Source organism: Bufo bufo, chromosome 7, assembly GCF_905171765.1.
Source record: "Bufo bufo chromosome 7, aBufBuf1.1, whole genome shotgun sequence".
NCBI lineage: Eukaryota > Metazoa > Chordata > Amphibia > Anura > Bufonidae > Bufo > Bufo bufo.
Genome location: NC_053395.1, coordinates 43,584,813 through 43,656,901, shown reverse-complemented (window position 1 = coordinate 43,656,901; position 72,089 = coordinate 43,584,813). Strand labels below are relative to the sequence as shown.

General features: G+C 45.5%; 1 protein-coding gene across 1 annotated transcript; it reads left to right on the top strand.

Moving 5' to 3' along the window:
• Positions 1-20,990: 20,990 nt before the first annotated feature.
• CCZ1 (CCZ1 homolog, vacuolar protein trafficking and biogenesis associated) lies at positions 20,991-65,374 on the top strand. The gene is made up of 16 exons (XM_040440731.1): positions 20,991-21,129; positions 24,266-24,356; positions 33,677-33,774; positions 35,748-35,841; positions 36,622-36,696; positions 39,407-39,454; positions 39,597-39,680; positions 41,557-41,732; positions 47,560-47,641; positions 49,417-49,478; positions 50,372-50,483; positions 52,028-52,061; positions 57,941-58,058; positions 59,115-59,273; positions 59,707-59,834; positions 65,046-65,374. The coding sequence occupies exons 2-16, from the start codon at positions 24,267-24,269 to the stop codon at positions 65,099-65,101; spliced, it is 1,416 nt and encodes a 471-aa protein (XP_040296665.1). The 5' UTR covers positions 20,991-21,129; position 24,266; the 3' UTR covers positions 65,102-65,374.
• Positions 65,375-72,089: the final 6,715 nt, after the last annotated feature.

Genomic DNA, 72,089 nt, shown 5'->3' with positions numbered 1-72,089 from the left:
GCTGTATAGCATTTCTTTAAATGGAACCTGTCACCGGGATTTTGGGTATAGAGCTGAGGACATGGGTTGCTAGATGGCCGCTGGCACATCCGCAATACCCAGTCCCCATAGCTCTGTGTGCTTTTATTGTGTAAACATAACGATTTGATACATATGCAAATTAACCTGAGATGAGTCCTGTCCCTGAGATGAGTCCAGCATGAAGGAGCCCAGCACCGCCCCGCATCCTCCGAATCTCCTTCTTGCTCCCCGACGTCAGAAAGCTAGAGCGCCGTAATCTTGCGATGCGCGAGCTAGCGCATGCGCAGTTCCTTCCCTGAGGCTGATGCCAGCACAGGGAAGGAACACTATGAGGACACTGTGCATGCGCTAGCTCGCTCATCGCGAGATTATGGCGCTATAGCTTTCTGATGTCGGGGAGCAAGGAGGATATTCTAAGGATGCGGGGTGGTGCTGGGCTCCTTCACGCTGGACTCATCTCAGGGACAGGACTTATCTCAGGTTAATTTGCATATGTATCAAATCTGGGTTTTTACACAATAAAAGCACACAGAGCTATGGGGACTGGGTATTGCAGATGTGCTAACGGCCATCTAGCAACCCATGTCCTCAGCTCTATACACAAATTCCCGGTGACAGGTTCCCTTTAAAGAAATGCTACACAGCAGCTCATGCAAGATGGCCGCCCCCATAATCATGTTCAGAAAATAAAATCAGAAAATACATGAAAAAACATGTTAGAAAAAAGAAACAAGTTAAGTACATACGTTTCACTGTCTAATAAAAAAAAAAAAAGTAACACATTCTCTTTAACCTCTTCAGGACACATGACGTACCGGTATGTCATTTATAGTTCCGATCACCGCCGCCCGGCAGGCGGTGATCAGAACCCAGTGCCTGCTCAAATAATTGAGCAGGCACCTTGGCTAAATGCGCGAGGGGGTCCTGTGACCCCCCCGTGTCGGCGATCGCTGCAAACCGCAGGTCAATTCAGACCTGCGGTTTGCGGCTTTTACCTGTGGTTGCGGCGGTGATCGGAGGTGCCATCGGGTCCCCATGCGGCTGTAGGGGGGACCCGATGGCATGGAAGGCAGCGCGATGCCTAAGGAAGGTATCAGCGCTGCCTTCCGGTGACGAGCCTGTGAGATCCAGCCCCCTGGATCTCACAGGCCGGAAGCTGTATTAGTAATACATACAGTATTACTCATACAGCCAATGCATTCCAATACGGAAGTATTGGAATGCTTTTTAAAGGACAAAAAATAAAGTTGAAAAAAAGTTGAAAGAATTAAGTTCCCCCCCCAAAAAAATTAAATGTTTCAAGTAAAAATAAGCAAAAATGTCATTTTCCCCAAATAAAGTTAAAAAAATTGGTAGAAAATAGGGGGGAAAAAAAAGTATAAATATTAGGTATCGCCGCGTCCGTATCGACCGGCTCTATAAAAATATCACATGACCTAACCCCTCAGATGAACACCATAAAAAATTAGTAATAGCAAGCGATCAAAAAGTCACACGCACCCCAAAATAGTGCCAATAAAACCGTCATCTCATTCCGCAAAAAGCATACCCTACCTAAGATAATCGCCCAAAAACTGAAGAAATTATGGCTCTCGGACTATGGAAACACTAAAACTTTATTTTTTTGCTTCAAAAATGAAATCATTGTGTAAAACTTACATAAATAAAAAACAGTATACATATTCGGTATCACAGCGTCCGTAATAACTTGCTCTATAAAAATATCACATGACCTAACCCCTCAGGTGAATACCGTAAAAAAAAAAAAAAAACGGTGTAAAAAAAGCAATTTTGTCACCTTACATCACAAAAAAAGTAATAGCAAGCGATCAAAAAGTCACACGCACCCCAAAATAGCAGTTTACGACCACATATGGGGTGTTTCTGTAAACTACAGAATCAGGGCCATAAATATTGAGTTTTGTTTGGCTGTTAACCCTTGCTTTGTAACTGGAAAAAAATATATTAAAATGGAAAATCTGCCAAAAAAGGGAAATTTTTAAATTATATCTCTATATTCCATTAATTCTTGTGGAAAACCTATAGGGTTTGTAAAATCAGTTTTGAATACCTTAAGGGGTGTAGTTTATAGAATGGGGTCATTTTTGGGTGGTTTCTATTATGTAAGCCTCACAAAGTGACTTCAGACCTGAACTGAAGTCACTTTGAAAACTGAAAAATTTCAAGATTTGCTTCTCAACTTAGCCTTGTAAATAACATCCCCAAAAAATAAAATATTATTCCCAAAATGATCCAAACATGAAGTATACATATGGGGAATGTAAAGTAATAACTATTTTTTGAGGTATTACTATGTATTATAGAAGTAGAGAAATTGAAACTTGGAAATTTTCAATTTTTTAATTTTTTTTGGTAAATTTGGTATTTCTTTATAAATAAAAATGTTGTTTTTTTACTTCATTTTACCAGTGTTACGAAGTACAATATGTGATGAAAAAACAATCTCAGAATGGCCTGAATAAGTCAAAGCGTTTTAAAGTTATCACCACTTAAAGTGACACTGGTCAGATTAGCAAAAAATGGCCTGGTCCTTAAGGTGAAATAAGGCTGTGTCCTAAAGGGGTTAAAGTAAATCTGTCACCAGTGACCTCTGTATCCAGATGTTTGCATAGACACATAGTAGTTGTTCACCTGATTAAAACGCAGTTTTTCTTTTTTGATCCAAAGTTCTTTTCCTGAGTTATGATGCTTTTTCTTAAAGGGGTTATCCCATGACTAATGTGAACAATGAAAACCAGACATCATATAGTACATGACTCTCTTTCTAACAAAGCTAGAACCATTTCTGTACCTCACATGGATCCAGAGATCTCCCCATTCATTGCTTCAATTGCTCTGCTAGATTTATATCAAGCTGGCAGCTGAAGGGGAGTGTCCTTTCTGCTGCAGCTAACACAGCCTAACACAACTCAGGAAGCAGTTGAAGGATGAAACTGAGCATGTGCATCCATCTAGGCAATTTTGAAAGAAAAATAAGAAAAAGAACAGCAGGTGGCGCTTTACAGATATATTTAAAAAAATCTGTCAGCAAATTTGTACATATGGCTGACCTCTTACATGTGCGCTTGGCAGATGAAGGCATCTGTGTTGGTCCCATGTTCATATGTGCCCGCATTGCTGAGAAAAATGACGTTTCAATATATGCAAATGAGCCCCTAGGAGCAACGTTACACCTAGAGTCTCTGCTCTCTCTGCAACTGCTGCGCCCTCTGCACTTTGATTGACAGGTCAGGTGTGATCACGTTTATACTGCCTGGTCCTGTTTGCATCCATTTACCATATAGAGAAAGTGAATACAAGCCACTTACTAATGTATTGTGATTGTCCATATTGCCTCCTTTGCTGGCATGATTCATTTTTAGTCACATTATACACTGCTCGTTTCCATGGTTACAACCACCCTGTAATCCAGCAGTGGTGCTCGTGCTTACACACTATAAGAAAAAATGACAGCCTCTCTGGTGGCCGGGACCGTGGGAGCTCATGTAAGCTGGTGCTTTTTTCTATAGTCTGCAAGCACAGCCATGCTGCTGGACTGCAGGGTGGTCGTAACCAGGGAAAATGTATCTGCATAATAAATGCTATTTGCTGAAGTGGCAAAACCCTTTAACCCCCTAACTGTTTTGCCCCAGTCCAGCTCCAGCAGTGGGAAAAGTAGCTAACTGGAGGGGGGAGGGCTGCTTTAGATGCTGCTATCTCCTGAATGGTAGCAACTGGTCTTATTTGAAAGCTGACATTCAAGGCTTTCAGACAATACCGGAATGACAGCAATGTGTTCAGTACAGGGGAAGATATCACTGGTAGAAATCAGCATACTGTTAATGCAGCTAAAAGTGAAAGTAAAAACAGGTTTTACCTGCGATTATTCACAACTCGATTTCTAATAGTGATTTCTCCTCTGTTGCTTGGACCTTAGCTGTCATTTTGGTTTTAGCCTGGACTGTCAGCTTTCAAACAAGACCAGTTGCATGTTTCTAGCTGCTACTATTCAGGAGATAGCAGCATCTAAAGCAGCCCTCCCCCTCCAGTTAGCTACTTTTCCCCCTGCCGGAGCTGGAGTTGGGCAAAACAGTTAGGTGGTTAAAGGAGTTTTCCAACAGTTTTTTATAGATGACCTATCCTGGATAGGTCATCAGTATCTGATCGTGGGGGGTCTTACACCCGGGAGCCCCGCCAATCAGCTGTTTGAGAAAACACTGCTGCTTCTAGAAGCACCGCAGCCCACCGTAAGCCCCTATATTATGGAGGCCCCCAGGGCAATTTTCTGACCATTATTGAAACTGCCCACACGGGGCAACAGGGTTCATTTGTTTCTGCTATTGGAAATCCCAGTCGCCTGGTCTTGAGGGAACAAGAGATTACTTGCACTGAACCTGCATGGACATAAACATGAATGGCCGCAGAACCTTCCGATTCCGTTCCTGATGGTTTTGAAACTGAAAACAGATTTAAAAAGATTGGTGATTTCCCTGTCAAACTAAGATATAGAAGTCTTGACCTCTCTTGACTTGAATACATTTCTTGGAAAGAGGGTAGTATCACTTCAGTTACACGTATAGTGACACATAAAGAATTTCTCCCTTCTGGCATAGTCTAGAGCTTTGAAAAAATATTAGTTAAGATTATAATGAAGCTACAACCTCAGTTTTACTAATATAATATCTCCCATCAGCTTCATAGTCCAGAGAGCAGAACAGGGTGCGGGCTATGGTTGGCCTTAAAGGGAGTGTGTCAGCAGTTTTGACCATGCTAAACTGCTGACCACATTAGGTGTGGGCTGAGTAGAGCAGTACAATCTCACTAGTGCATCTCAATAGATTAGAATATTATCGAAAAGTTCAATTCATAAAGTGAAACTCATATATTCTATACATTCCTTACACACAGAGAGATCTATTTCAAACATTTATTTATTTTTATTCCAGAAATGTTGGCCTACTGAATAGTCTGTCCAGTAGATGCACTCAGTACTTGGTTGGGGCTCCTTAACCACTTCCCGACCACCCGACTATAAAGGTCCTGGGCGGTTGGGTTTATCTCTGATCGGACGTTTCTAAACGTCCTTTCAGAGATAGCAGCTGCACGCTAATCGTGGAGCTGCTGAGCGGGGGGCCCGCTGTCAGTGAAAGCAGGGCACCCTAGAGAGAAGGCAGGCACCGTTCCTGGGTGTCCCTGCCTTCTAGATCGCTGTATACACAGCGCTTAACGAGCGCTGTGTATACAGCTGACGAAGAAATCTGCCGCTTCCTGTCCCAGCCCGGTGATCATGTGACTGCCGGGGCCGGGAGAGTGCAGGAGCTGTCAGGTCTTCCATAGACTTTGATCAGCCCTGCACTGAGGCCTTATGCACACGACCGTATGTATTTTGCGGTCCGCAAGAAACGGTTCTGCAAAAAATATGGATGACGTCCGTGTGCATTCCTTTTTTTGCGGAACAGAACAGCTGGCCCCTAATAGAACAGTACTATCCTTGTCCGTAATGCGGACAATAATAGGACATGTTCTATTTTTTTGTGGAACGGAAATACGGACATACAGAAATGGAATGCACACGGAGTACCTTCCGTTTTTTTTTGCAGATCCATTGAAATTAATGGTTCCGTATACAGTCTACAAAAAAACGGAATGAACACAGAAAGAAAATACGTTCGTGTGCATGAGCCCTGAGGCTATACAGGATAGTATTATGCTGTACAGCCGCTCTGGGGGGTGTTTTACCACTGTTACTGGGGCTACTATGTCAGCCCCAGTTACAGGAGAAATCAATAGTTAAAAAAAAAAATTAAATTAAGTTAAATGTCCCCCAGATGTCTTGTATTACATTATGGGGGACAAAAAGTGTAAAAAAATAAAAATTAAAAATAAATAAAGTGTTTTGGAAAAAAATAAATTTCCCCCCCAAATCAGTTATTTAAAAAATTTAAAAAATAGAAGAAAAAAAATAAAATAGACATACTGTATTTGGTATCACCAATGATTTTTTTTTCTACAAATGCTTATTGTGTAAAACGTTAAAAAATAAGTAAAAAATAGACATATTTGGTATCGCCGCGTCCGTAACAATTGGCGCTATAAAAATACCACATGATCTACCCCATCAAGTGAACGGTGTAAAAAAAACTAATAAAATTATGCCAAAACAGCTTTTTTTAGTCACCTCACCTCACAAAAAACATAATAATCAATCAAACAAAAAGTCTTATACCCCCAAATAGTAGCAATAATAACGTCACCTCATTCTGCAATAAAACAAGCCCTCACAAGAGACTATAGCCAGAAAAGTGAAAAAAATATGGCTCTAAGAAAATGCCAACACAAAAACATGATTTTTTTTCTAAAAATGTTTTTATTGTGTAAAAGGTAAAAAAAAATATAAAAAAAATTGACATATTTGGTATCGTTGCATCCATAATGACCAGATCTATAAAAATATCACATGATCTACCCCACCAAGTAAACGGTATAAACAAAATAGAAAAATTACACCAAACAGCTTTTTTTCTGACTTCCCCTCAAAAAATGAGATGAAATGCAACCAGAAAGCCAATTGTACCCCAAAATGGAGCAAAAAAAACAAAAACTACAGCTTGTCCCGCACAAAATAAGCCCTCAAGCAGCTCATTCAACAAAAAAAAAATAATTTAATCACTCTTAAAAACCATGACAGAAAATTCCATGTTAGAAAATCCAGATGCCGCTCCTTCTCTTCTGAGCCCTGGCGTATCCCCAAATAACAGTTTACGACCACAGTTGGGGGTCTTACTGTATTCAGGAGAAAGTGGGTAGCAAATTGTGGGGGATATTCTCTTGTTATCTTTTGTGGGGAAAAAAAGTTTGGGCCTAAAGCAATTTCTTGTCAAATAAAAAAATATTTTTTTTTCATTTTCACACTCAAGCATTAAAAATTCTATGAGAGGGGGGGCGTAGCTTGCCAATGGTGGTGTGAGCAGCACGACTCTTCAGCTCCTGAACACCTCCAGCCATTACCCCGCTTACAGGACACCTACAGCAGCACCTAACAAATGGTGGGTCGTAGGAAAAGACCCTCATCAACCGCCGCACCAGCAGATAGTGAGACGAGAGGGATCTCCCGCTTCTTCGGCACCTTCAGCTAGCCAGCAGATAGGGCCGTAGCCAGAACGGAGGCCATGTTGGAGTAGAACGAGCGCGAGACAGACAGTCCTGTGCATACACGGAACCTAGGCGCCCCAGCAACTAGACGGACCAAAATACCTGGGTCCACGAACGCCGACTCTCCGGTCTCTTACGTGGCAGCAGTAAGCCCCAGCTCTGCGAATCCATCTTCCCCTGCAATCTCCAGGCGCATGGGGACATCTCCTGGCTCCTCATCACAGGGGGGGGGGAGTCTCCCGCCACGACGCCCAGGTCAGTCAGTTCACCAGTCCCCACAGACTTAAACGGGGACTGGGATTGAAAACTTCATCTAAAAGCACTGCCCACTAAAAATTAGATGGATGCTTCTTTTATGAGGTTGGGAACCTCTCACAAGCGAGATATGGCAGCCCTGCACAGAGATCTTAAGCACGTGGGCCAGAGCATGGAGGAGGTGGAAGAGATGCAGGAAAAAGTACTGACAGTTCTGGACTCACATCACCAGGTCTACAGATCATGCTATACAGATCCCCAAGAGATCCTCACACATATGGATGATATAGATAATAGAAATAGGAGGAATAATTTACGTATCAGAGGCCTTCCTGAAACAACTTCAGATCTGGAGCCCTGGGCACAAGAATATTTTGCCAAAATACAAAATAGAGACCCAGGTAAGCCCATTGAGATAGACAGGATACATAGAGCCTTCGGGCCGAGGAATGGTAACCCTTCCAGACCACGGGACATTATATGTAGGATTCATTTTTACAAGGACAAGGAAGCCATTCTTAGAGCAGCAAGGAACCCTGAGGCATCTGCCTCTGGAAATAAAGACATCCTCATCTTGCCTGATCTCGCCAGACGTACTTCACTTCATGTGAATCTCCCCCAAATTCTTGAATGGCCTTTTCTTGACAATACTTTCAAGGATCCGGTTATTGCTTGTGCGCCTTTTTCTGCCACACTTTTTTTTATTCCACTCAACTTTCCATTAACATGCTTGGATACAGCACTCTGTGAACAGCCAGCTTCTTTAGCAATGACCTTTTGCGGCTTACCCTCCTTGTGGAGGGTGTCCATGACTGTCTTCTGGACAACTGTCCTAGTGAACCAAACTGAGAGACCATTTAAAGGTTTAGGAAACCTTTGAAGGTGTTTTGTGTCATTTAGCTGATTAGAGTGTGACACCATGTGTTCTGTCCTCATACACGTTCTTCACAGAAGTTCGGGTTTGGGTTAGGTGCTCTGTAGATTTTATTATTTTCCCTTACAACCATGTTATGAGGGAAAATAATAAAGATCGGGTCCGCATCCCGATCGTCTCCTAGCAATCATGTGTGAAAAATCGCACCGCATCCGCACTTGCTTGCGGATCCTTGGGATTTTGACTCAGCCCCATTCACTTCTATGGGGCCTGCGTTGGGTGAAAAACGCACAATATAGAGCATGCTGCGATTTTCACGCAACGCACAAGTGATGCGTGAAAATCACGGCTCATGTGCACAGTCCCATAGAAATAAATGGGTCCGGATTCAGTGCAGGTGCTATGCGTTCACCTCACGTATTGCACCCGCGCGGAAAACTCGCTCATGTGAAAGAGGCCTAATGATTCTCTAACCCTGCTGGGCAGAACACCATGGGCCAGATTTATCATTACACTTACATCTCACTCTACTTTTACATATGTTCAAAGTCACTTATGGCTAAGTCAGATTTATTAATGGTCCTTTAATACTGTGATAAATGTGGCTTGACGGTAGCAGTTTATCCCTCAGTAAGCGGCTTTACAAAAGTCGCACGTCTTTGCGAAAAAGTCGCACGTTCTTTTAAAAAGTCGCATAAGATAAGCATGGTCTTCAGTGTAGTGAACTTGCGCAATTTTTGCGACTTTTTAAATTGTCGCAATAGTAAATCTGTCTAGAGATTCATTTACATAAGAAAACACGCCCACTTTCAGAAAACTGGTGAGCATAGTGCAGAGCCAATAAAAGTCGCAAATTTTTCACTCCATTATTTTGACTTGAGCTAATGATAAATCTGACCCCATGAGTCTACAATACAAAACTTTTTCACAATATTCAAATTTATATAATGATAATGATTTATCATATAAGATAATGATATAAGATAATGATTTTTGGGTTTTCAATCTTTTTCATTAAAAGAAATAAATACTTGAAATAAATCACTCTGTGTGTAATGAATCTACAGTGAATATAAAAAGTCTACACACCCCTGTAAAAATGTCTCGGTTTCTGTGATGTAAAAAAATGAGACAAAGATAAATCATTTCAGAACTTTTTCCACCTTTAATGTGACCTACAAACTGTACAACTCAATTGAAAAACAAACTGAAATCTTTGAGGTGGAGGGAAGAAAAAATATAAAAATAAAATAATATGGTTGCATAAGTGTGCACACCCTTAAACTAATACTTTGTTGAAGCACCTTTTGATTTTATTACAGCACTCAGTCTTTTTGGGTATGAGTCTATCAGCATGGCACATTTTGACTTGGCAAGATTTGCCCACTATTCTTTGCAAAATCACTCCAAATCTGTCAGATTGCGAGGGCATCTCCTGTGCACAGCCCTCTTCAGATCACCCCACAGATTTTTCAATCGGATTCAGGTCTGGGCTCTGGCTGGGCCATTCCAAAACTTTAATCTTCTTCTGGTGAAGCCATTCCTTTGTTGATTTGGATGTATGCTTTGGGTCGTTGTCATGCTGAAGGTTTTGTGCCAATATTGACTGGTATTTGGAACTGTTTATAATTCCCTCTAGCTTAACTAAGGCCCCAGTTTCAGCTGAATAAAAACAGCCCCTTGGCATGATGCTGCCACCACCATGCTTCATTGTGGGTATGGTGTTCTTTTGGTGACGTGCAGTGTTGTTTTTGCGCCAAACATATCTTTTGGAATTATGGCCAAAAAGTTCAACCTTGGTTTCATCAGACCATAACACCTTTTCCCACATGCTTTTGGGAGACTTCAGATGTGTTTTTGCAAAATGTAGCCTGGCTTGGATGTTTTTCCTCGTAAGAAAAGGCTTTCGTATTGCCACTCTACCCCATAGCCCAGACATATGAAGAATACGGGAGATTGTTGTCACCTGTACCACACAGCCAGTACTTGCCAGATATTCCTGCAGCTCCTTTAATGTTGCTGTAGGCCTCTTGGTAGCTTCCCAGACCAGTTTTCTTCTCGTCTTTTCATCAATTTTGGAGGGACGCCCAGTTCTTGGTAATGTCACTGTTGTGCCATATTTTCTCCACTTGATGATGATGACGGTCTTCACTGTGTTCCATGGTATATCTAATGCCTTGGAAATTCTTTGTACCCTTCTCTTGACTGATTCCTTTAACAATGAGATCCCTCTGATGCTTTGGAAGCTCTCTGTGGACCATGACTTTTGCTGTGGGATGCGACTAAGAAAAGTTCAGGAAAAAACAACTAGAGCAGCTGAACTTTATTTGGGGTTAATCAGAGGCACTTTGAATGATGGCAGGTGTATGCTGACTCCTATTTAACATGATTTTGAATGTGATTGCTTAATTCTGAACACATCTACATCCCCAGTTATAAGAGGGTGTGCACACTTATGCAACCACATTATTTTAGTTTTTTTGTTTTCTTCCCTCCACCTAAAAGATTTCAGTTTGTTTTTCAATTGAGTTGTACAGATTATAGGTCACATTAAAGGTGGAAAAAGTTCTGAAATGATTTATCTTTGTCTAATTTTTTTTATATTACAGAAACCTGACATTTTAACAGGGGTGTGTAGACTTTTTATATCCACTGTTATAGAAATATGAATTTCACTTTTGAATTTAGTTACATGAATAAATTAAATTTGTGATGATATTCTAATTTACTGAGGTGCACTAGTACCTTTTGTGGCGTTATTATCAGGAGTAGTATGAACATGGACTTTTTTCTGCTAGAGTATAAACCAACAAGAGAGGTTTGATAGACAGGCACTTCAAACAACTGGAATTTAAATTAGTGTGATGAGGACAATCCTGATGTGTTAAAATTTATAAATATACACCTTTATTTTATATCACAAATGGAGTTAAGATAAAAAAAATAAAAAATAGATGGTATATAAAAAATATAAAAAATATAGAAAAATTTAATGGAAAAAATGGAAAAACAAAAAGACGGTGGTTAATTATGGTCGCCATTAACAATGAATCACAGCACTCGGCAGAAGACTGGCAAGTGAGTGGGTGCTCGTCCCTTCTTATCCCTGACTCCACCTCAGGGATTCTTCAAAACCATCAATCAAAATGTGAGACAGCACGCCAGTAGAGATTTTTTCAATGCACTTAGTGTTTTATTCAGCCGACTTTACATCATTTTGAAAAAAAGGCAACGTTTCGGGCTTTACATATTGCGCCCTTTATCAGGCTGATACATGAAAAATAAATAAAAAGAGAACGTCCGTTGAGACAGACTCAACATAGGGCGCTACAGTCATAAGGCGAACAGCAAGATAAAGTGAATTAAACATTCAATAGTAGTGGAGGGTTTCCAGTACAAACTCCGGTACCAGGTTATTGACTGGGTTCCGCCCTTACGTCGGGGTGGCAATCGTAAGGCTGTGCTCCACGAGAGAGAGAGATGCGATGGATTAGACGATTGAATACCCTTAACGTATCTGTATATTAATACTTTCTTTGTTTCTCTTTTTCATAGGTCGTGTGTCGTCTAATAGCGAAGTGGGGACACTCGCTAAACATACGATCAACTTATCTAGTACAACACACATGGGTACTTTGTGCCACACCACCGTTTTCATCCTACTTGTAATAGGTACTACGTGTCACATGTACCGCAACTTGATGCTGATATATATATATATAGCTAACCTATGACCCACTATGAGATGGGCAATTAAAAGTGCAGCAAAGCAGACCCTCTTGCCGGTGTCACTTGTCTAATATGGCCATTATTGTGTACATGTTCGGCCCGCGCATGCGCCCTGCTTTACTAGCAATTCCTTTTTGCCCCTTTCCAATATGGGCACCTCATGCATATGGCCATCTGCGCATGCGCAGATGACCACTTCCGGTTCCGCATGGAATCAGCGCCACCTTCTCACTTCCTTATGGCGCTGCTAATCGCTTCATTAGTGTGGTGAGTGAACGCAGGATGCACCAATGGAAGGGCCTATACCACCTAGCATTCTCCGCCCACGAACCACCAACTACCAATAGCGCACTTGCCACCACTATTTAAACCCCTATCATCCATAAGGGCGGGCATGCCGGCGCCATTCCTAAGTTTCATGAAATACTGGTAAGATGACCTGCTTTGCTTCTTTTGCTCTTTGAGCACTCTATTTACTTGATGTATGTACTGCTGTTTGGTACTGACTGCTATAGCGGCGATGTACTGGAAACCTCCACTACTATTGAATGTTTAATTCACTTTATCTTGCTGTTCGCCTTATGACTGTAGCGCCATATGTTGAGCCTGTCTCTGCTAGATTGCTAGACTGCATGTCTTTAATACTATTGATGTTAGTCTACATACTGAAATGTGGCTCTCATGAATGCCATTGTTCTTACTGATCAGAAGTATGCTCACTAGTGCCGCTATTATAGATTGTATAACTAACGGACGTTCTCTTTTTATTTATTTTTCATGTATCAGCCTGATAAATGGGCGCAATATGTAAAGCCCGAAACGTTGCCTTTTTTTCAAAATGATGTAAAGTCCGGCTGAATAAAAACACTAAGTGCATTGAAAAAATCTCTACTGACGTGCTGTCATTTTGATTGGTGGTTAATTATGGTGTCGACAAAGATAAAGATAAAAAATATAAAATATGATAGTCAGTACTGAGATGATACAAAGTGTCTTTAGTATATCCAGAAACATGGGATCTCCCCTTCTAATACTGAAGAAGATCTCTGATTGTCCAAAATCTGCTAGATTCTTCTCCTGTATATGCCCAGGAGGTGATGCTTCACTGTGAAGTGCTCTCTGCATTGAAATGTTTCACAGACCCTCCCCCTGCTCTGAGTGACAGCTGTAGCATCCAATCAGGTCATCACTACAGCTGTCACTCAGAACAGAGGGGTGGGGTTGTGAAGAAATACAGTGCAGAGCTTCGCCTCCTGGGCACTTGCAGGAGCAGAGTCTGGTAGAATAAAAGTTCCTATTCACACTACTCCTGATGATCAAAGCTCCACAGAAGGTATGTTAGTACTGCTATCTCCAACCCCTGTCTAGTGCAGTCAGCAGTTTTGCATGGTCAAAACTGCTGACAGACTCCCTTTAAAGGGCTTCTGTCATCAGAAAAATGGGTATTAACCTGGCTGACATGAGCGATGTGCCAATGTCAGCTGAACATAACTATATTAGTCCCATGTCACTATGTGCCGCCGTTATTTGGAAAAACTAACTTTTCTAATATGCAAATGAGACTCTAGGAGCAGGGGGGCGTTGCAACTGCTCCTAGAGGCTCTGTTCGCTCACCTCTTTCCACGCCCTTCTACACTTGATTGACAGGACCAGGCCAGCGTTGGTCTCCTGTCTGCCAGGGAAATCTCACGCCTGCACCGTCCCGTTCAGTATTCGGCGCAGACGTGAGATTTCCCCGGCAGACAGGAGACCAACGCTGGCCTGGCCCTGTCAATCAAGTGTAGAAGGGCGTAGAAAGAGGAGCAGGTGCAACCTGCATATTATAAAAGTTTGTTTTTCTAAATAACGGCGGCACATAGTGACATGGCACTAATATAGTTCTGTTCAGCTGACATTGGCACATCGCTCATGTCAGCCAGCTTAATACCCATTTTTCAGGTGACAGAAACCCTTTAATGTGGTGATGCCCGTCTTCCTTCCCTGCATTGTTCATCAGGCTATTGGCCATTTCGCTTAACACAATAGAGGGAATCAGTGTATGCCCATTTTCCTCATATCTGAGGACGGGGACCCTAAGTTGACATGCATAACATGTACCATTGGTCAGATCTCTCGCCTTTCAGTTTCTAATATTATGTTTTATCTTTAACAAAAAGGACCAAAAGTTAAAAAAATAATCAAAATATTTAAAGAAAATAACATTTCCCTTTAAAAAATAAGGACAGCCAGCCATGCCGAATGCAGGCAGCTACTCCAGGGCTCACAAAGCTGGTGGAAAATATCCATCTAGTTCCAATTTCATCCCATTTTCTTGATTGTATGTAGGGTAACAACACACTTTGAATTGAGCAAACAAGATCATTCTCCTGTGAAACCCGAATCCTCACCTCTCCACCATGTGAACTGACACCAGCGCACAAAGACCTTATCCAATATATATAATGCTGGGGAATCCCTTGCAACACTTGACAGCACATGGTATAATCCTGAAAGACAATACTCCCCTTACCCCCTTAGCAGCAGCAGAAAGGACACTCCCCTTGAGCTGTCAGCTTGAGATAAATGGAGCAGAGCAATGACTGGGGAGATCTCTGGATCCATGGGAGGTACAGGGCAGGTTCTAGCTTTGTTAGAGATTATCATGTACTATGTGATCTTTGTCTACATTAGTCATGGGAAAACCCCTTTAAGTGCACAAAAGATTAAGGCATCCTACACATGACCGAATCCATTTTGCGGTTTTCAAACGCAGATCCAAAAAATATAGATACATGTGCATTCCATAATTTTCTCACACCCATCAGTTGAAATAGGTTATTCTTGTCGGCAATATGGACAAGAATTGGACATGTTCTATATTTTTTGGATCCGGCGGACCCATAGAAATGAATCGGTCCACGTACGATCCATTAATAATGCAGATCGGAAGTAGAACAAACCTACAGTCATGTGCATGAGGCCATTCATTTAGGCCTCATGCACACGACCATATCCGTTTTTGCGGTCAGCAAAATATGGATGCGGTCTGTATGCTGTCCGCATTTTATTTGCGGAACCATTGTTTTCAATAGGTCTGTGGTCCGCATTTTGTGGACATATTCTATCTTTTTGCGGACGGACATACGAATATGGAAAGCACCCGGATGATTCGATAGAACATGTCCTATACTTGTCCACAAAATTCGGACCCATTGAAGTCAATGGGTCTTCAAAATATGCGAGTGTAACAAGGACCGTATCCGTATTTTGCGGATCTGTGATTTGTGGACTGCAAAATGGATAAAGTTGTGTGCATGGGGCCTTACGCTGGGTCTACACAGTAATCCTGATTCGACACCTGTTGCACAACCAAAGATGGCTGTGTAGCAGTGCAGCTATTGAACCAGAAGGGGTCACTGTGTGACTCGCAAGTTGCCGCAAGCCCAGAATTGCACAAACCCATCAGTGTTGGTTTTTGTTGCGATTCTGGGTTCGCAGCAACTTGCAAATCATGTCGACTACTACAGTCATCTTTGGCTGTCCAATGGGTGTCGCAGCCAAGATCCCCCAGCCTTACAATATATATTTGTTACTTAGTCTGGGATGTATATAGAAGACTTGGCAGCAAGGACTCTATAGAAAGCGTTGAAGGCTATGTTCACACTGCTGTTGGAAGCATCTCCATTGGCAGCTCTATGGATGATGGATGCTACTGCATACCTATACCAACACCTATAGACACCATATGTCACTGTGTGCCTATACCTATGGGTGACATATGCTATTGTATACCTATACCTACACCTAGCATAGATGTATACCAAACTTACACCTATGGGCGACCTATGCCACTGTATGCCCATACCTCACCTATGGGCATCATATGTCACTGTAGGCTATACCTAAGGGTGACTTATGCTACAGTATACCTATAGGCATCACATGTCACTGTATGCCTATACCTAAGAAGACCTATGCTACTGTATACTTATGCCTATGGGCATCATATGTCACTGTAGCCTATACCTATGGGTGACCTATGTTACCGTATACCTATAGGCATTATATGTCACCATATGCTTATACCAACGGGGAAAGTATACCACTCAGGGCGTAGCTATAGGGGGTGCAGGGGTAGCAGCCACTACCGGGCCCAGGAGCCTGAGGAGGCCCAAAGACCCTTGTGCCACATAAGAAGACACCGGTATTATAGAAAGTGCATACAGGTCAAGTTACATCTCGGCTGGAGGAAAGGGGTTAGGTCAAGGGAAGGGGGGCCCAAGCTGAACTCTTGCACCAGGGCCCATGAGCCTTTAGCTACGCCCCTGATACCACTGTATATCTATACAGTGGTATATGTTGTAACCTCGCATCAGACACAATATGTACAGAGCTTTAGGCTACATTCACAGTCACATCATAAGTTAATGGTGCTGCCGGATCCTTTGTGTGATGGACCTAGGCTTGGGCGATATCAAAAATATTCCCACGATAACGATATACAGTGAGGTCCATAAATATTGGGACATCGACACAATTGTAACATTTTTGGCTCTATACACCACCACAATGGATTTGAAATGAAACGAACAAGATGTGCTTTACCTGCAGACTGTCAGCTTTAATGTGAGGGGATTTACATCCAAATCAGGTGAACGGTGTAGGAATTACAACAGTTTACATATGTGCCTCCCACTTGTTAAGGGATCAAAAGTAATGGGACAATTAGCTTCTCAGCTGTTCCATGGCCAGGTGTGTGTTATTCCCTCATTATCCCAATTACAATGAGCAGATAAAAGGTCCAGAGTTCATTTCCAGTCTGCTGTTTTTATTTGGAATCTGTTGCTGTCAACTCTCAAGATGAGATCCAGAGAGCTGTCACTATCAGTGAAGCAAGCCGTCATTAGGCTGAAAAAACAAACCCATCAGAGAGATAGCAAAAACATTAGGCGTGGCCAAAACAACTGTGGAACATTCTTAAAAAGAAGGAACGCTGCGGTGAGCTCAGCAACACCAAAAGACCCGGAAGACGACGGAAAACAACTGTGGTGGATGACCGAAGAATTCTTTCCCTGGTGAAGAAAACACCCTTCACAACAGTTGGCCAGATCAAGAAGACTCTCCAGGAGGTAGGTGTATGTGTGTCAAAGTCAACAATCAAGAGAAGACTTCACCAGAGTGAATACAGAGGGTTCACCACAAGATGTAAACCATTGGTGAGCCTCAAAAACAGGAAGGCCAGATTAGAGTTTGCCAAACGACATCTAAAAAAGCCTTCACAGTTCTGGAAGAACATCCTATGGACAGACGAGACCAAGATCAACTTGTACCAGAGTGATGGGAAGAGAAGAGTATGGAGAAGGAAAGGAACTGCTCATGATCCTAAGCATACCACCTCATCAGTGAAGCATGGTGGTGGTAGTGTCATGGCGTGGGCATGTATGGCTGCCAATGGAACTGGTTCTCTTGTATTTATTGATGATGTGACTGCTGACAAAAGCAGCAGGATGAATTCTGAAGTGTTTCGGGCAATATTATCTGCTCATATTCAGCCAAATGCTTCAGAACTCATTGGACGGCGCTTCACAGTGCAGATGGACAATGACCCAAGGCATACTGCAAAAGCAACCAAAGAGTTTTTTAAGGAAAAGAAGTGGAATGTTATGCAATGGCCAAGTCAATCACCTGACCTGAATCCGATTGAGCATGCGTTTCACTTGCTGAAGACAAAACTGAAGGGAAAATGCCCCAAAAACAAGCAGGAACTGAAGACAGTTGCAGTAGAGGCCTGGCAGAGCATCACCAGGGATGAAACCCAGCATCTGGTGATGTCTATGCGCTCCAGACTTCAGGCTGTAATTGACTGCAAAGGATTTGCAACCAAGTATTAAAAAGTGAAAGTTTGATTTATGATTATTATTCTGTCCCATTTCTTAACAAGTGGGGGGCACATATGCAAACTGTTGTAATTCCTACACCGTTCCCCTGATTTGGATGTAAATACCCTCAAATTAAAGCTGACAGTCTGCAGGTAAAGCACATCTTGTTTGTTTCATTTCAAATCCATTGTGGTGGTGTATAGAGCCAGAAATTTTAGAATTGTGTTGATGTCCCAATATTTATAGACCTGACTGTATATCGCGATAAATACCCACTAAGAAGAAGAAAACTCTTGGGGCCACAAGGAAACGTTACACTGTATGGGGGGCAGCCACAAGGAGACGTTATACTGTATGGGGGCAGCCACAAGGAGACGTTATACTGTATGGGGGCAGCCACAAGGAGACGTTATACTGTATGGGGGCAGCCACAAGGAGACATTATACTGTATGGGGGGCAGCCACAAGGAGACATTATACTGTATGGGGGCAGCCACAAGGAGACGTTATACTGTATGGGGCACTGGGGCAGCCACAAAAAGACATTATACTGTATGGAGCACTGGGGGCAGCCACAAGGAGATGTTACACTGCATGGGGGCAGCCACAAGGAGTTGTTATACTGTATGGGGCAGCCACAAGGAGACATTATATGGTATGGGGGCCACAAGGAGATATTATACTGTATGGGGGCCACAAGGAGATATTATACTGTATGGGGGCCACAAGGACATATTATACTGTAAGGGGGCCACAAGGACACATTATATGCTGTATGGGCAGGCAGCTGGGCACAAGGAGACATTATATACTATATGGGCTGGCCGCTCGGCAGGCAGTGGGCCACAAGAGTCACTATACTGCATGGGACCACCAGGAGACATTATACTGTCTGGACTTAGGAACTATACTGTAAGGGGGCCACAAGGTGACATTATATAGTATGGGACAACAATTTGTAACCCCTCCGCTATCTGTATAATAATGTCTTGTGGCCCCCATACAGTAATGTCTTCTTGTTGCTCCTGTATGGGGGCCACAGGGAGACATTATAGTTTATCAAGTGCCACCACCATGTGCAGTGCAGCTTGCAGGCAGGGCCAGGGCCGCAGGAGACATAGACAGTACAACCTTTATTTCTGACACCCGGGCCGTTAGGGTCTCTCACTCCTCTTCCCCCACCTTGGCTTGGACACGGCCTGCTGACTGACTTTGCGCGCCTCGCTCCTGTGCTCGGCCAGTGGGCGGAGACTTGAATATGGGAGCGAGGAGGAGCCGGCAGGCAGTAATATGTACGGCACGCATATGCACGATGCAGGGGCGGGCTGACACAGATCTAGGAGCGGTCAGCACGCATATGAGCGCTCTTATGACGTCACCAAATACAGCGGTTATTTGGAAACAGCGATATCGCCATATTGCTGTTTCTTAATACCGTGGTATATCGTTGACACCAGTTTACCGCTCAACCCTAGATGGACCCAAGGGCGCAGATGAAGCCTACTGACTATGACTACTTCACTCTGGCCACAGACACATGAGAGGAAGATTTATCAAACTGGTGTAAAGGAAAACTGGCTTAGTTGCCCATAAGCAACCAATCAGATTCCACCTTTCATTTTCCAAAGGTGCTCTGAAAAATGAAAGAAGGAATCTGATTGATTGCAAGCCATTTTTTTTATATATATAAATATCCCCCATTGTGTACAGTAATATGATGGGGGGACGTCAGTTTCTTTTACGGAGTCAGTCATGGTGCCGCATGCTGTGCTATCTTGCTTTGCATTTTTGACTGACTTTCAACGCAGATGTGGAAGACATCATAAGGACCAATCATCGGCGCTAAAAATGACTGGCTCCGACTAATGGAATTATTTCCAGGCTTCACACGTCATTAGCGGTAAATGTTACAATCGCCGCACTTATTTATCCGCCATCCAAATACATGGGAATGTCTACTTCACATGAGCCAATCTATTCTTCGTAGTGCAGGAAATTTCTGCATGCTTCCTTCCTAAAGGATGGGCGGATTTACAGGGTGCCAGTGGCGTACCTGCAATATAGGCAGACCATGCCACTGCTGTGGGGCCCCACACGGAAATCGTTCTTTTCTTCCCCATGAGAAAACGCCACTGGGGGATTATTACAGCTTCCAAGGTAGCTGTATTCAATCCTATTCACTGAGCTCCCCCTAGTGGTGGCAGCAGGCAGCCAGCTAGCTTTGTAATTGAAGAGAAGCATTTTTTTGGTGTAAATATATAGAGATATAGTAGTCAGAATGAGTGCAATATATCTGAAGCATCTGTTCCACTTTTTCCGACATAAAAGTGTGTGAGGCCAAACGCAACTTTTTTTAAATTTTATTACAATTTGTATTTAATTAAAATGTCTTCCACTTGATAAAAAAAAAGGTAAAGTTGTCAGAAATCTGGGGCATTGCGCATGTTCTGCATTGCCTGACACTAGGTACAGGGGGGTCCATCATAGGCTTTGCTATGGGGCCCTATGAGATCCCGGAATGGAGCGGTCATATGACATTCTTTGAAAAAATGATTGCAAAAAAAGTGAAAAAAAAAATAATAAAAAAAACATTTTTTGGTTCGCAAAAAATACGGATGATGTCCGTGTGCATTCCGTATTTTGCGGAACGGAACAAGCTGGCCCCTAACAGAACAGTACTATCCTTGTCCGTAATGCGGAGAACAATAGCACATGTTCTATTTTTTGCAGAACGTAAACGGAACGCACACAAAGTAACTTCCATTTTTTTTGCAGACCCATTGAAATGAATGGTTCCCCACGTAGATTATACAGCTATAATGCTCCACTGATGACATCAGCATGTCCTCTCCGGAGAGCCAGGCTCTGGATGATGACAAACTAGCCGGCAGTATTCAGCCAATCAGCAGCGACCCCGGATTTACTTCAGAACATCCTATTCAAAGACAGTATTGAGGGGGGGGGGGGAATTAAGAATAAATCCCGCGGACTGTGCATAATTTACTATTAAAATAACCCCTATGATCATGGAATGGTCTGTTCCAGTGACGACTTCTCCGCTAGGGTTTTAACCATTCAGTTGGAGAGGGGTGTTTGCAATGGTATGATCCGTAAAACCTGTACTCTGGAAACGCTTTCTGGCTGCGGACACCCCTTCGTAGATGGAGCACTTGCAAGGTTCTTCCTGGTTGTGCCTGTGTGTTATGAAAATATGTGAGGGGGCTCTGTGCGGCTGATCAGGTGAGGGGCACACGGCGGCGGGCGGGGGCGCTGCCTCTCCGTGTCCTAGTCTGCAGGGGGCACACTACTCGGCACCGACTAGCACATCGCCATGTCCCTGCGGCCAGTGAGCGAGCTGCTGTATGTACTGGTTACTGTCGGCTCATTTATGCAGAATGAACATGCTGGGAGTTGTAGTTCCTTCCTTGTATACATCGCTGACGGCGTGACAGTATGTATGGGCATGTTGGGAATTGTAGTTCTCTTGGCACAGTACAGATTTGGCCGTTGAAATTCCAGAATATCATGCGTTATCTGCAGTCTGTACATCCTGGGACTTGTAGTTCTCCCCCTTTATAGACCCTGGTAATACCTGCAGTCTGGACATACTGGGACTTGTAGTTCTGCCTATAGACCTAGTTAATATTTGCAGTCTGGACATGCTGGTACTTGTGGTTCGTTTGTTATGATGTACAGACCAGTTAATGTGGTTGTATATCTGGTGTCTTATAAAAACTGCTGGCTGTACATTCTGGGACTTGTAGTTCTTCCACTTACTGGGACTTGTAGTTCTCTCCCATTATAATACCTGCAGTCTGGACATGCTTGTACTTGTAGTTCTCTCCTTATAAACTACTGACCCGTTAATATGGTTGTATGTCTGGTATCTTTTATAAAAATTGCTGTCTGCTGGCTGTACATGCTGGGACTTGTAGTTCTCTCTCTTTGCTGTAGTGTCCATTGTTATGGCTCTATGGGGAATCGGCACTGATGATTTGGTAAATGATTGTGTTTCTTGATGTGGCCCCTGGCGCCCCCGTGTATGGCACTGCTTACATGCAGCCCTCCAGTGTATGTGAGCAGGACACCACAAGGGGGGCGGCCATCTCTCTGCTGCAGATAGCGCTCCCCCAGTCCCATCCAAGTGAATGTAGCGGTGGACGGACATGTACAGGACAGAGGGGACACGGGGGCTCCCTGGTCGGGGGATCGCTGGGGGCCCAGAGACATGTAGTACATATGCAGGATAGCCCACCCTCTTGCTAGAATTACTGCCATGGAAATGTTCCATTATGGCACTATAGGGAAAGGGTGCAGAGGGGCCCGAGATGTCGTGAAAGGACCCCCCATATTCTGCAGACAACCCTTTGAAGAGGACCTGTCCCCTCCCCTGACGTCTGCTTTATACTTACATGTAACAACGGTTCTGGAGCATCTATTCTCATGACTCTATGAAGTGCCATTCCTCTATTATTCCTACTCTACATTTATGAATAAATGAATAGCAGTTTACAATGAAAGTCCAGCTGGGTCTTACCAGTTAGGGGGGGTGTCCCTGCACATTCAGACACTGTCAGCACTGATTGGATAGTGTTAGGCCTCTTTCACACGGGCGAGATTTCTGCGCGGGTGCAATGCGTGAGGTGAAGGCATTGCACCCGCACTGAATCCGGACCCATTCACTTCAATGGGGCTGTGCACACGAGCGGTGATTTTCATGCATCACTTGTGCGTAGCGTGAAAATCGCAGCATGTTCTATATTCAGCGTTTTTCACACAACTCAGGCCCCAAAGAAATGAATGGGGTTGCATGAAAATAGCAAGCAAGTGCGGATGCGGTGCAATTTTCACGCGCGGTTGCTAGGAGACGATCGGGATGGAGAACCGATCATTATTATTTTCCCTTATAACATGATTATAAGGGGAAAATAATAGCATTCTGAATACAGAATGCATAGTACAATAGGGCTGAAGGGGTTAAAAAAATATAAAAAATAATTTAACTCCCCTTAATCCACTTGTTCGCGCAGCCCGGCATCTCTTCTGTCTTCTTCTTTGATGATCTGTGAGGAAAAGGACCTGTGGTGACGTCACTGCGCTCATCACATGGTCTGTCACATGATCCATCACCATGGTGACGGACCATGTGATGAGCGCAGTGACGTCACCACAGGTCCTTTTCCTCACAGATCATCATCAAAGAAGAAGACAGAAGAGATGCCGGCTGCGCGAACAAGTGGATTAAGGTGAGTTAAATTATTTTTTTAACCCCTTCAGCCCTATTGTACTTTGCATTCTGTATTCAGAATGATATTATTTTCCCTTATAACCATGTTATAAGGGAAAATAATACAATCTACACAACACCTAACCCAAGCCCGAACTTCTGTGAATAAGTTCGGGTCTGGGTACCAAACATGCCGATTTTTCTCACGTGCGTGCAAAACGCATTAAAATATTTTGCACTTGCGCGGAAAAATCGCACATTTTCCTGCGACGCGCCCGCATCTTATCCAGCCCAAATCCATGACGCCCGTGTGAAAGAGGCCTTAGGGTAGGTTCGCACGGAAGATTTATTCTGCGACAAACTCCTCAGGGTATCCCACAGCAGAAACCTCTGCGCAGTGGTTTCTGTCGTGAGGTTTTCCTGCGGACCCGGTTAAGGTTTAGCTCTATTGAATGGAGCTAAACCGCGTGTAGGCTCCAGCTGCGGCTTGGTGAGGGGTCCGCGTGGTACCTTGTAAACCCCTCGGTCGCGCAAACTGCAGTGCGGCCTCCCATTCAAATCCATGGGAGGCAATTTCAGCGCAGATTGAGTCTGGTTTTTGGCACCGAATCTGTGCTGAAACCTGAACCTACAGTTAGACTGTGCAGGGACACACTACTCAACTGGTAACACCCGTCTGGACCTTCATTAAAAAAAATGCTAGCAATTCATTCATAACTTCCAGCAGGAATAATAAAGGAATGGCACATCATAGAGTCCTAAGAATAGAGGCTCCAGAATTGTTATTACATGGGGAGTGAAAGCAGTTACTAAAGCAGACCCGTCTGGAGAGGGGACAGCTCCTCTTTATATTGATGGCCTATCCTCAGGACATCAGATGTTTGGGGTGCCCCGACGATCGGCTCTTCTGCAGTAGCTCCAGTACTCCACAGCGCCATTTAGTGGACGGTGCGGGTAACTGCAGCACTGCTCTTATTCACTTGGATGACTTTACAAAGCAGCTCGCCTTCTTTCCGCCAGTTTAGTGAAGCGTGCGTGGTTCACTTTTTATTCCCTTGTGTTTTTCGTTTGAGGAACCAGATTTGTTTTCTGAGTTCTGAAGAAGTATTTCTTGCGCTGTTACTAATCTGTGCCTCGCTTTCTCCGCAGGATGGCCTTTGCCGTGCAGGAGAAGCACTATCCCCCATCTCTACTCAGTTTCTTCATCTATAACCCCAAATTTGGTCCCCGGGAAGGAGAAGTAAGTTTAGTTTTACTTAGTTTTAATTTACTTTGCCTTCTGTTTCTTTGTTAAAGGGGTGTATGACCTACCCTCAGTCCTCAGTGGTGGTCCGACGCTGATCAGCTGAGCGTCGCGGCCTCTTCCTAGGCTAGTAGTACAGGTCTCCAAAAACGGCATCAAAAAGATCATTGGTATCGCCACGTCCGAAGATGTCTGTTGAAGGCTACTTTCACACTAGCGTTTTGGCTTTCCGTTTGTGAGATCCGTTCAGGGCTCTCACAAGCGGTCCAAAACGGATCAGTTTTCCCCTAATGCATCCTGAATGGAAAAGGATCCGCTCAGAATGCATCAGTTTGCCTCCGTCCCGTCTCTATTCCGCTCTGGAGGCGGACACCAAAACGCTTCTTGCAGCGTTTTGGTGTCCGCCTACTGATGCGGAGCCAAACGGATCCGTAAGTCAATGGGGACGGATCCGTTTTCACTGACACAATCTGGCGCAATAGAAAACGGATCCGCCCCCCATTGACTTTCAATGGTGTTCAAGACGGATCCGTTTTGGCTATGTTACAGATAATACAAACGGATCCATTCTGAATGGATGCAGGCGGTTGTATTCTCTGAACGGATGCGTTTGTGCAGGTCCATGACGGAGTGTGAAAGTAGAGGAAGCTGGCAGCCAGCGAGTGTCCTTCCCTCACCGCACCTGCACCGAATACTGAACGGTGCGAGATTTCCCCGGCACACAGGGGCGGCAGGAGGATGCGAACGCTGCCTGGCCCTGTTAATGAAGACTTGGAGGGTGTGTAATGAGGTGGGAGAATGGAGCCTCTAGGAGCAGGAGCAATATTACCCCCCCCCCCCCCCCCCCCCCCCCGCGTCTAGAGGGTAATTTGCATATTATAAAAGTAAGAATTCTGCAGTAACGGGGGCACGAATAATCACAAGAATAGCAGAGTTAGGTGCAGCCAGTTTAATAGTGAAACTTCTAGTGACAGACACCCTTTAAAATAGCAAAACATAATTAAAACTGTATAAATGTGACATCACTGTCATTGTACTGACCCACAGAATAAGGTATAAAAAACAAAAACAAAAAAAAAACAATGGCGTAATTACTTATTTCTCGCCCAGTTTCCTTGGGGGACACAGAAGACCTTGGGTATAGATCAGCTCCCTAGGAGGCGTGACACTAAGTGAAAGCTGTTAAGCCCCTCCTCCACAGCTATACCCTCAGCCTGGAGAGAGAGACTACCAGTTTTTGCTTAGTGTCCAAGGAGGCAAGACAGGGCTGTTTTTTTTCTCTCCTTATAATTTTTTATTTTATTTTTTCTTCTTCTCTTCAGGGACAACAGAGACGCACTAGACCTCTCTGCTTCTCCCGGGGTTGAGCTGCGCCAGTGCCTGTCACCCGCACTGCTGCCTCCCCCACAGAAGGCAAGGTGGACCAGGGCAGCCCAGCTCCCCTGCATCCCGCCAGCGCAAGGGTCGCCCGCACGCCAAGTCCCTCTTCCAGCGTCCTGCCACTACGGTGCCAGTAACTGAAGGGGCGACCCTGCTGGAACGGACCGAGGGTGAAGACGGCTGATGGTGAGAGAGTGGCTTCTCCAGCCCAACGCCCAACGCCCTGAAATGGCTGATAACAGGGGGCATACTCGGGCAGGCTGGCTCCTGGGGTGTCCAAGGGCTGCAATCCAAGCTCCCCTCCCCTCCTGCCCCCTACCTCCATGGGACATTGGCGGTCACCTCACCGCTCCTCCGCGGCAGCCATGGTATAGCCGCTCTGCCTCTTTTCCTGCGGCAGGGCCGGAAGGCCCGCGCCAAACTGCCCCAAACCCTCCTCTGCCCGCCCCTGCTATGGGGATTCACGGGCTCCCGGTCGCCTGACTCTTCCGGCCGCGGGGTGAGCTCTCGCAGCCGGCATTTACATGTGGGCGCTTTCACGCCGCTCCGGGTCCCCCCCGGACCCCGGCCGACCGTCGGTACTTCCCGGTCGGCCGGGCGCCACAAATTTAGGCCCCGGCTTTGCGGCCTACTATGCCGCAATTCCGGCCCATCTTTTCCGGGCCCCCTGACTCTTCCGGCCCGCGGAATGGGCACCCCCGGCCGGAATGTACATGCGGACACCTTCGCGCCGGTTCGGGTCTCTCCAGGACCCGGCCGACTGCGGGTACATCCCGGTCGGCCGGGCGCCGCAAATTTAGGCCTCGGCTTCACGGCCTACTAGGCCGCAATTCCTGCCTTAATTGCAGGGGGAGGGAACTTCTCCCAGGCGCAAATTCTTCCCGCCTGGAGGTTCCTCCTCCCCCAGGGGATCGCTGCGCCGCCCTCAGGCCTGATCCCAGTTAACCCCTTAGGTACTGGCCATCTCCATGGGCCGGCTCCCGTATAGAGGAGGCCCTCTGAGATCCGGGCCTTCCTCATGGGCCTGTATGGTGGCCCCTTCCTACCTCTCAGAGGCTGTGTCTTTTTAAAAAAAAAAAAGGAATCAAGTTTGTACACTATGGAATTCTTGGCTGCGCTGGACGCTGCAGCCTGATCTCGGTAGAGCTGGCCATGTGCATGCCCCCCCCTTCCATAGGCGGCATGTTGCGCTCCCCGGACACATTGCTGGCTAAAGTACATGCCCCCTTCCCTGGGCGGAATCTTGCACCCCGCCACCGAGTACAGTGTCGACCGGGTGCATGTCCCCTTTCTATAGGCGGAATTCCGCACTCACCGGTTACGGTACTGGCCTTGTGCATGACCCCCCCCCCCCCTTCCTAGGCGGACTACTGCACTCTCCCTGGCTGCGGGCTGGCCATGTGCATGACCCTCTTCCATAGGCGGAATACTGCACTTTAACCGGCTACAGTGCTGGCCATGTACACAACCTCCTTCCATAGGCGGAATTATACACTCTCACTGGATTCGCTGCCGGCCATGTGCATGCCTCCTTTCCTTAAGCGGCATAATGCGCTCTCACTGCCTGTGTTTGTTCTCTCGCTGGTACGTTGCTGGCCATGTGCATGACCCCTTCCATCTGCGGGGTGCTTGCACTCCCACTGGATGCGGTGCTGGCCATGTGCATGACCGCCCCTCATTCCATAGGCGGAATTTTGCACACTCACCGGACTCAAGGCTGACCTTGTACATGCTGTGCTGGCCTCGTGCATGTCCCCCTTCATTGGCGGGGTAGTTGCACTCTCACGGGATACGGTGTTAGGTGGATTATTACACTATCGCTTAATGCGATGGTATCCATGTGCATGTCCCCTTCCCCAGGCGGACTTCCTGCGTTCCTACTGGATTCAGTGCGGCCATGTGCATGACCCCCTTCTGGGCGGAATATGGTTTGCCCTACTTCTCTGAAGTCGGTACTGGTCTTGGGCATCACCCCCTTCTTAGACGGGCCTTTACACTCTTGCCGAATGCAGTGTCAGCCAGGTGCATATCCCCCTTTTCTAGGCGGACTGCTTGCGTTCCATCGCATACTGTACTAGTCTTGTGCAGGACTCCCTTCCAGGCGGCATATTGCACTTCTGTAGATACTGTGGGGCTCTGTCGATGGCCCCCTTCCCAGAGTGAATATTTACAGTGGGTGAACATTCATGCGCGCTCTGTGCATTGTATGGGCCGTATATGCCTTCTCCTCCCGTAGGTGGGTTGGCATTCTCACTGCTTACGGGGCTGACCGTACGTATGTCCCCCTTCCTCCCGCGTTTCCCATGGACTAGAGGGCTGTCTGCAGCGCCCTTCGAATGCTACGTTGGCTCTGTCGGGACTACGGTTCCCTCCACTACTACCATTCCCTCCTCTTCGGATGTGGTGTGGTATGAGTCCTTCCTATAGGCGCCCTCTGCACTTTAGTGCCGCTCTGCTGCCAGGTTCGGGTCGCTCTCCTTTGGAAGGTCACCCAAAGGTGTTCTGCCTTTGAGCTGTCCTACTCTGACTACCCTGTTACCCACTCCTCCTTTTGGTTGGAGGGGTTATGCCGGCGTCTGCCTCGACTGCTTCTTCTCGTTGGCTCTGTTTTGGCTCCTGCTCAGAGCATATCCCTCCGATGTGGCTTCTGGCCTGGTCAGGCTTCAGAGGCTGTTCCTTCACAGCCCTCTCCTCGGGAGAGTATGGTTGTTGACTTGGATGGTTCCGGAGTTCCTGTTGTGACCTTGGACCGTCTCCCTCGCTCACACTAGCTGTACTGGCCGTGTGCCCACTTACCGTGCCTACCGCGTTCTGTCCTCACGCTTAGGTGACAGATTGCGTTTTTCCGTTCTAGGCGGGGGGTTCTGCTGTAAACTTACCTTCTCGGTAAGTTGACCCCCAGGCTTGAATCTGGGTCTCTACAGTGGTAACGGTAGCGCTTCCGGCACTTACCTTCTATTCCTTGCCATATTGGCCCTTAAATGGTAGGCCGTAGTCTCTCACTCCCTGTACTGGTAATCCGTTCGCTCAGGTCTGAGGTAGTGATGATGCCCTCAATTATACCTCATCCGTCTCAAGGTTAGTTGTCTCTGCATTACCTGCTGTTTTTTGTTCCGCGACTACTATCTTCCTGTTGTACTGGGGGTAGCCGCATTGCGTTTCTACAGCAAGGCCATCTTCATCCCTTCCTGCTGTTGTCTCTGCTTGAGGACTGCTCTTCGGTCAATGATTGTCCTTAAATCTCCCTCACAGGAATGGAAGAACCCCTTCATCCGGTGGCACCATCGACATGGACTTTAGCCTGACTTGTCCTGGCATCTGTCGGCTACTGGACGGACCCCTTCGGTTCCTTCCATCCGCTCTTCTGCTCCCCCACTCCGGGTGGCTACGGGATGAAGTTGCTCGTGGGCCGATGGACCATCTTTGCTGGACTCTTCCGCCCGTGCTACTGGTCTGCACCTGATCACGTCGTTTCTTTTTCCTCGCTTGCCTAGGCGATTTCCAGCGGGCACGCTGGTTTTCGCTCTCGGCCGTGCTTCTTCCAGGATCTATTATCGGACTTAGAGATCTTACCTGCGGTTCTGTGGGAAGCGGGGCGTTCCCCTACTCCGCCTTTCTCTCCCCACGGTTCGGTCCTTTCTCCAGTCGGCCTGGGACTTTTTCTTGTTCCGAGCCTTTCTGTCCTTCCCCACGACAAGGCTGTTCTCCATCCCGTTCCTTCCTTCTGACGGTGGTATCTGCCTTTCTTCTCGACGAGGCCATCGTCCTTTCCACCCCTGGGAACGGACACTGCGCTGCTTGGACGTTGTTCGGGCCTTGAAGATTTACTTGGAGATCATCCTTTCGGCGCTCTGACTCTTTTTGTGGTAACGGAAGGTCCGCGCATAGGGTTGCTGGCCTCCAAGGTAGCTTTCGGCCGCTTCATCAACTGCACCAGGGGCAAGGTTCCGCCTTTCGGTGACGCCGCTGATTCCACCAGAGCGGTCGGTGCCTCTTGGGCCCAGAGACATCGGGCTTAAGCCGAACATTTGTGCACGGCGGCCACTGGTCTTTCTTGCACGCCTTTACCAAGTTCTACAGGGTGCATACTCATGCATCGGCGGATGCTGCCTTGGGCCGTCTGGTTTTTGCAGGCAGCAGTTCCTTGTTGCCTACAGGTGCTTCGCCTTGGAGCTGTGGTCCCTCCCCTCTTGGACTGCTCTCTGACGTCCCAAGGTCTCCTGTGAAAATGGGCGAGAAAACAAGATTTTTGTATAACTTCCCAGTAAAATCTCTTTCTCGCTCTTCCTTGGGGGACACAGCACCCACCCATTCATTAGTTTTTTCTACATGGTTACAGACTTTGTTTACCCCGTTGGGTAGTTGGCTGGTTGGTTCCACATTGTTGGTCATTGCCTTTTCTCACTACTTGGACACGCAACTGGCAGTCTCTCTCTCCAGGCTGAGGGTATAGCTGTGGAGGAGGGGCTTACAGCTTTCACTTAGTGTCACGCCTCCTAGGGAGATGAGCTATACCCAAGGTCTCCTGTGTCCCCCAAGGAAATGGGCGAGAAAGAGATTTTACTTGTAAGTTATACAAAAATCTTGGTTTTTTTCCGTTTACTCCCACAAAGACTTTTTTTCCGATACAACATATGGTACCATTACTAAATACAACTTGTACTAGTGAAAAACAGAAAAAATAAAAATGGAAAGGTAAAAAAGTTACGGTTCTTGGAAAGTGGGATAAAAATGAAAACTCAACTCAAAAGTGAGTGGCCCGGTTTCGAATGGGATAAATACTAAACAGCATGTATGTAAATAAAAGAAAAAACAACTTGCACAGTATAGAGATAAAACTGGCCTCTTGATATACTATATATCTGAACAAGTTCAAGCAAACAGAGGTCTTCTGGTTAGAAGACCATGAAATAGATTTCTGGCAGAACTTTGAAAACAAAATCCACATACAAAGGAATAATTGTGTCTAAAAAGGCAGAAAACCTTGTGAGTTTAATATGAGCGTAATAACATAATAAACCCTCAGCGAGCCAGGGAGTCATATCATGTGATGTTACTGATTACAGCCCCCGTGTGCTAATTACTTTATATCTTATCAGGATCTATGCTGTAGTTCTCATTGAAGGATATGCTCCCCTTACAAAACGTCTTAGGCTAGGTCTACACGGCGACATTTGTCGCACCAATGTCGCGCGACATTGGTCTTCGCGGGAGCTGTAGATGCAACAAACGTAAGGCGACATTTGTCGCGCGACAATTTTTATAATGGTAGTCTATGGTGTCGCGCTGTGACTGCGACTCGACAGTCGCAAAAAATCCATTTGAGATGCATGTGGCATTGCGACACCATAGACTACCATTATAAAAATTGTCGCGCGACAAATGTCGTCGTGTAGACCTAGCCTTACGTTTGTTGCATCTACAGCTCCCGCGAAGACCAATGCGTCTCCATGGTAACAGACTACAACGAAACCTTTGATAGTTCCATCCTGCGATCATACTACCGATACAAAACGGTGGAATATTCTTGATCAAGAATATTTGCAAAGTTGCTCCATTTGACTTACATTGTTTTTAGTGCCAGATCCGGCTTGTTCAGTTTTGCAAACCGGACACAAAACCGCAGTTTGCAGCGGTTTTGTGTCAGATCACATAACGCAACAAACCGGAACGGAATGCATTCTGATGCACTTCGTTCCAGTCTGTTCAGAATGGGGACAAAACTGAAGCGTTTTCCTCTGGTTTTGAGAGCCTGTGCCGGATTTCAAAACCCTGAAAGAAAAATGTAGATGGGAAAGTAGTCTTAGGGCTCATTCACACGAACGTATGTGTTCCGTTCCGTGCATTGGGGCCGCAATTTGCGGTCCATAATGCACGGAGAACGTTCGTGAAACCTCCGGGACGGATCCAGACCATTCAACTTGAATGGGTCTGCATCCCTTCGTTCCGCAAAAAGATAGGACATGTCCTATCTTTTTGCGGAACGAAAGTACGGAACAGAACCCCACAGAAGCGCACCGTAGTGCTTCCGTGGGATTCCATTCCGTGCTTCCGTTCCGCAACGCTCCACCTCTCCGGATTTGCAGACCCATTCAAGTGAATGGGTCTGCATCCGTTATGCGGAATGCACACGGAATGTTGTCCGTTTTATTGCGGATCCGCATGTGCGGTCCGTAATACGGAACCCATACGTTCGTGTGCATGAGCCCTTATTCTGGTGATGCTGAATCTGACAGAATTCTGTCAGAGCTCAGCTCCTGTTTCTGATGGCTCTCCCTGCTCTCCCCCTCCCTCCTCTGTGTAAGGCCTCATGCACACGACCGTATTTTGTATCCTTTTCCGATCTGCATTTTTTTGCGGATTGCATATGGATCAATTCATTTTTATGAGCATGCAAAAAAAAAATGCACACGAATGTCATCCGTGTAGTGTCCGCATCTGCTTGTCCGTTCCGCAAAAAGTTAGCATTTGTCCGATTCTTGGCTGCAAAATGCGGACCACCAACCCATTGAAATCAGTAGGTCCGGACACAACACGAACATCACACGGACGTCATCTGTATTTTGTGGATCCATGTTTTGTGGACCGCAAATTGGATACGGGCATGTGCATGAGGCCTTAGGCCTCTTTCACACGGCGTCATGGGTTTGGGCCGGATAAGATGCAGGTGCGTCGCGGGATAATTTTTCCGCGCGAGTGCAAAACATTTTAATGCGTTTTGCACGCGCGTGAGAAAAATCGACATGTTTGGTACCCAGACCCGAACTTCTTCACAGAAGTTTGGGTTTGGGTTAGGTGTTGTGTAGATTTTATTATTTTCCCTTATCACAATGCAAAGTAAAATAGGGCTGGAGGGGTTAAAAAAAAACTCACCTTAATCCACTTGTTCGCGCAGCCGGCTTCTCTTCTCTTCTTTCTTCTTCTTTTGAGGAAAAGGACCTGTGGTGACGTCACTGCGCTCATCACATGGTCCGTCACATGATCATCACCATAGTGATGGATCATGTGATGGACCATGTAATGAGCGCACTGACGTCACCACAGGTCCTTTTCCTCCTGGACAGCAAAGAAGAAGACAGAAGAGAAGCCGGGCTGCGCGAACAAGTGGATGAGGTGAGTTAAATTAGTTTTTATATTTTTTTTAACCCCTCCAGCCCTATTTTACTAAGCATTCTGTATTAAGAATGCTATAATTTTTCCTTATAACCATTTTATAAGGGAAAATAATAATGATCGGGTCCCCATCCCGATCATCTTCTAGCAACCATGCGTGAAAATCGCACCTCATCCGTACTTGCTTGCGGATGCTTCCGATTTTCACGCAGCCCCATTCATTTCTATGGGGCCTGTGTTGCGGGAAAAACGCACAAAGTAGAGCATGCTGCGATTTTCACGCAATGCACAAGTGATGCGTGAAAACCACCGCTCGTGCACAGCCCCATAGAAATGAATGGGTCCGGATTCAGTGCGGGTGCAATGCGTTCACCTCACGCATTGCACTCGCGCGCAAATCTCGCCCGTGTGAAAGAGGCCTTAGAGATAGCAGGGAGGGGAGGAGGTTGTACAGGGCAGACCAAAGTGAGGGAAGGATCCAAAGAGGGCAGCTCACACAGGCTGAAGATGGGGAGGAGCGCGCACACAAGCAGTTTGCAGGGGGAAGGCAGCGGCATCCTGGACACACAGATCGAGCTTGTGTTACTGGGAGGGATGCACCCACATCGGAAAAGTCTGAAGAGGTTGCAGACCGAATGTCAGGTGGTCTGAAAATGAATAAAGGAATGAAACTTAGTGCAACTTTTTTTTAAAATATATGTAAAAGTAATCTTTTATTTCAACCACAGTGGGGTTCATAGCATTTAATATATGAACTTTGACTGTAACTTAGTTTTTAATTTATTTTTTTTAACATTTTCTTTTTTTGTATTTTCTTTATGCAGGAAGAGAAAAAGATTCTTTTTTATCATCCAAGCGAAATTGAGAAAAATGACAAAATCAAAAATGTCGGCTTGTGTGAAGCAATAGTGCAATTTACCAGGTAACAGAGCATGCTCCTCGTTCTGCAGTACATGGGACTGGTCAGAGGCGGCCATGAAACAATCTGTATCCTCCATCTCAGGACATTTTTGATGACTTCCTATGAAATATTTGGAATGGACGTTCTAGCAGTGCTCCAGACTAAAAAAAAATACCTAGTAGCCATTGGCTCCTGAACTGAAAAATTTAGGAGCCAAATTACATTTTTAGTCGCCAAATCGAAACCGAATCAAAATTTGGGTATCGTGACAACGCTATGCCGATCAGATCGGCGTAGGGTTGTTTCGATACCAAAATTTTGATTTGCTTTCGTCACCATAAAGAAGTATTGCGATACTCAATACCACGCAAAAAAAAAAAAAAAACACCCAAAAAAGGAGATATTTTTTAATAATTTAAAAGTTTGGACTTTTCGGACGCAGCACTATGTAATATGTTTATTTATTTATTGTTTATATATTTGATATGTAAAATTGGGAAAGGGGGGGATTTAAACTTAATATTTTTAGGTACTTTCACACTAGTGTTTTTCATTTACGGCATAGAGTTCCGTCACAGGGGCTCTATACCGGAAAAGAACTGATCAGGCATATCCCTATGCATTCTGAATGGAGATGCATCAGGATGTCTTCAGTTCAGTCATTTTGACTGATCAGGCAAAAGATAAAACCGTAGCATGTTACGGTTTTATCTCTGGCGAAAAAAACTGAAGACTTGCCTAAATGCCTGATCCAGCATTTTTCCCCATAGGAATGTATTAGTGCCAGATCCGGCATTCAAAATACCGGAATGCTGGATCCGTCCTTCCAGTCTGCGCATGCGCAGACCGGTAAAAATGTGTAAAAAGATACAAGATGGATGTTGTGCGTTTTTCACGCAACGCAGGCCCCATAGAAGTTAATGGGGCTGCGTGAAAATCACAAGCATCCGCAAGCAAGTGCGGATGCGGTGCGATTTTCACGCATTGTTGCTAGGATGAAAGTCTATTCACTGTATTATTTTCCCTTTATAACATGGTTATAAGGGAAAATAATAGCATTCTTTAATACAGAATGCATAGTAGAAGGTCAATTGAGGTTAAAAAATAAATAAAAAAAACCTCACCTCCTCCAATTGATCGTGTAGCTGCCGGTCTCCTGTTCTTTCTTCAGGACCTGTCAAAGGACCTGTGATGACATCACTGTGTTCATCACATGATCCATCACCATGGTAATGGACCATGTGATGAGCTCAGTGACGTCACCACAGGTCCTGAAGAAAGGACCAGGAGACCGGCAGCTGCGCGATCAATTGGAGGTGAGTTTTTTATTTTATTTTTTTAACCCTCATTGGCACTGCGCCACCAATGTTTATTATACTGGGGTGTTGGGGGGAAGGGGGGCGCACTGTGCCACCAATGAAGATAACTGACCTGTTAATACAAATACAGGAGGCGGGTGCCGGAATCAAATAGCCGGCACCCGACCTCTATGACAGGGAGCTGCGATCCGCTGCAGTTAACCCCTCAGGTACCGCACCTGAGGGGTTAACTGCGGCTGATCGCAGCTCCCTGTCATAGAGGTCGGGTGCCGGCTATTTAATTCCGGCACCCGCCTCCTGTATTTGTATTAACAGGTCAGTTATCTTCATTGGTGGCGCAGTGGTCACAGCCCCTCCCCTCCTCCTCCAGTCTGTCCTCTTATTGGCGGCGGCGGCAGCAGCACAGGGGGGAGGGAGAGACTCCTCCTCCTCTGCGCTGCTGAGAAGAACATCGGCGGCGGGGCAGAGAACTATCATCTCCTCTGCCCCACCGCTGTATTCAGAGCTGCGGCGGCGGGTCTAGTCGCAAATGGCAACAAGACTAAAAAGTCTTGTCGCCATTTGTAAATTCTAAGTCGCATTGGCGACCATTTTGGTTGCCATCTGGAGCCCTGTCTAGTAATTTATATTTTTCACTGAATATTTTTCCATTGCTTTTGTTTTCTTTTTTTTTAGGACATTTAACCCTACCAAGCCAGCACAGTCATTACACACTCAGAAGAACAGACAGTTCTTTCATGAGCCTGAAGATGGGTTTTGGATGGTGATGGTAAGTCCAGAATTTTTTACTTTTTTTTTTTTTTCTGTGCTTTATATATGTATACATCTCCAGGTTCATTAATATTGATGGTGCTTTGTACTGTGCATTGCGCTAGTATGTAAATGTCTTTGAAGGTAAAGCTTTAATTTTTGTTTGAATTCCTGTCAACCTTGTTCTCCTTCGGGCCAAAATGGTGGATAACAGTGGAACAATTGATTGTGTTTATTTGTGAAATAGATGGACCTTGGTTTTCCTCTCCCTCAAAGTTGTGTTCGCTGTGTGATACTGGCCCTGTGATGATGGAGGTTCTACCATCACAACATTTTTGATCACTTAAAGGGGCATTTCCAATGTGGATATACTATAAAAGTGGGTCACATATCTTGAGAACGGGGGTCCACGTTCTCCACCTTGGTGGGACTTGCCTCTATCAGACAATTTGACATTCCTGTGGTTAGCAGGTGGAGACGACTGTATATCCTTTAGGAATGGTTTCTCCAGGGAGGAATCTAGAATCACCGCCTTGTTCCTTGCTGACTTTTTAGCACTATGAGGTTATGCCGTCAGTAGGGCGGATACTGTCCCGTGGGGCTGTAGAGCTTTTTATTTAGTGTTTCCAATTCTCTCAGCATCTTGTGCATTGCTTTTGCTATTTTTGTGCAAAAGGTTTGTGTTTGGGTATGTAAGAAATGTCCACGACTATCTCTTAAGACCTCTACTGGGTTGATGTAAATTCTGTTCTCAGAGTCAGGACTTGACTTAATTGTTACTGTTTTGTGAAATGTTTAGGTGGTAAAAAATCCTGTTGTAGAAAAGCAAAAAGATGGGAAGGCCATATTAGAATATCAAGAAGACGAGTTACTGGTGAGTGCAGAATATATAAATAATATATAAAGAAGAATATATCTAAAATGTATGTACAGTATGTGTGTGTGTAACATATACACATTATAATTATATTTATATATATATATATATATATATATATATATATATATATATATACACACACACACATATTTGCATGGGTATATTTAATCTATTTCATTTAATGTTTGTGTGTGTCATTAAAAGATATCGCCAGTATCCACAATAACAGTGACATCTATAGTACTCCGCCCCTTTAACAGTGACCTCCACAGCTGCCTGCCCCTTAAAGGAAACCTGTCATCAACTTTATATTGACCCCACTGAGGGCAGCATAAATTAGTGACAAATGCTGATCTCAGCGGTGTGTCACTCATCAGCTAATAGTCAGTGCTTGCTGAGAACCAGCATCATAATCATTGCAGCCCAGGCCTGGAAAAGAGTCAAATCTACCTGAGAAGAGTCCTGGTTATTCCTAATCTCCTGCTCTCTCGCCCATCTGCTGATGGTTTGCAGTTCTCTCCTAGAGAGAAAGAGAGAAAACTAGGTAGAAGACTGTCAGTCATCAGCAGGTGGGCAGGAGAGCAGGAAGTCATGAATAACCAGGACTCTTCTCAGGTGGCCGTGACTCTTTTCCAGGCCCAGTCTGCAACAATTGTGATGTTGGTTCTCGGCAACCACTTACTTTTAATTGACAGACCGCTGAAATCAACTCACCTGTGTCTACGTTATTCTGCCGTTAGTATGGGCAGCATAAAGTTGATGACAGGTTCCCTTTAACTGTAACATCCACAGAGCCCTGCCCTTTAACAGTGACCTCCACAGCGGCCGCCCCTTTATTAGTGAACTCCACAGTACCCCATCTTGTTAACAGTGATTTCCACAATAACTCGCCCCCTTAATATTGACCTCCACAACACCCCGCCCCCATTAACGACGACCTCTACTACAGCAATCTGCCCCTTAACACTGACCTCCATAGCGGACCGTCCCCTTAACTGTGACCTCCACAGCAGCCTGCCACTAGGGGGGACATAGGTCTGGTTTTAGGCAGGACAGTTCGGCTTTCTGACTCCCTGTCCAATTGAGGGTATGAGGTACGGTATAATTAGCATTGGGGGTCTGAACTGATGTCTAATTAACATTGGGGGTCTAAGATGTGGTCTGATTAACATTGGGAATCTCATTGGAGGTCTGATTAAAAAATGTTTTTTTCTTATTTTCCTCCTCTAAAACCTAGGAGTGTCTTAGGGGCGTCTTATAGGGTGAAAAATACAGTATCTGTCATAAGTGTCTGTGTCTACAAATATATATATTTATTTATTTATTTTTTATTTTTTGTAGACACAGAGACACTTTTATGACAGTATTTTTCACTCTATAAGACGCCCCTAAGTTTTAGAGGAGGAAAATAAATAAAAATCTGTAGCTTGAAAAAGACCTTGGTGTCGAAACGTTGCTATCTTTTTCGGTGTCAATAAACACAAGATTGGATTCAAGACTGGGAGTGCTGCGGTTTTTACACATCTTTTCTGGTTACCAAGGGGGCCTTCAGGTCGGGGCTTGACACTGCGAGCACCGCCGCCATATCTGGACTAAAGCAGGGTAACAAGTGGTGCTGTCCTGTCTTCAGGTTGACTAAAGATTCCCGAATGTGTCACTGACAGTATACATTTTTAAATAAAACCAGAAACAGAAGCATATTATTTTTTTGTAACTTTTTAAAAAAAAAATTGGGTTGTAGATTTTCTTTTATTCTATTTTCTTTAAACGATTAGGGGGCGGCCATCTTGGCCAGACTGCTCTACTCAATTAAAGGATTATCCCATTTGAAACACTTATCTGCTATCCTCAGGATAGGGGATCTCAGTGCGGCGGGAGTCACACTGCTGCTTCCCCCGCCGGTCATGAGAGCGGGGTTCCTGTTTTCCCCCCTTTGTATAGAGTACCGATGCTTGTACTTGTCCATCTCTGGTAGCCCCATAGAGTTGAATGGAGCAGCAGTGCACATACGTAATCACCGTTACACAGGTCCCACCGATAAGTGTTCGTATTGGGACAACCCCTTTAACAGCAGTGCATAGACATACTTTACAACAGCCAGATGGGCCGTAGGGAACCGGTGTCTTATATGGGAGAGTGGACATGCTTTGTGCAGGAAGGGCATGTTGCTGAGCTGTGACCATCACTCTTTGGGTGCATTCACACGACCGTATCAGTTTTTTCTTGGGCCGCAAATTGCGGATCGGTAAAACACAGATACCGGGCGTGCGTTCCACATTTTATGGATCGTACGTCCTGCCCTATGATAGAAATGCCTATTCTTGTCCGCAAAACGCACACGAATAGGACATGTTCTACCTTTTTTGCAGGGCCCCAGAACAGACCTGCGGATGTGGTCAGCACACCATGAAATGTATAGGTCCACATCCAACCTGCAAAAAAATGCAGATCTGATGCGGAATGAAAATATGGTTGTGTGAATGGACCCTTAGTGATGGATACTTTATCTACCTCCAGCTTCATAACCGAGGTGTCGCCTGTTATTGTATTCCTGCCTGTGATGATAATGAGTTGACTGCTGGTAAACGATCTCTACAGTACAGGAAATGTCAGCCTATCAGGTCCCATTGATAACATATTAAAGAATTTTTAAGTGAGGGGCATACTATTAAAGATTTAACTGATTTTTCTTTTTATACCTAAGGACAAGGTGTATTCCTCAGTCTTACAGGAGTGCTACAAAATGTATAAGGTAAGCAACGTACAGCATAGCCCCTTTGATATATTTTAAAATGGCACAGATCTGAATTCTAGAATTTGTCGGCATTACTGTATTTTTCCTATTTGCCTGGAGGTATAATGTTTGTGTTTTTTCCGTCTCTCTCCCTCTTTAGCTATTTAATGGCACTTTTCACAAGACTATGGAAGCCGGTGGAGTTACACTGCTGAAAGACAGGCTGGAGAAATTCTTTCTTCGGGTAAATATACAGTGTGGTAATATGCTTGTGGGGTCTTTTCTTTAATCTGTGGTTTGCTTGAGTTTAAGGAATTGTCCCAAACGTTTCTTATGACTTGTCAATCGGGGGACACGCTTCCCCAAATCTGAAGAATAGGCCATCATGTATGGCTACTTACTAATTTGTAAACCTTATTTACATAGTCAACAATATTTTTTATTAAAAATTATTACATTTTTTTTTTTAAAGGGGTCTTCCAGGAGTTCTGTATTGATGGCCTATCCTCAGGATAGATCATGAATATCTGATAGGTGGAGGTCCATCTCCTAGTACCACCACTGATCAGAGCTCCGGTGAGCACGGCAGCCTCCTTACCGTACATTGTATAGTGGTTGCTGGGGTGGATTGGCCATAGACCTTACGGGGAAATTTCCCAGGGGGCCGCCTGAGCCCCTTCCCCTCCCCCCCCCCCTTCCCCCCCGCCTGGCCTGTGGAAGTTTTTGGGGATGTGTTTTGTGATGGACTGTGGTATTTGGCTCTGTTGGGGGTGGTATAATGTGCCGCAATATGGTATTACTGACCCTGCCTTCCACCAATTTGGATCCGACTACAAAACGGGGCCACTTTTAGTATTTTTTCCAGGGCCACTTGAAGTTCCTGGTGGTTGTGCTTAGTATTACAGCCCAGGCCCATTCACTTAATTGGGGCTGAGCTGCCATTTAAACCATGTGACCAATGACTGAGAAGTTACTGACCTAGGGAGAGGGGAGCGCTGCAGCCTCTTCAAACGTTGGGGTTGCCGGGTGTCGGACCCCCAATGATCAGATGTTACAGTTTTTATAAAGCTGGGAGGACCCCAATATTCAAATCTTGGACCAAACCTCATAATACAGACCCCAATGTTCAGACTCCAAATCCCCAAATTCAGACCCCTTTAATTACTCCCCTTTCCTCTGCAAGCCAGGGTCCACTTTAGCTCTGGGTTCCACCGCCCATGATGTCCTGTTGCTTACCAGCGCCAAGACCTTGTGTGCGGCAGCGCCTGTAGTTGGAGAGAAGCAAGAAGAGACATCATTCAAGCTGTTGTGACCGCTGAGGCCTGTGATTGGCTGCAGCAGTCATAGGACCAAGCCACTTCCTGTTCCTGTGAGGACAGTGGACAATACTTGTGATCTACCAGCAGTACAGAATAGACCATTACCTGGTAGATCCTGCGCCTCTGGTTCTCCTGACCAGGCTCTGTTTACCTGGCTGCAGCCATGATGTCATGTTGACAACATGTGACCGCTGCAGCCAAGCACTGGCCTCCTCTGTGAGGCCAGTCAGCAGCTGCAGCCAGGGAAACAGATCCCAGCCAGGAGAACCAAAGCAGCAGCACGGGATCTGCCAGGTAGGTAATGATCTATATATTTTTTTTTTTATTGCAGGCAGATTTGAAGTGTCGAAACCAGATGTCCATGATTTTGATATTGATGACCTGTCCTCAGGATAGGTCATCAATATCTGATTGATGGGGGTCTGGCCCCCTGGTATCCCCACCAATCAGCTTTTTGAAGAGGCTGCGCAGCTCCAGTGAGCTCTGCAGCCTCCTCACAGCCTATAAAGCATGGCGTGGTACATGGTATAGTGGCTCTGCGTGGTATTGCAGCCTAGACCCATGCACTTGAATGGGACTGAGCTGTGCCCAAGCCATGTGGCCAATGAACATGACGTCGCTGGTCTAGGAAGAGGCCGGAGTCCTGCAGCCTCTGTTAACAGTGTATCGGCGGGGGTGTCAAGAGTCGGACCCCCACGAATCATAAATTGATGACCCATTGTTCCCTTGCACAAAGAAAAATAGCACAAAAAATCAGTGGACGCCGCTTTGTAAATGATGTCTGTGTTCTTCTCTCCGCAGTATTTACAGACATTACACCCGCAGTCTTGTGACCTGCTCGATGTGTTTGGCGGGATCAGTTTCTTTCCGTTAGATAAGATGACCTACCTGAAAATCCAGTCGTTCATTAACAGAGTGGAGGAAAGCCTTAGTCTCGTGAAGTATACGGCGTTCTTGTACAATGACCAGCTCATCTGGTAGGTGTCCGCAAAGCTTTTATATATCTTGTACTGATTCTGCTGACCTGCAGCCTGTATTATTTGGGGGGGGGGGGGGGTGTCTGACATTATCCAGTCAGTGCTGCCAGTGTCAGCGTGTGCAGGGACACCCCCCAGCTGGTAACACCCATCTGAACCGTAACGGACAGCAATTCATTAATCACTTCTGGTGGGAATAATAGAGGAATGGACACTCATAGAGTTATAACAATAGGATGACATGGGGAATGCAAGTAGACAGACATGTCAGGAAAGGTGACAGCCCCCTCTTTAAAGCACTTGGATTTCACGATGCGATTGTCAACAGGCTTCCTTTATATGCAGATCCCGGTTCTCCTGGTATTGAGCGGTATATAACCTCTGTGTTCAGCATGGGCAGCAGCTAGACAGGCTGGGGGTGACTCCGTAAGGTCCTGGTAGGTTGTCACAGGTATCTGGAGCCATGCTGATGGCAGTGCATCCCACAGCTGTTGGGGGTCCATAGAGCGACCATGACCATCAAGGTGGTCTAATAGATGATCAATTTGGTTCAAGTCTGGGGAATTAGGGGGCCAGGGTAGTACTGGGAAGTCTTGGTCATGCTCCTCCAACCAATGTCGGACATTTCTAGCCATGTGGACACGTCGCATTGTCTTGCTGGAAGATCCCATCCACTTCAGGGGAGACAATCAGCAGTATGGTATCATGAAAACTACAGAATGCCCTGCAGAAAACGAGCACTCCCATAACTCCATAGACATGATAGATAAGTGTATGGGAGTCAGAATATGCCAATGTGAAGAAAAAATCTGTCCCTATGACACTGGACTGACCTGTTACATGTGCTCTTGGCAGCCGAAGGGCATCCGTGTTGGCCCAATGTTCATATGTGCCCGCATTGCTGAGAAAAATTAAGTTTTAATATATGCAAATGAGACTCTAGGAGCAACGGGGGGCGTGGCTGTTACACTTAGAGGCTCTGCTCTCTCTAACTGCCGCGCCCTCTGTACTTTAATTGACAGTAACAGGCAGTGAAAACATCAGATGCCTTTTAATCAACCCTATTAAACCAGGCATATAGACTGGTAGGGTTGATCTAGCTGAGTAAAATGATACTTGTCCTTTTTTTTTTGGTGCAGGCGTTCTGGAGAAATGTACACTTTTTATTGTTATGCAAATGAGGCACGGGGCACCAAGAGGCGGGCTTATGCAGTTTGAGCACCGCTACAGTGACGTCCCTGATGCTCAACATAGACGCCTCCATTGTTAAAAACACGCCCGCCCTCCCCTTAGATTACAGCGCTACACCTAAGTCTAGCGGTGATTTCTTGCACCTGCGCACTGGTTTCCTAGCAAGGCGCGGTGCGCACCATATCTTCTGCTACTTGCCGAGCAGCAAAGATGACATGTGCTTGCGCCATTGACGTCATTGAACCTCTTTCACCACAAAACTATGGCGGTATTGCTTTCTTTTTTTTTTTTTTTTCTCCCAATTCCACCCTATTTTTAGAATTTTTTTCCCAAGCTTCCCACTACAATTTTATGCAACATAAACTGGTGGCATTACAAAGTACAACTTGTCCGCCAAAAACTCTGGCATCTATGTGAATGAAGACATAAAAAAGCTTAGAACTCTGTGAAGGCAGGGAGCAAAATAAAAAGAAACGGAAAGTCTCTGCTTCCTTAGGCCTATTGCACACGACCGTATGGCTTTTTCAGTGTTTTGCGATCTGTTTTTCACGGATCGTTGTTCCCTTTTTTGTTTCCGTTGTGTTTCCGATTTCTGTTCCGTTTTTCCGTTCCGTTTTTTTCCGTATGGCATATACAGTATACAGTAATTACATAGATAAAATTGGGCTGGGCATAACATTTTCAATAGATGGTTCAGCAAAAAACGGAACGGAAACGGAAGACATACGGATGCATTTCCGTATGTGTTCCGTTTTTTTGCGGACCCATTGACTTGAATGGAGCCACGGACTGTGATTTGCGGGCAATAATAGGACATGTTCTATGTTAAAACGGAACGGAAAAACGGAAAACGGAATGCATACGGAGTACATTCCGTGTTCTTTTTTGCGGAACCATTGAAATGAATGGTTCCGTATACGGACCGTATATGGAACGCAAAAAACGGCCAGTAAACGGGGAAAAAAAAAACGTCCCGTGTGCAATAGGCCTTAGGCTACTTTCACATTTGCGTTTTTCCTTTACAGTCTTGATGATCTGTCATAGGATCTCAAAACCAGAGGAAAATGCTTCAGTTTTCTTCCAATTCATTGTGAATGGGGACAAAACTGAACAAATTGGAACGGCGTGCATCAGAATGCATGCTGTTCCGTTTGGTTGCGTTCCCATGCCGGACACCAAACCACAAAACCACGTTTCTGTGTGCGTCATGGATACTGATTAAGACGGATCTGGCATGAAACACAATAGAAGTCAATGGTGCCGGATCCGTTTTTTATTATTCCGTTTTTTTTATCAAGTTTTAGTGCAGATCCGTCTTGTTCATTTTTAGAGATAATACAACCGGATCCGTTCAGAACGGGGGTTTGTATTATTGACCGGATGTGTTTTTGCTTGTCCCCTGCCCGATCCAGCAAAAACGCAGATGTGGAAAGTAGCCTTAACAGGTTAATATGTGATTAAACAATTAAAGTGTCCCTTGCTATTATTGCAGGGAAGCCAGCAGGGGGGCGCAGGTTCATTGCATTCGTTCTTCTGCAGCTGAAAGGCGTCTGCGATATACGTTCACTGCAGGTAGTCCCGGCAATAGGTCTGCATCTAGCACCAGCTGATGAGAATCGAAATGACCGCCTGTTTGTACCCATCTCATCTACACGGGTCGCGTGTTCGGTTACTGCAAAGGGATGAAATGCAGTAATAATTTATGACTAGGTGTAAATTGGTGTGAAAGGAGAGAGCGGGGTAGATGTTTGTCTTATCAGCTTTTGGCATTGTCTCTTGCTGTGGCCGGGTACATCTGTCACCCTCAACCCCAATACCGGAGTATTATTACTACAAGGACTGTACAAAAAGAAGTGACAAGGCTAAAGTAAAAGCGTATGGTCACATTATAACTACATACATCAGCCATACCGGTTGTAGCGCTCACAAAAATAAAAAGTTGCGCGGGAGGGGTGTTGGTGCGGTTCCGAGCAGTCAGCCCCCTCTACAACGTTGCAGCGCCCCAGTAGAGAACATGAACTATGGTTGTCCTAACTAGCCCCTTTTAATAAATTTTTAAATACATAGGCAGATCTAGTAAAGTACAGTATTGATATTGGCTTAAAGGAGTTCTCCACTCGGATAGTTTTCTACTTAAAGGTACTGTCCCATGAAAATTATTCTATATTTTTCAAACCACCACCAGGATCTGAATACTTTTGTAATTGCATGTATAAAAAATTTTGTGTAACACTAAGTTATTCAATAAAATGTATCTGTACAGCGCCACCTGCTGCTTATTTTTGTTCCTCTGTCTATTTTGCAGAGGTGGTCACACGTGGTCCATTTCATCCATTCAACTGCCACTTAGCCCCATCTCCTGTTAGAAGCTGTGACAGTTACAGGGAGAGAGCTGCAGCAGAAAAGACAAACCCCCCTGAGCTGTCATGGGGGGAGAGAGCCTCAGCAGAAAGGGCGGGCCCCCTGAGCTGTGATGGGGAGAGAGCTGCAGCAGAAAGGGCATGCCCCCTGAGCTGTCATGGGGAGAGAGCTGCAGCAGAAAAGGGCATGCCCCCCTGAGCTGTGATAGGGAGAGAGCCTCAGCAGAATGGGCGGGCCCCCAGAGCTGTGTGGGGAGAGGGCTGCAGCAGAAAGGGCATGCCCCCAGAGCTGTCATGGGGAGAGGAGCCTCAGCAGAAAGGGTGGGCACCTGAGCTGTCAAGCTTTGATACAGGGTTGGTTCTAGCTTTGTTAGAAAGAGATGGCATGTCCTATATGATGTTCTGATTTTCATTCTTTAAAGGATTTATGTAAAAAGTGAAATTCTGACATCATATAGGACATGACAATCTCTGTCTTACAAAGCTAGAACCAGCCCTGTACCTCACATGGATCCAGAGATCTCCCCATTCATTGCTCTGCTAGATTTATATCAAGCTGGCAGCTCAGGGGGGCGTGTCTTTTCTGCTGCAGCTCAGGGGGGCGTGTCTTTTCTGCTGCAGCTCAGGGGGGGCGTGTCTTTTCTGCTGCAGCTCAGGGGGGGCATGTCTTTTCTGCTGCAGCTCAGGGGGGCGTGTCTTTTCTGCTGCAGCTCAGGGGGGGCGTGTCTTTTCTGCTGCAGCTCAGGGGGGCGTGTCTTTTCTGCTGCAGCTCAGGGGGCGTGTCTTTTCTGCTGCAGCTCAGGGGGGGCGTGTCTTTTCTGCTGCATCTCAGGGGGCGTGTCTTCTGCTGCAGCTCAGGGGGCGTGTCCATGCTCTCCCTATCACAACTCAGGAGGCAGCTGAAGGAGGAAAGTGAGCATTCGTGTTGCATAATTTTCTTTTTTTTTTTGCGGCCCATATGTGGAACCATTCACTTCAGTAGGTCCCCAGAAAAATCGGAATCGACTCAAAAAAGATAGAACATGTCCTATTCTTGTTGGAACGTGCAGACTTTGTGCCGGCCCGCAGTAGATAAGTGACAAGAGCGATTTCCCAGAAGTGTCCCATCGGGTATCACACTGTATGTGCAGGCTATTGTATGCAGGCTGTATCATGCCGTTGTATTATCCGTACCGCCATTTAGATGTTTAGATCTAATGGGATCTAATAACTTCCCTTTGATCCCATGTGCAGCACTGGTGTGAATGTAAAATATCCATAATACCCTTTATCTTTTATGGTGGGAAAATATTAGGGAAACAAGTCCGTGTGTCCCTGTCCGTCACAGCTGTCATCGCCGGCCTCTTCACCCTGCCATTCCCTGTTAACACTCGGCACCGCGGCTCTGTCAGGCTCCGGTTTCAGATCGTAGATCTCCTGCTCAGATTACCGCACATACTATAGCGTGTCTCATTTACGGGCTGTATCGGGATATAAATAAAGCTGCAAGCTGGTGGCCTTGTTTGAACGAGGCGTTAGAATAACTAATAAAAGTGACATCATCTGACGATCTGCCCTGCACAACGGTTTCCCCGCACTCTGCAGCCTTTTATGCATGGAAATTTAAAGGGGCTTTACAGGAAATGATCTAGGGTTCGGTGCTGACAGTGCATAACCCTTGCCATGCAGTCTCTGTGTCATTGGGATCCCAGAGATTCCCTTTGTGATGAAGGCAGGTGTTTCATAATATACTGCTATGCTGCCAACCCACCCTTGGCTTAATAGCTGTCAGATGGACTGGCATACAGGACCTGTCAGATCTCCAGATATGTCTGTTTTAGTATATACTTATATTCCACATAAAATAACAATTCTGTGTTGTGCCATCCTTACTCGGGGGATGTGTTCTTCCTGCTGTAGCTTTCCCTGTCACTGTCACAGCTTCTAACAGAAGATCGGGCTGGTGACAGTTGAAAATTTAAACTGAGCATGTGCGACCACCTCACTGAGGAGGACAAGCAATAAGGAAAAGAATAAACAGCAGGTGGCGCTATACAGATACATTTTATTGAATAGCTCAGTAGCTATAATACATTTTTCATTGCAGGCAATTAAAAAAGTATTCAGATCCAGGTGCTGGTTTGAAAAAGGTAGAATATTATTTGTGGCACAACCCCTTTACACCAACATGGAGGTCCTACTGTTTTCTCTTTCTGACCAGACAGCGTATAGAAAAGTGATAGACCCTTTACATTTATAGATTATTGATTGTGGCATGGCTGTGCTTTTTCTAACAGGAGTGGATTGGAACAAGAAGATATGCGAATATTGTATAAATACCTCACTACATCTCTCTTCCCGAGACACATAGAGCCAGAGGTAAGTGACACGATCCTCTAGAGCATTATAGGGATTGTGGAAGATTAGAAAAACATGACTGCCTTCTTCCAGAAACCGCACCATTCCTGGGTTGTGTGCACTTGAATAGAGCTCAGCTGTAGTACCAGGCATAGCCTGTTGTAAAGTGTGGCGCTTTTTTTTGCAGAAAGCAGCCATGTTTTTCTAATCTTCTACAGCCCCTTTAACCACCTAACCATTTTGCCCGAGGTCAGCTCAGGCAGAAGGGGGTGGGGCCTTAGCTGCACATATCTCCTGATTGCAGCTAGAAACATGGAACACAAGACGAAAAGAAAAGCATTAGCACAGCATCAGCAGGAGATATCACTGTTAGAAATTGAGTCGGGAATAAATAAGGTAAAACCTGCTTTTACTTTCAGTTGCAGTCACTGCATCCTGATTTCTAACAGCAGTATCTTCCCATGTAGTGAAGACAATGCTGGTATTGTTTGAAAGCTTGGAATGTCCGCTTTCAAACAGTACAAAGCCCATATCTGTAGCTGCTACTTATCCAGAGATATGAGCAGCTAAATTACCTGGCCCCCTCCCCTTCAGTCTGAAGGGGGGGGGGGGGGGGGGGATGTGGGGAGTTGACAGCCTGCAGGAGAACATAAGAAATAATAATGACAAATTTCTATATATATTTTTATCATCATTGTACTGACCCACGTAATAATACACTATATATACCCCAAAATGGCTCCCAAAAACCTACAACTAATCCCGCAAAATAAAAAATTTTGAAGAAAAAAATGAAGAAGTTATGACTGCTGGAACACAAAGGGGGACTGTTAGGAGGTTGAAGGGGTTCTCCGGGAAAAATAAAATGGCCGCCATCCTATTCGTACACCCAAAACCTGTCCTAATCACACAGCAGGACAAGTTACTTCACAACACTGAGGTAAAGAGCGGCCTCATCCTCCTCTCTGCTTGTCAGGGATTATGATCCTGAATACAGCTGATAAGATCTTCAGCCGACTCTCTGTAGGAATGGAGTTCATGAGGAGACATGAAGTACAGAGAGGAAGGACAGGACAGACTGTGGTAATGGAGACTGCATACAAGTGCTGCTGTTCATTAACCACATCCCCACCTCCTTTCTGTACTTCATGTCTCCTCATGAACTCCATTCCTACAGATATTCAGCTGAAGATCCTTCACTGATGATGATGTAACATATATGGGGTCTTTAAAAGGGTTTTCCTTTCTCAACATTTACAGCACATTGCTAGGATATGCCACAAATATCAGATGGGTGCCACCTCTGGCACCCGCTCTTTTCTCCAGAACGGGGCCCATGAAGTGAAAGGAAAGCAGCTGGGAATTTTGGGAAGTCCCATAGGGGTGAACAGAGCGTGGCAGAGGGAGCCCCGTTCTGGAATTAGGCCCCTTGCAGATGAGCGAGTGTCTCGCTGTGAGTCCGCAGCGCAGCTCCCCGCCTGAACTCCCAGTACTGACGGGGTCACATAGCATTATATTGATTTATAATGCTATGTAACCTGTGCAGTTTTGGAATGTAAGGGTTACATTTATGATGCTATGTGACCCCCGTCAGTGCTGGGATGTCAGGCCGGGAGCTTCGCTGCGGACTCGCAGCGTGACACACGCTCGTATGCAAGGGGCCTTAGGAGCAGGTCCTGGAGGAGCGACCTGCTCCTATCTGATTTTTGTGGCCACAGTAATAAATGGTGGAATGGGAAACCCCTTTAAGTCACTGGCAGGTGTATAATTCTTGTATTTTTTTTTTTCAATTAAAGCTGGCAGGAAGAGATTCTCCATTGCGCCCTGAAATGCCAGGAAATCTACAGCACTATGGGAGGTAAGGTCCTTCCCTTGTCTTTATGTAGAACCTACTGTATTACCTTTTTCACTGATGGTTTAAGGTAAGTGTCTCACAAAAGTAACGATGATGGTTATAGCTGCGACCACACAGGACGATCAGTAATGATTGTTGGAGTGTATGTTACTAAATTGGCCAAGGGCTCCCAATGGAAATTGGATTTGTTTTCGTATATACCAGAAATATCTCATTTTGGGTTCCGTTATATAACCTGGACTCCACTTTGAGTGAGGCCGACAGACAGGAGTCCTCCATGTTGGTAGTACATCCATGAGGAGTAGTAACGTGTGTATCTGAGACTGAAAGGGAATCCCAGCTTTCTGACTAGTCATTTCAATATCGCAGCGGTGTGCTGTGCAACACTGAATCGTGAAATTGAAGAATCCTTTTCAGTATCCGAGATCTACATTTTATTGTTAAAAGGAGTCTGTAAGCAGTTTCGTTGATGCAAAACTGCTGACAGATACAGGTAGGGTCAGAGGACAGGAGGGTAAGCTGGGCTTGCTTCATTGCAACTTGTGGAGCGCCCACGACAGTCCAAGTTTACTTTTACAGCACTCTGTTGATAAAAACAGGGGTAGAGGTATATATCACCTCCTGTCCTCTGCCCCTACCTATGTCTATCAGCAGTTTTGCATCAATAAAACTGCTGACAGACTCCTTTTAACTTATATGGTCCTGACCCCAGTATCAAGTTCTAGAAATACTGTGACCTCCCTTTGCTACCAATAGCCCACGATAGTAGCTGTCTACAGCTGACACTGGTTGAAGAACACCCCCACGGTAGTGAAAATCTAGCAGCCATATTGCAGTTTTTGGGCTCTACCATCTCTTAACCTAATTCTCTGATTCACTTCTTCTTTTCTCTTCAGATTCCTTGTCGGGCCTTTAAACATCCATGATCCTGAAGCAAAATTTAGATTTCCTAAAATCTTTGTGAATACAGATGATTCCTATGAAGAGCTTCATCTGATTGTTTACAAGGTGACACATCTTCCTCCACGATCTGTTCTAGAGGTTTAGCCTATATTAGACGTGCAGATGAAGCAGGCAATTGTCAGGAGGGAAGCGTTCCTTCCCGGCAATCGCCGGCTCGTTAGCGGAGGAGACCGACACATGCAGTGATCTCCTCCACAGTACAAGGAGGAGCAAAAGGGGTTTTACAGGATTTGGTGATTGGATTAGGCTGGGGTACAGACTGGATCACATGTGCCACTGCAGCCAATGACTGGCCTCAGCGGTGACGTTTCTCAAAGTGGCATGTGATCCAACAGTGACGTGCCACTTGGGACATGCCCTCCCGCTGAGACCAGTCATTGGCTGCACTGGTGTACATGATCTAGTCCGTACCCTGGTCAGAAGTAAACAAGCGACAACTGGAAGCGTGCCGGACTGGAGCATCAGGATGCAGGGGAACACAATTCTTTCCTTAGGAGACCTAATAAAGACTTATGAATGCTAGGAGGCCTAACGGACCAAATCACAAAAAGAATAGGAAAAAATAGCAAAAAACCTGTCCACAGGTTTTGTAGCTGAGCCCTATTCACTTCTCCAAAAGAGCCCATTAAAAGGTTTGTCCAGGATCAGAATAATATGGCTGCTTTCTTCCAAAAACAGCACCACATTTGCCCACAGTTTGCGTGTGGTATTGCAGCTGAGCACCATTTGCTTCTAGGGAGCAGAGCAGCAGTACCAGACAGAACCCATGGACAGGTGTGGTGCTGTTTTTGGAATGAAGCAGATATATTTTTCTAAGGGCCCACTCACACGACCGTATTCGTTTCTCAATTTTGCGGATCGGATGCGGACCCATTCATTTCAATGGGGCCGCAAAAGATGCGGACACCATACCCTGTGCTGTCCTTATCCATATGTCCGTTCCGTGTCCCTGCAAAAAAAAAAGATAGAACATCACCTATTCTTGCCCGTATTTGTGGACAAGAATAGGCATTTCTATCACGGAGTAGGATGTTCCTCTCTGCAAAATGTGGAAGGCATGCAGCCGATATCCGTTTTTTGTGAATCAATTTGCAGTCCGCAAAAACAGGTATGGTCGTGTGAATGACCCCCTAATCCTGGATAACCCCTTTTAATTCTATATATAATACAGCATATATATAGCACTATGTATGTTCTAATGAAGCGTATTCAGCCTTCATTACCCTGCTATTTGTGAACGCCAGTCACTTGTAATGACTCTGTACCCAGCCGTACATGGGGAAGTTGAGAAGGTTTGACATCAGGCCGGTCTAGAAGGATAATTAGCGGCTGTATGGCATGGACTGAGTATCATTACTGTCTAGACAATGAGCGTTATTGAGCTGCCTGAATAGCAGACTCCCGGGGATCTCCTCAGCTTTTATTTCCACTTATGATAAATTTAGAAAGTACAACAGAGACTCCCCTGACGGGATTGTGCGTAATGAAGATGTAATTATAACGGTGCCTGCCGACCGGGGAACAGATGCTTTGTCAGACGTTCTCCTGTTCACGCTAAACATGTCGTTTTTTTTATTTTTTTTTATCAGGCCATGAGCGCCTCCGTCTGTTTTATGATTGATGGTGAGTATCTGCTTTCCTATAGATTTCCAGGTATGTGCTGTCATTGTTTATACTGCTGTGATGGTATTCCAGGAACCCTGGCATGATAACGCTCGTACGTTGTGTGCACGCCTGGAAATAAATGCTTGGAGGCTTTTACGAAGCTTGACGGTCCTTTTACATGGGTCAATGCACAGGCAATTATCAGGAATGAATGTCTTGTGCCTGCTCATTGCTGGATCGTCCATCCGAGGTAGAGCTCCATTTACTTGCTGCTGTCATCCCTTCTGTAGGGGGACGAACAACCTCCCTCGGATCATTCATCCGAGGTAGAGCTCCATTTACTTGCCTTCTGTAGGTGGACGAAAAATCACCACTGCGATCGCTCATCTCCGTATAGATCCATTGTTTGCTGGAAGCACATCCCTGTTTAGACAAGGCAATGTGCTGCCGAGAAAACTATGATTATAGGTGCCGCATTAAAGGGGTTGTTCACCCCCCTGGGGATATTTTCTGCTGGCCCCCCCAGCAAGGTCGAACATGCCTGAGTCCCTGGGGTTTCGACCCCTTATCTCCCCTAGGTGGTGCAGGTTTCGGGTCTCCCCATGTCGACATCCGGTTTGACGTGCGCACACGTGGCCTCTGCAGCGAATGACTGGCCGCAGCGGTGATATGTTACCCATGTGTCACGTGACCCACTCACATGAGGCATGGGGACACATCACTACTTCAGCCAGGTCATTGGGTACAGCGGCCATGTGTCCCACGCAAACCGGATATTGAGACTCGAGAGGGATCCGTGGACAGGAACCCAGTGGCGGAGATCAGGGTAAGTATGATTCACCAACGAACAAGGGTGATTGATGGTAGGTTTTCACAGGGCAATTATCGGGAACGAGCACTCATATGAACACTTATTTCCAATATGCCCCCCTTCATCAGGCTTTGTAAAAGGGCCTTCTGAAAGCTGCATCCTCTTGTTTTTCTGCCAAACAATCAAGAAACATAGATGAAGCCAACTGAGGACCCGGGTGCTTTGAAAACTCCCTTACATTGAAAAAACTGTTGAAGATATTTGGCTAAACCAGTGCAGGAGAAAACCAGAGCAACCAATCAGATTGCAGCTTTTATTGGAAAAGGAGTCTCTGAAAAATGAGAGGTGAAAGCTGATTGGTTGGTTTGGGCAGGTGCTTTAGGCTGGGTTCACACTTGAGCGTTTTGCAGCGCGTTTGAACGCGCTGAAAAACGCCCTACGCTCAAACAAGTTCTTGAGCTTCTTTGGGGCGTTTTGACGCGCGTTTGTGGCCATAGGACACTGCAGTCAATCACACAAACGCGTGTCAAACACGCGTTTACTATTGCTAAAAACGCGCGACAAAAACGCGCGTTAAACGCGCATATCAAATACGCTTAGGTCTGAACCCAGCCTTATAGTTCCTTTGCATTAGTCAATTGGGCAATTTGTTAATTCTTTTATTTAAATGCCTTTTTTTATTTTTTTATTATTAAATTTAGTTTAATTTACAGGCTCAGGGCCTCATTTATCCAAACTGTCTTTGTTGCCCGTAGCAGCCAATCAGAGCTCAGCTTTCATTTTTCCACAGCAGTTCCAGAAATGAAAGCTTCGCTTTGATTGGTAGCTATGAGCAACAAAAACACTCAGACCTGCTGTGGAAAATAAAAGCTGTTATCTGGTTGAGCAACAAAGACACTTTTGATAAATGAGGCTGAGGGAATTTATCATGGCTCCTACACCAGATTTCTGGCATGGAAAAGTCCATTGTTTCTCACGCTCCTGTTTACATTGTGGCTCAACACTTTCTCAAAAAAAATGAAGTGCACAGAAGGGAATGGGGCCTACGTGGCCCGGGTACCTAGCTGCAGCAGATTTCTGGTTTTTCACACAGGACCGCCTGAGATACAACCCAAAATTAGGCCTCTTTCACACTACTGTATGGCTATTTCAGTGTTTTGCAGTCCGTTTTTCACGGATCCGTTGTTCTGTTTTTTTGTTTCGGTTCCGTTTTTCCGCATGGCATATACAGTATACAGTAATTACATAGAACAAATTGGGCTGGGCTGATACGAGACATACGGATGCATTCAGTTTTTTTTTTGCGACCCATTGAAATGACTGGTTCGTATTACGGACCGCAAAAAAACGGCCCGCAAAACGGAAAAGAAAAACGGTAGTGTGAAAGAGGCCTTAATAAAGAAGCGTCTTAATAAATTTCCCAACCCCCAACAAGTTTCCACACAAAAGAGCATTTACTGATGGGATTCTGTTTCTTTTCATAGTCTCCTTCCAAGAGCTATAACTTTTTTACTTTTCCGTCCGTGTAGCCGTATGAGGGCTTGTTTTTTGCAGGACAAGTTTGTTTTTAATGGTGCCATTTTGGGTACACATAACTTAGGCTACTTACACACTGGCGTTGTGAGATCCGTTCAGGGCTCTCACAAGCGGTTCCAAAACGGATCAGTTTTGCCCTTAATGCATTCTGAATGGAAAAGGATCCGCTCAGAAGGCATCAGTTTACCTCCGTTTCGTCTCCATTCCGCTTTGGCTTGCAGCGTCTTGGTGTCCGTCTGACGAAACGGAGCCAAACGGATCCGTCCTGGCACACAATGTAAGTCAATGGGGACGGATCCGTTTTCTATGACACAATAGAAAACGGATCCGTCCTCCATTGACTTTCAGTGGTGTTCAAGACGGATCCATCTTGGCTATGGTAAAGATAATACAAACGGATCCGTTCTGAACGGATGCAGACGTTTGTATCATCTGAACGGATACGTTTGTGCAGAACCATGACGGATCCCCACCAAACGTGAGTGTGAAAGTAGCCTTACTGAATAACTTTTATTAACTCTTTCTAGTAGGGGAATACGTTTATATATAACATGATAACTTTATTCTCTGGGTCAGTATGATAACAGCGATACTAAATACATCTAGATTTTTTTTTTTTACGTTTTACAACTTTTGTGTGCTAAAACCCCTTTTTTGTTAAAAAAGAAGAATATATTTTTGCATCTCCACATAACTTTTTTTTTTTTTTTCTACAGAGCTGTGTGGGGGCTTGATTTTTGTGGAATGACTTATAGTATTTATTGGTATCATTTTGGGGTACATAACACTTTTTGATAGCTTTTTATTCCGTTTTTTGTCTTGGCTTTTAAAGGGAACCTGTCACCAGTTTTATTGTGTCCTAACTAAGGGCAACATAAATAAGTGACTGATTCTCTTAACAAAATGCTGGGTCACTTTCTTTAATTGACCCAGTCAATCTGCCAACATCTTGTATTGAAAATCTCCAGCTGATAATGATGAGTCCTGAATATTCATGAGCTCCTGACTCTCCCCGCCTACCTGCTGCTGATTGACAGCAATTCTGGCTTTTTAAAAATTATTATTTTTTTTTTACAGCGTTCACCATATCGGATACTTTACATGATATTTGTGTAGTGTGGGTTGCTACGGATGCAGCGCTACCAAATATGTGGAGGAGATTTTATTTTTGCTATTTTTTTTCCATTAAAAAGCATTTTTTTATTGGAATTTTCTTTAATGAATGTTTGTTTTCTTTTTACTTTTTTAAACCATTTAATAACATGGGCCCCAAAAGTCTGCCCCCCATCAATCAGACTCTTACCCTCTTTTCTGTGGATAGGAGATACGTTCTTGTCACGGAACAACCCCTTTAACGGTGATCTGCCACCGTACCTTTTTGGATCCCTGTCTTTCATGAGGTGTTTTCTATCAAATGCAGAAAAAAAGTGCTACCAAATCTTTTCCCGATTTTGTAGATATAGAAAATTTAAATGGTGAAAAGAGTTTTAAGCACAGGATAGCCCACATTCTGTGCAGCCGCCCCCAGGGATACCCCTCTCCAACCCTTTGACCCTTGACGACCCCATGTGCCAGCTAGTTGTATGCCTTGCAACCCTGCCCTATAATAAGCTTGCAAACCCCCCCCCCCAGCCTGTGTCCCCTCTCTTCTTACTCCATGTCAGCACGACCGCTTGGCTCCAGGTTTCTGCTGAAAGAGTGTCACCCGCCTCCCTCATTCTTTATCAAAACTGTGGTGTAAGGGTTTACACATGGGATGAGCTTTCAAGCCCTGCGCCTTGCTTAGAAGGGTTCTGCCATGAGCCGAGGCTTGTGAAGACCACAGAATTATAAATGGCTGAGTATCATCAGAACCCCAAGTCCATAACCTCCTGCCTCTGTACAGTACAGTATCGTGAATAAGGCTGCATATTTGACGCATGATGATAGTGCTCCATAGCGAACTCGTTCCTCCTTTATTTAGAAGAATGGTCTGGGGGGCATGTTTGCTTCCACCGCTTCCTAGTCTTGCAGTTTTCGGCCCAGTGGGGGGTAGAACCCATCCTCGTGTATAGATGTTCCCTTCTGTGCCTTTCCTATTGGCTCGAGCTATCCAGAGATAAGTGGCATGAGATGACTCAAAATGCCCCAAAAACTGGTCATCTTGTGTCACTCAAGAGGAAAGGTCAGGAAGGACATGTATGTGACTAAAAAGTGTCCCAAAAATCTGTGACACCTGAACGTGCCCTAAAGTTTCATGGCAATAAGCATTCACAGGTGCCAAGATGAGGGAGGTATTTACAGCGAGAGGGTTAGTTGTCCACCAGAAGTCTCACCACCCTTTGGAAGAAATGCAGTTGAAAAGTATTTTTTCTAGCTTTGATGTTGGTCAGATGTGGTTTCCTCGTGATTCAGTTGGATTAGTGCTACCTGAAAATACCCTGACTGGGGCGGGTGAGGTAGTCTGTCATCTGTTGTTAGGCAGACCTCCTATATTAGAGCATTAAATAGCTACCCTAAGGCTGTCATGGCTAACCTCCAGCACTAGCTGTTGTAAAACTACAACTCCCAAGATGTCCACTTGCTTGGCAGTTCTCAGAACTCCACAGAAATGAATGGAGCATGCTGGGAGCTGTAGTTTCACCACAGCTGGAGTGCCGGAGGTTAAAATAAGATTTACTTTACACATAGTCTATTCGTGGCATTTTTTGGGGCTTGGAAACGTTTTTTTTTTTGCTTTGGTCACACATTTCTGACGTTTTTTATTCAGCCAGTTATTTTTCCCTATAGAGAAGTCTATGAGAAAATGCCTTGGAAAAAAAGCCACACCCCAGGTATGCCCTGATTTGATAAAAACGCCATGGACCCAAAAAAATGCAATTTAAGTGAAGCAAAACACCACCAAAAAATGCAATGTTTCCTATTGACTTACAGCAAGCATCTGGTCTCGGCATTTTCTCTGCTGGACAAGTCACACGGAGCAGCATTGTAGCCGCAGAGTACTGGGCTGAGAAGTTCACTTGACGGATCTATGATTTCCATAGCAGATACCTGTGGTTGGCCACTGGACTGTTTTGCGCTGCCGTGGATCCACGCAGGGGTTAGAACCATGGTTATTCAATGGGGCTAATCCTTGCATCTTCCATCTGAAATCAGTCACAGGCCCCTTATATCAGCGGCAGAAAAAGTGCCACATATCTGCTTATAACTGTTCCTATGCATGTGGATGGTGTTGCAAAAACCCCTTTTTTTTTCATGCGTGGAATGAGGATTTCACATGGATTTTGCAGCAGATTCTTGGCAAAATGTTAAAAAAAAAATTTAGGACTGTCAGTTTAAAAAAAACATGACGAACATATCTCTGCTGTGTCTCGGCCGCCCTAATGCTGTTCCATGTGGCCTTGCTCATGGCACATCTGATGGGTGATTCAGTGGATGATCTCTCCCACTAGTAAAGTGCTACTACTGTGTCTTATAGACGCCTAATATCAGGAGTTCCACTTTATATACTGCTGGGGCGCAGGGTTCCCTGTTCACCAGTGTTCTAATACTTTTACATTTGTCTTTCAAGCATCTGTGCAACTAACACCGGATTTCTGCCGAAAACTGGACAGCCTTGTGGGACCTCAGCTCACAGTGTTGGCGTCGGACATCTGTGAACAATACAATATCAACAGAAGAATATCGGGGTATGTGGAGTGTCTTCCTCTTGCACACAATGATGGCTGCCATTTTGGTATGCTGATAAGAATATTAGGATATTTAATTTAAAGGGGTTGTCCGAGTGTTTACGCCTAGGGATAGGTCATTGGTATCTGATTGGTGGGGGTCCGACTCAGCGGCACTCCATTGAGCGCACAGCCTCGTCCTAGGCCAGTGATATCATTTTTATTGGTCACGTGGCCTAGACACAGCTCAGTCCCATTCACATGAATGGAGCTGAGCTGCAGTACCAAGCACAGCCACTATACAATGTACGGCGCTGTGCTTGGTGAGCTGCACAGAAGCTGCAGCGCTCAACGAAGAGCTGCTGTCTCTTCAAACAGTTGATCGGCAGGGGTGTCGGGTGCTGGATGCCTCGTGATTAAATACTGATGAATCATCCTGAGAATAGATCATCATTATTAAACACTGGGAAACTCCCTCTATGGTTTAGGTATCATTAGACTGACGCACTGAGCTATACCTGGTCAGCTCACTGACCTGTTACATGTGCGCTTGGCAGCTGAAGGCATCTGTGTTGGTCCCATGTTCGTATGATCTGACATTGCTGAGAAAAATGAAATTTTTATATATGCAAATGAGGCTCTAGGAGCAACGGGGGCGTTGCCGTTACTCCGAGATGCTCTGCTTTATCTGTAACTACCACACTCTCTGCACTTTGATTGCTCTCTGACAGGGCCAAGCAGTGTAAATGTCATCACGCCTAGCCCTGACTTCTGCTCAAGGCAGAGGGGGCGGCAATTGCAGAGAGAGTCTAGAGCCGCTAGGTGTAATGGAAACGCCCCCGTTGCTCCTAGAGGCTCATTTGCATATATTAAAACATCAGTTTTCTCAGCAGTGCAGGCACATAGGAACATGGGACCAACACAGATGCCTTCAGCTGCCAAGTGCACATGTAACAGGTCAGCCAGTGTCATAGGGACAAAACTGCTGACAGATGCCCTTTTAATATCTGCCTCCAGTGTGAACAAGCATATGGTGTGCTTTGCATTTTTTAATAGCGGTTCTCTTTTTATCTCTAGGTCAGAGAAGGAACCTCAGTTCAAGTTTATTTATTTCAACCACATGAACCTAGCAGAGAAAAGTACAATACACCTCAAGAAAACGCCAAGTGTCTCACTAACTTCTGTCCAGCCGGAGCTTATGAAGATTCTTGGAGATATAAATAGTGATTTCACAAGGTGAGCTATCACCCGAAATATTATCTTGTCATAGACAACCCATTTCAGAAGGCAGCCAGCACCCCTGCCAAGCAGAAGCTTTGTCCGGCCATTTTCCCTGCAGGAGGAAGGTAGTATTACATGGTGGTCTTCCAGAACAGATAGGCCATATATACAAGAAGGTGGCATGCTGCCTGTGTGACCATATACCCTTTTATGCTTCAGTGACATACCAACTAGTGATAGCCATGGCCACGAGGAGAGTGGGCGCTGCGCTACAGTAATAGACTCCTTGTGTGGCCCCTTGGAGGCCTTTCTCATCCGAGCTCTGTGTCTGGTATTGCAGCTCAGCCCCAATCGTTTCTCATGGCTGGTGGGGGTCCTAACATTCGTGCATCTCCCCTCCCCAACCAGTCACACATTTCATTTTAAAGTTTGTCCTCCTCCTTTTCAGAGTGGATGAAGATGAAGAAATCATAGTAAAAGCCATGAGTGACTACTGGATCGTAGGGAAGAAGTCTGATCAGCGGGAGTTGTACGTCATCTTAAACCAAAAAAATTCGAATCTAATTGAAGTAAATGGTGAGTACCCAGCGTATCATTGCGTAAATCTGGTGACTCCGTCTGAAGAGGAGAGGAGGTGAACCTGTGATCGGCTGTTTCCATCAGTGTCATGGACTTTGAATGGAGGATGAACGATGATTACTGCTCCAAACTTATGGTCTGGCAGATGGTGGGGGTCCAAGTTGTCAGACCTCCTCTAATCCAGTAGATAGGTGATGAAAGGGTCACAGATTTTTGGTTAAACTTTTTTGATATGCCATAAAGACATATTTAAAGTTTTGATCTGGGTCTGAGGGCTGAGACACCCACAGATCAATAGAACGAGGAAAGAGAGGCATGCATATCATGCTCTCTCTCCTCGCTGCAGGAGATTGGTTCAATAGAAGTCTATGGGCCTGACTAGATTCCAACCTCTTCAGTGAGAGGAGAGAGCTTGATATTGTGTGCGCTTCTCTCTCCAAGTTCTAGAGATCGGTGGGGGTCTGCAAATGTATTATACAGCCGGCACCCTCCATGTATGGAGCGGGCTCAGCGCAGCAGCCCACTCCATACATTCCCTCAGCCACTATGACGTACAGGTACCTCATTGTGGCTGAAGGGGTTGATTAAAAGTGGGAAAAAGTTTTTAAAAATATATATAAAAAAATAATAATTCTAATCACCTCCTTAACCTATATTAAAAGTAAAAGTAAACAATACAAAAGACCATTAGTATTATGTCCCCAAACACCCAAAGTATTAAAATATAAAAATCCTGTGCTCTGAACTCCATACCAAAAAAAAAAAATCAAACTGGCCAATTTGCGTTTTTTTCATCACTTCGCCTACTAAAAAATGTAATAAAAAAAGTGATTAAAAAGTTATAAAAACACTGGTATAAATAGTTATCTGCATATCATCCAAGTGTTAAAACACAAGAAAAACTATACAAGTTTGGTATTACTGTAATTGTACTGACCCCGGAGAATAAAGGTAAAAAAAATAAGCCTGCATACGACTATGTCAATGGAAAAATAAAAACATTACGGCTCCAGGAATGCAGAGGGTAAAAAAAACCAAAAAAATTGCTTGAAGGAGTTAATATGTGGCAGTCAGACGATTTTTTTTTTTCTTGTGTTTGCAAAAGTTTTAATTACATATGAATCTGCGCTTGAGCCCTGACTTTCAAATGATTTCATCTCTCCTCATTTTATGCATGCGAGGCGCGAGAAGCTCTGGTGGCACTGCAGTGACAGAAGTGCTAGCCCTCCTGATGCCTCGGTGCCTCTCTCCGTCAGGTCAGGTTGCTGCTGTGGTTTTGTGTTACTGTTCCATGTGAAACTTTGGAACGGCTCCGAGACGTCATCAATATTCATCCCATCTTTTTTCAGCAGATGGTTTTAATAATTAAAAACCAAGCACATCTTGCACCTTGACATTGGAGGCACAGTCAAATTCAGTAGGTCTCATTACAATGTGCTAATCCACCCGGGGTATGAATGTCATGATTAAAGCCTGACGTGTCAGCGCAGTCATCACAGGTGCCAGTGTTGTCCACGAAGTGTTTTGACAACCGTAATTGTCACTTAGAGGAATGATTGATGCGCAGGAAATAAGCGCTTGCACTCGCATATGTATATTACAGCCAGGATGTAATTGCATCAGAATGTATGGATATTAATAGCCACCTACTCCCTTTTCGAGCTGCTGCCTCTACACGGTGCTCATTACACCCAATTAACTTTGTTTTGGGTCTCCCGTCTTTGTGACCTTTGTTACCTCCCAGTAATTCTAGTTTGCCAACGACCTGCCACGTTATAGGGACCTCATGTGTCAGAAGGATCAACGCTAATAAACCAGGCATACTGCCTGGTAGGGACCTATCCCTCGGTGCACTGAAGCCCTCAGTGCCCTTGGTAACTCCGCAACCGACTTTCACAAGACTGGGATCTTTCCCATGAGCAGAATCAACCCTAACAGCAGTTTAATAGGGTTGATCATACTGTGCTCCTTCCAGGGGTTGGCCTTTCTTGCACATTGGTGGCATATCACTAGGATACGCCACTAATGTCTGATAGGTGCAGTTCCCACCGCTGGGACCTGCACTTATCTCTAGTAAGGAGTCCACGAAGTGAAGGACAGCGGACCGCGCAGCTGCTGTCCATTTATTTCTATGGGATATGCCACCAATGTCTGATAGGTGTGGGTCCTACCTCTGGAACCTGCACTTATCTCGAGACGGAGTCCGCAAAGTGAAGGAGAGCGGACCGCGCATGCGTGGCTGCTGTCCATTTATTTCTATGGGACTGCCGAAAATTGCTTGGCTATTTCCATCAGCCTCATAGAAGTGAATCGGTGGCCGCGATTGTGCCACTCTGCTGTTATTGGCAGTCCCATAGAAATGGATTTCGGGTGGCCTGGCATGTGCAATCCGCTCTTTCACTTTGCAGGCTCCGTTCTAGAGATAGATGTGGGTCCGACCTCTGGGACCCTCGCCTATCGGACATTGGTGGCATATCCTAGCAACCCTTTATCGCCATCATACAGCCATGGACACTATAGATAGGCCTGCCAAGGCAGTAGCTAGAGGTGGTACATTTTACTAATAAACCGGATTAGTAATGAGCAAATCGATTTTATACAAATTGGATTTGTTAAAAAATCTGCCTCTTTGAGCAGTGAGGGGCTGGCAATGCTGCTTAAGAGACCCCCCTCTCTCCCTTGATTGACAGGGCCAGATATCCTGCCTGACCCTGTCAGTCTTGCTCCTGCACCAATGTTCTAAGTAAGCAGTGCAAATGCAGAGGACCACTGCGGTGCCTGTGCATGCGCCATTACACTTTCGGGTGTACCCAAATGTGAGTGGCGCATGCACAGTGCACTGCTCAGGTAGCAGCAACAGATCCCTGGTGAATTTCTGTGAAGTAGGTGATTTATGTTTCAGAGCTTGGCCTCCGTAAGGTGACAGGGAGACTGTTCACAGTACCCGTGGTATACCTCGTCTTTACTCCGTTGCTTGTCTCAGGCCTGTGTCCTATGAACACTTTAGTCCCTGTTCACACTGGCTCCATGACTTTTGTTTATAACTGAAGCCTGGACTTCAACCAGATCCCATTGTATGACGGATCAAAACAGCGACTGATGGTCCGTCAAGGTTCACATGGCTTTTTAGGCAGGTATAGCACTGTGCTATCCTCGCCATCAAACATTGCAGAACCATTGGCAATGTGAACTGAGACTATGATCGAAACACATTTGACTCCTGTGTGGTTTTAAATGGAACCTGTCACCGGGATTTTGTGTATAGAGCTGAGGACATGGGTTGCTAGATGGCCGCTAGCACATCCGCAATACCCAGTCCCCATAGCTCTGTGTGCTTTTATTGTGGGAAAAAAAGCGATTTTATACATATGCAAATTAACCGACGATGAGTCCTGTCCCTGACTCATCTCATGTACAGGACTCATCTCGGGTTAATTTGCATATGTATCAAATCGGTTTTTTTTACACAGTAAAAGCACACAGAGCTATGGGGACTGGGTATTGCGGATGTGCTAGCGGCCATCTAGCAACCCATGTCCTCAGCTTTAGGCCAAATGCACACGGCCGTATTCCGCGGCCGAGAGATGTCCGTGGTATGCCGGGCTTGATTCCTGTTCAAAGCAGGAGCGCACGGCGTCATAGCAACCAATGACGCCGTGCGATCCTGCTCTGAACAGGAATCCGGTCCGTGGTATGCCAGGCTGCTCTCAACCACGGAACACGGCCGTGTGCATTCGGCCTTATACACAAAATCCCGGTGACTGGTTCCCTTTAAACCTTGAGTGCTGCACATTTATATTGTGGATCATTGGAAGCTGGAATCTAGTCCGTTCATCCGCGCTTTACCACTCAACAGCTTGGCTGGCGTATGTTGATTTAATTTCCTGCATACATACATACATACATACATACATACATACATACATACACAATCCTATGATGGTGGATTCACGTGAAGACCATTGTGCCACCCATATCCCCTCATAGATAGTAAGCTTTTGCGAGCCCTCGTTCCTGTTTTCATTGGCGACGTGTTGTCATTTATGATTTTGTTTGTACACGAGGCTACTGATTTGTAAAGCGCTGCTTAATATGTTGGCGCTATATAAAGATTATTAAGGGGGTTGTGCCACCCACTGTCATGCCCTGCTCAGGTTATGTGCGGAGGTCTGCCAGGCTAGCAGCACATGTGTAGTTTGTTTTGTTTTGGGTTTGGATGTGAGCTGTATCCTCCTCCTTCCAGGTGCACTGGGTGGGGTCATTTGTATGAGTTTAAATTACTCCCTTTCCCAGTGTCCTGTGCGGGTTATAGCTTCTATCTTGCTCTGTGGAAGGAATTGCTGTGTCTGCTCAGCTACAGATAAGTTTTTGTTTCTCTCTTGTGTTCTGTCTAGGCTGTTAGGGAGACACCTGCTCCCTCCTTGCTGGAGGAAGCAGGCTGTCTCTTTTCCCCTTTTCCACTATCTTAGGGATCTTAGGGTTTCTTCAATCTTAGGCACAGGGGCACGTTTATTCCCACCTTCAGGGTCTGAACGTGGGCACAGAATTCCAGGGAGAGTTGGTAGGGATTTGCTAGGAGATGATCTTTATCCACAGCTTCTGGCCTAGACACTTGTTTCATGGTTTTCTGTGTTTCTATTGTATCTTGTATCCTACCCAGCGTGACACCCACATGTTTTAAACCAGCACCTGGATCTGAATACTTTTATAATTGCATGTCATTAAAAAATTTGTATAGCTACTGATTTATTCAATAAAATGTATCTGTATAGCGCCACCTGCTGTTTGTTCCTTTCCTTATTTCTTATCCACCTCACTGAGGTGGTCGCACGTGCTCAGTTTAAATCTTCAACTGTCACCAGCCATGTTCACGGTTAGAAGCTGTGGGAAAGAGCAACAGCAGAAAGGACATGTCCCCTGAGCTGTCAGCTTGATATAAATGTAGAAGAACAATCGGAGCAATGAACGAGGAGATCCCTGGATCCATGTGAGGTACAGGGCTGGTTCTAGCTTTGTTGGAAAGAAATTGTCATGTACTATGTGATGTCTGATTTTCATTTTTTACATCAATCATGGCTGTTTGTACTGTTTTAAAGCGACAGAAGTTCTTTATGAAATAATTTGTTGATATGGAATACATGAACCAGCGGTAAATCTGTGTTTCCGCTTTTCATATCTAACCTCCCTTTTCTCCGCTCTCCTTTTCAGATGAAATCAAGAAGCTGTGTGCGACACAATTCAACAACATCTTCTTCCTGGATTAACAAGACGGGAGCATTGATGATGTCTCTGAGACGGCCCGTGACAGCCATTTTGTTCAGCATGGACAGAATATCAGTCATATTATTGACTGGAATGACTGTTGTAAGGCAATACTTGCCTTGTAAGAATCTACTTTCTACCCGTAGACCCAACGATCCGACCATTTTTAGATTTTAACTATTTATCAGAGCTCGACTTGGATCATCTTCATTCCATTTCTGTTACATGAATATGACTGCCGCTAATAAACCCACTAATCATTGTTATACTTTTAATTGTCTGGCCTCCACTCTTCCTTTTTTTCCTTTTGTTCTGGTTAGTTTCTCCAATTTCATTTATCCAACGTCCAGTAATCCAGTCTGGCACCTGTAGAGGGTAGGCGATGTTCTGTCTGCATGGGAGCCTACAGATTCCATCACATTTCATGGATCCGCAGAGGGTATTTGTTCCCATCAAAATGACAAACACCCTGCGGAACCAAGCGGAGCCCATTATCCATCAGGTGCCACTTGTATCCGCTGTGTGAGGGATCCAGCAGGGCATTGTAGGTTTCATTGTAAACAGAAGCCACAGGTAGGTTTTTTTTTTTTTTTTTTTTTTTTTTTTCCTTTTGGAGAAAGTTCTTGATTTAGCTAATACCCTTCACCATGTTGCAAAACCTTTTTAAAGGGCATCTGTCAGCAGATTTGTACCTATGACACTGGCTGACCTGTTACATGTGCACTCGGCAGCTGAAGGCATCTGTGTTGGTCCCATGTCCATATGTGCCCGCATTGCTGGGAAAAATGCTCTGTCCTCTCTACAACTGCCGCACCCTCTGCACTTTGATTGACAGGACCAGGTGTTATAAATTTTTTCACTGCCTGGCCCTGTCGAAGTGCAGAGGGCGCGGCAGTTGCAGAGAGAGCAGATCCTCTCGGTGTAATGACAACGCCCCCGTTGCTCCTAGAGGCTCATTTGCATATATTAAAACATTGTTTTTCTCAGCAATGCGGGCACATAGTAACATGGCACCAGTTTCATAGGTACAGATCTGCTGACAGATGCCCTTTAAAGAGTGGGACATTTTACAATAGGGTAGCGCCCCCCACTAGGTGGCACTACAGAGACATATCCTTTTCCTAGGAAGCATTGCCTGGCCTATAAGACGTCCTACACCAGTTCCAATGCTCTCCTAGAATTTCACAAAGTTAGGCCTCATGCACACGACCGTTGTTTTGGTCCGCATCCGAGCCGCAGTTTTTGCGGCTTGGATGCGGAACCATTTACTTCAATGGGACTGCAAAAGATGCAGACAGCACTCAGTGTGCTTTCCGCATCCATTGCTCCGTTCCGTGGTCCGCAAAAAAAATATAACCTGTCCTATTCTTGTCTGTTTTGCGGACAAGAATAGGCAGTTACATCAATGGTTGTCCGTGGCGTTCCGCAAATTGCAGGAACGCACACGGACGCCATCCGTGTTTTGCAGATCCGCAATTTGTGGACCGCAAAACACACAACGGTCGTGTTCATGAGCCCTTAGAAGCAGGCATGCAGTGGAGATTCAATCATTTAAAGGGCCTCTGTCAGCAGATTTGTACCTATGACACTGGCCGACCTGTTACATGTGCCCTTGGCAGCTGAAGGAATCTGTGTTGGTCCCATGTTCGCTGAGAAAAATGAATTTTATATATATATATACGGCCACATGTGAACATGGGACCAACACCAATAGGTACTAATCTGCTGGCAGATGCCCTTTAACTCTGTGTCACTGTGAAGAAAGCGGGGGATGAGCAATGAGGGGCTGGCAGAGGAAGCAGGGAGAGCCAGGGTGCACAGAGTAGCTTGGGCCCGCCCTTGATGCACTTAACTGCTTATTTGCATATAAAAATTAAAAGTACTTTTGATGCAACAGATCACTAAATGAAAGGAATCATGCCTTTCAGCTGAGCTAGCCCTACAAGACATGGTACCTGGTCTAACAGTGAATTTCCATGTGACAGATTTCCTCTAAACAGTGTTACTTGTGCAATAGATTTGCATTGGCAGTGCATTGTGGCTATTCTAATTGAATTATTCAGTGTGTGACACTATCGCCATCTAGTGGATATGATTGGTATTTATGTGCAGGAGAGTAATGACCTTAAACTTTTTTTTTTTTTTACCTAGTATCAGTATGTCACACAATGAAAATTTTAGACTCTATATTTTTTGTTTTCCTTTAGTTGAAAAAGAAACCCAGTTTTCATGTCCCAGTTCTCTGAATGCAGCGTGTTCTCATTCTGGTTGTTATGACCATGTATACTGTATATCTATTGTAATCATGTGGCTTTTTATTATACTACTGTATGTTTTTATTGAAAAATAACTGCACCGCCTAAAGTCATGATAAAATCACACAATTGGGCCTCATGCACACGGCCGTTGTTTTGGTCCGCATCCAAGCCGCAGTTTTGGCGGTTTGGATGCGGACCCATTCACTTCAATGGGGCCGCAAAAGATGCGGACAGCACTCTGTGCTGTCCGCATCCGTTGCTCCATTCCATGGTCCGCAAAAAAAAAAAAAATATATAACCTATCCTATTCTTGTCCGTGTTTCGTGGACAAGAATAGGCAGTTATAGCAATGGCTGTCCGTGCCGTTCCACAAATTGCAGAACGCACACGGATGCCATCTGTGTTTTGCGGACCGCAAAACATACCGGTAGTGTGCATGAGGCCTTACTGTGAAGTCCGATACACTGAGGTTGTGCGGACTCGCAGACGGCACAGTACTCGTGTATATGAGTTCTTCAGGACTTACATTTATCATAACTAGCACAAAAAGTGAGGACCAATAGCATCCAATCAGATTGCTGCTTAAAAAAAGTCCCCTCCAAGACCTCAGTGCTGCATTAGACCTCGTTCACATTTCCACACGTACTCATTGATTTTAATGTCTGTTCACACATCACTAATTTTTTTTCTTTTTTTTTTTTTTTTCTAACCGTGGGTGAAAAAAAAATAAAAAATCTGAGTCCGTGGTACCCATTACAGTCTATGGGTCCATAAATATCACAACACGGATGGCATCTGTGTTTGGTAAATTTTTCACTAATAGGGCTCATGCCCACTATCGTGTGCTGCAGACCACAAATTACAATCTGCAAGGCACGGGCACTGACCGTGGAGCCGCCACATGCGGATCGCGGACCCATTCGGAGGCACAGACAGAAACCCCATGGAAACACTCCGTAGTCCTTCCGTTTGGTTCAGTGCCTCCGTTCCGCACCGACCTTCCAGATTGCGGACCCATTCAAGTGAATGGGTCCGCATCTGTGATGCAGGGCCAGAACTGCCGGGTCCCATATTTTGCGGGCCGCAAGACGGGCCAGGCCGGCACACTGTCGTGGGCATGAGTCCTTAGGAGAAATTAGCTCCCTTAGGACTTAATGACAGGAATGACCCGAGTGTGTTCATTTAAATCTCCATTCTTACCGCTGTGAATGTGTTAATTGTATTCAGCTGGGCTCGACCGTATAGGCGGTAGCAAAGAAGTCTTAGCGTCGTGGTTGCTATGACGACTAGACGCAGTGACGAGTATAAGATGCGCCTGTGAGCGCTACCCAGTCACTGGCCTGATGATGCGCAAGTTAGCGCGAAACGGCTGTCGCCGCTGACTTCAGCGGTGTCTTACCGCACCATACACTCCAGCCCGAAGTGCCTTTCTTTTAACTTTTATAAGAATAAAGAACTGTCTATCAACGCTGGTGAGTGCCGCCTGTTCTATCATCTTCCGCATTTGTATACTTATACTATTGAGGTTGTGCACCACCGACAGTGTTTAAGTGACAGGTGCTGGGGACCGGGTAATCACCACATATGTGACGTCTGGCAGTGCCGCCTATCAATCTTTTTCTCAAACCCCTGTATGTCTTATGGACTTTTTACGGGTAGAGCACGCTAACCATTCTTTGACTCACACACATTTGTTACCCATGGCGTCCGACGAGCCAGCACCTAGTCTGAACATGGGCAGAGAAGGAGCTGGTGCGTTTTTCACAGATTGCAACTGCCAAGATACGCTCCAGTCTATGAGCGTTAACCCCTTAGGGACACAGCCTTATTTCACCTTAAGGACCAGGCCATTTTTTGCAAATCTGACCAGTGTCACTTTAAGTGGTGATAACTTTAAAACACTTTGACTTATCCAGGCCATTCTGAGATTGTTTTTTCGTCACATATTGTACTACATGACACTGGTAAAATGAAGTCTAAAAAAATCATTTTTATTTATAAAAAAATACCAAATTTACCAAAAATTTGTAAAAAATTGCAAATTTCCAAGTTTCAATTTCTCTACTTCTATAATACATACGGTGGTCACCTGAGGGGTTAGTTCATGTGATATTTTTATAGAGCCGGTCGATACGGACGCGGCGATACCTAATATGTATACTTTTTATTTATGTAAGTTTTACACAATGATTTCATTTTTGAAACAAAAAAAATCATGTTTTAGTGTTTCCATAGTCTAAGAGCCATAGTTTTTTCAGTTTTTGGGCGATTATCTTGGGTAGGGTATGATTTTTGCGGGATGTCATGACTGTTTGATTGGTACTATTTTGGCGTACATGCGACTTTTTTGATCACTTTTATTCCCTTTTTTGGGAAGTAAGGTGGGCAAAATTTCAATTTCATCATAGTTTTTTATTTTTATGGCGTTCACCGTTCGGGTAAAGTAACATGACCGTTTTATAGATCAGGTCGTTACGGACGCGGTAATATCAAACATGTGTAGGGAATTTTATTTTTTTCATTTTTAATCAGTGATAAATGTGTCTTTTGATTTTTACTTTTTTTTTTTCACTTTTTTCACTTTTTTTGGACCCAGACCCACTTGGCTCATGAAGATCCAGTGGGTCTGATGTCTGTATAATACAGTACAGTACACTATATAGTGTACTGTACTTTACTTACTTTGTCTGAACAGATCTATGCCTTTAGCACAGATCTGTTCAGCACCATGGACAGCAGGATGCCTGAGAAGGCGTCCTGTTGCCATGGAAACCTTCCCCGTCTGCTCAATTGTGGCCACAACTGCGCAGACAGGGAAGGGTAAGGAGGGGGGCTCCCTCCCTCTGTGACCCCATCCTGTCTGGGGGCTGCAGAGGCACAGCAGCCCCCCGATGGGAGAGGGAGGGAGCTCCCGACTGTTGACCTCTGCTTTTCCTCTGTATGGAAAGGGTTAAATGGCTGACATCGCATCACAGATGTCAGCCGTTTATACCAGAGTGTCAGCAATTGTCACGGAACCATGAACCAGACGTACAACAAGAGATAAGTGAAAATAAGAAGGCTTTATTGAAAATAAAGCTGTAAAGCAAAAGTCCAAACGGATGGCGAAACCGAAGCAGAGTCTTTGCGAAGCCAGAGGTCAGGAACCAGCAGGGTAGTCAGACGAAGCCAGGATCAGGAACCAGCAGGGTAGTCAGACGAAGCCAGGATCAGGAACCAGCAGGGTAGTCGGATGAAACCAGGATCAGGAACCAGCAGGGTAGTCGGACGAAACCAGGATCAGGAACCAGAAGCAGCAGCAGTCTTAGAAGCATGTGAACACAGGAGGACCAAGCAAGGAACTGAAGCCACAGACCTCCTATATATATATGAGCTAGGCATCCAGCTCCTCCCAGTGGGAAGGAGGAGCCGCAGGGTGGGAGGCTACAAGAAACCCAGAAACCAAGATGGCCGCCAGCACATGTCAAACGAAGGAGAACAGCAAGAAGGTAAGACCATGACAGTACCTCCCCCTCAAGGGCCCCTCCTCCGCGGAGTAAAGAACGGTTTCTGAGGGAAGCGTGCGTGGAAGGCTCGGAGCAAGGCAGGAGCATGGACATCTGCAGAGGGAACCCAGGAACGCTCCTCTGGACCATAACCACGCCAATGGACCAAAAACTGCACCCGACCGCGGACCAGGCGTGAGTCCAGGATATTGCTCACCTCATACTCCTCACGATTGCCCACTTGGACCGGACGAGGCCGAGGAACCGAGGAAGTGAAACGATTACACACCAGTGGCTTCAACAGGGAGACATGAAACACGTTGGAGATCCGCATGCCAGGAGGAAGCGCAAGGGCATAGGCTACCGGGTTTACCCTGCGAAGCACTCGGAAGGGACCAACAAAGCGAGGCGCCAGCTTGGGAGTGGGCACTCGAAGGTTGAGGTTGCGGGTGGACAACCATACACGGTCTCCGACCTGGTAGGAAGGAGCAGGCGCTCGTCTGCGATCAGCCTGGAGTCTCTGGCGCTGCGCAGAGACCTCAAGGGACTTCTGGATCAGTACCCAAGAAGCACGTAGGACGGAAAGGTGATCCTCCACAGCCGGAATATCCTGGGGAGAGAATACCTCCGGTAACACGGCAGGTTGGAACCCATAATTGGCCATGAAGGGAGACGTCCCAGAGGAAGAGTTCACCGCCGTGTTCCTGGCAAACTCAGCCCAAGGCAGGAGGTCAACCCAATTGTCTTGGTGATCGGAGGCATAGCAACGAAGGAATTGCTCCAAGGCCTGATTGGATCGTTCTGCGGCCCCATTGGACTGAGGGTGGTAGGCCGAGGAGAAGGAGAGATGAATCCCCAACTGGGAGCAAAAGGCGCGCCAGAACCTGGACACAAACTGACTCCCCCGATCCGACACAATCTCCTTGGGCAATCCGTGCAACCGGAAGACCTCCCTGGCAAAAATCGTGGCCCACTCTTGTGCAGAGGGTAACTTCTTGAGAGGAACACAGTGGCACATTTTGGAAAACCGATCCACAATCATGAGAATGACCGTATGGCCTCGGGATGCAGGGAGGTCCACAATGAAATCCATCCCCAGGTGTGACCATGGGCGCTCCCCGGTGGCTATGGGTTGCAGAAGGCCCAACGGAAGGTGCCGAGGGGACTTACTCTGGGCACAAACGGAGCATGCCGCTACATATGCGGCGATGTCGGAACGTAGGGAAGGCCACCAGAACAGACGTGAA

Bases quoted from the DNA above. Each gene is read 5' to 3' on its own strand.
- CCZ1 (XM_040440731.1), top strand. From the start codon at position 24,267: ATGGCCTTTGCCGTGCAGGAGAAGCACTATCCCCCATCTCTACTCAGT. The intron at 35,842-36,621 runs GTAAGTCCAGAA...TGAAATGTTTAG, and splicing joins ATGGGTTTTGGATGGTGATG to GTGGTAAAAAATCCTGTTGT. The intron at 50,484-52,027 runs GTGACACATCTT...TTTTTTTATCAG, and splicing joins TTCATCTGATTGTTTACAAG to GCCATGAGCGCCTCCGTCTG.